This window comes from Sphaeramia orbicularis, chromosome 5, assembly GCF_902148855.1.
Source record: "Sphaeramia orbicularis chromosome 5, fSphaOr1.1, whole genome shotgun sequence".
NCBI lineage: Eukaryota > Metazoa > Chordata > Actinopteri > Kurtiformes > Apogonidae > Sphaeramia > Sphaeramia orbicularis.
This window is the reverse complement of record NC_043961.1, coordinates 49,857,323-49,914,237: the sequence shown is the minus strand read 5'-3', so window position 1 is coordinate 49,914,237 and position 56,915 is coordinate 49,857,323. Positions and strand designations below refer to the sequence as shown.

The 56,915-nt window shown below is 36.6% G+C and overlaps 1 protein-coding gene across 2 annotated transcripts; it reads right to left on the bottom strand.

The window, feature by feature from the left end:
- Nucleotides 1-1,983: 1,983 nt before the first annotated feature.
- Nucleotides 1,984-50,282, bottom strand: gls2b (glutaminase 2b (liver, mitochondrial)). Of its 2 annotated transcripts, XM_030133436.1 has the most exons (18): nucleotides 50,092-50,282; nucleotides 39,184-39,283; nucleotides 38,976-39,097; nucleotides 33,079-33,205; nucleotides 32,075-32,154; nucleotides 30,426-30,589; nucleotides 27,879-27,937; nucleotides 26,401-26,433; nucleotides 26,256-26,314; nucleotides 26,023-26,089; nucleotides 25,676-25,726; nucleotides 23,334-23,510; nucleotides 21,987-22,118; nucleotides 21,699-21,791; nucleotides 21,514-21,575; nucleotides 19,586-19,662; nucleotides 15,551-15,614; nucleotides 1,984-2,695 (listed from the first exon to the last, which is right to left on the bottom strand). In XM_030133436.1, the coding sequence occupies exons 1-18, from the start codon at nucleotides 50,262-50,264 to the stop codon at nucleotides 2,551-2,553; spliced, it is 1,785 nt and encodes a 594-aa protein (XP_029989296.1). In that variant the 5' UTR covers nucleotides 50,265-50,282; the 3' UTR covers nucleotides 1,984-2,550. The 2 variants fall into 2 exon arrangements, with proteins under 2 accessions (XP_029989296.1, XP_029989297.1); XM_030133437.1 differs by lacking the exon at nucleotides 39,184-39,283 and having other exon boundaries at nucleotides 50,092-50,262.
- Between the last annotated feature and the right edge of the window lie 6,633 nt (nucleotides 50,283-56,915).

Below are 56,915 nucleotides of genomic sequence, written 5' to 3'. Positions count from 1 at the left end.
CATTATCCTCACTAACGTCACAGGGGTCGCTTGGAGCCTATCCCAGCTACAGGGCGAAGGCAGGGTAGGGTAGGGTACACCCAGTTCATCACAGGGCTCCGTCCACTGTCATTGATCCAACTCCTTGGGTTTTACTGGTGAATCAAAGTTGTAGAAGACGATGGTGTTTCCACATTCCACATTCACTACAGAGCCTCTGAACATCTGATGACCATGAAAAGATAACAAACTGTATTTAACACCAATTATTTACACGGATTGATAGGTTTAGTGGATCAACAGGTATTAAACATTTCAGATCAGTGGATGGTTTTGGTCACCAGTTGCTGTTTGGATCTTTAAAGGTTAATTAGTTGAGTTCTCCTCCAGTGACAGTACCACCCACTGCTAATGGGAGATTGATCTCCTGCATCAAGACCACAGAACTCTAACATAGCAGCAGAACCTGACCTCGCAAATTCAACTTGTTATTGATTCCTGATAGAATATGCTGGTGAGATACAGGGCCATTACTCCTATTTTTCTGAAATGACACCATGACTAAGCTGTAAGCCAAACAGTGCCTTTACCTGTACACAGTATGTCTCAGATTCTTTGACTGCTGCAGTTCCAAGTGGCTAATGGTATAAGACAGAGGTGTCAAACATGTGGCCCGGGGGCCAAATCTGGGTCCAATCTGACCCCTGGGATGAATTGGTGAAATGTAAAAATTACACTGAAGATATTAACAGTCACAAATGTTCAATCTAAAGTGGGTCAGACCAGTAAAATACTATCATAATAACCTGTAAACAATGAAAAAAAGCTAATTTTTTCTTTTTCTTTTAGTGTCAGAAGTAAAATTACACAAAAATGTTTACATTTACAGACTGGCTTTTCACAAAAAATATGAACAACCTGAAATGTCTTAAAAAGAAGTATGTAGTATTTTAACAATATTCTGCCTGTTATCAAATGTTTTGTGTATTTGTAGATCCACTGTGACCTGTAAGTTGCGATGCACATGTATAAATAATAAATTGGGGTGTAATATTGTTGAAATTACACTCATTTTTCTTAAGAATTTTCAGGTTGTTCATATTTGTTCACGTTATGTTCAAGTACAGTTCGTAGATGTAAACATTTTAATTACGTAATTTAACTTTTTCACTCAAAAACATAGAGAAAACTTTGGAGTTGATGTTATTTCTAAGTTCTTATCCTATTATTTACATTATTTTACTGGTCTGGGCCCACTTTATTTCATATTAGGCTGAATGTGGCCCCTGAACTAAAATGAGCTTGACACGCCTGGTATAAGAAAAGGCACTTATAGCACTCAGCCTTCCTCTCAAATCATTCGACCTATTTGTATATCCACGAATGCTACAGTATGGTCTGATACTTGCACAACTAAATTAATACACATCCAATTGTTATGTGCAGCTTCACATTGGCATTGCTGTCCTCATTAGCGTCACCTCACTCCGTTCTCTTTCTCTCACCCACAGAAGAATCTGCGTTACATGTTCGATGGATGAAAGCAGCATCTGGCGACGCAGACAAAAATAGCACAAAACACTGCCTACACTTCTAGTTACCATATGATCTGGACTACATATGAGTGCATTTGCCAGCTGTTGAGAAATATGATCTTGGAGGAAAATATTCTTGCGATCACTTCTTGACTAGAGATGGACACCCACATCTGTGACAATCTGTGCACACTGCTAAATAAACACCGCTTGTGTAAACAGATCATCTGTTATTTATTAGCTTGGAATACTTTTGTCCATTGTTTCCAACTGCAAACTTTTGTCCGTTTGGTTTTCAGCTGGTTTATAAAAACTGCTGATTCCCTCTTGACGAACCTAAGCCTCCCCCGTTGTCTCAACACCACATATTCCTACTTTTCAAGGCTGCTGAATATTTAATAGTAAATTACTGACTGCATGGAGCACTGACTAACTAAATAAAAGCAAACAAAAACCTCTGGGTGGCAGATAAATTAAATACACTATGCAGATGTCTTTGTGCACAAAAATATTTTACATAATTAATTACTACTGGGTATTTCATGTTCATGCTAAGTTGACATTTGCATCAGAGTTATGACAATTTCTAAAATAATGTAGCAATCTATCTTTTATTAGAAATGAATTAAATATATATACAACTTAAGAGCACAATAATACAATACATCCCAAATTATCCCATTATTCCAACTTCATTTTCTTCTACATAATTCACACTTTAATGTTTCCACCTGAACATATCACATAGCCTGACACATTGCAAGGGTTCAATTTTTCTCAAGAATAAAAGAAAGTTGACAGCAAAACACAAAATACAAGCAGGTTATGAAGCAGAAACAAAAGGCAGCCCTGAGTTGATATCTACTGTAGCCTGTTTGCATGGTACTGCTCATACAAACCTGCTGTTTTCATTGCCTTGAAGTATTTGCCTGTTGTTTGTGCTGTATTTTCCTGTTTGATATTTTGGTCTGCGCATCTCAGTGTGAGAAACCAAACCAGTGGGTTAAATTTAGCTTTGTGTTTTCTGCCTGTTTTCTCACACCATGTCCTCGATGGCGCCCAGCTTTGTGGACTGCTGCGTTTCACTGTGCTGCCCGTAGACCTGCTGGTAATCTTTGAGCACCGCCACCACCTCGTCGTGTCCAAACTGCATGGCGTCGTCTATTGGGAGGTTTCCCCACCTGCACAGGAAGGTATGGAGAACATATCCCAGCATAAGTGTGTATTTTAATAATACATTTACTGCTAGAGGTTGTGGGTACTTTGTATACTCAGTGCCAATGAAAACGCAACACTTGAAGATTCTTATAGTTTTTTAAATTGATGAGGATTTTTATTCCATAAGCTCTTTGGAATTAATCATAGGCCATTTCTATACAGTAAAAATAAAAAAATACATCCAAATTTGTTGAGAAAAAATAAGGATAAAAAAAGAAACTCAAGAACCCTCAAAACCAAAAGTCACAAAGCGGTCCTGGTGCTGAAGCTCAGTGTAGCGATCCTGCTGTGGCGTGGTCACATGTGCTCATCCAGGGCGAGGTCTGTCTGCAGTTGAGACAGTTTCTTCATGCCTCTGTTGCATCCTGACTATGGCGGACGCATTGCATCCAAAACGGCGCGCCACCTGCCGAGCAGAAATTCCGGCCTCCAGGAGCCCCATAGCATGGCATCTTTGGTCACGTGTCAGTCTAGGCATCGCTGAGTTATTGCAAATGATTTTGGTGCTTTTCAGCTTGCCTTTATATACAGAATATGACCACTCCTTAACTGACCACAATTCCTTAAGTTGAGCAGTTCATTGCTGAGCAATGAGAAAAACAAGTCTTATGAATGCAGACAAGTTCATTCAAGCGTGACAATAGCTCAACCCGTCTCAGGTTGTTAAGAAATTGTCTGGGATTATCTTATACAGGTGAAACTTAAACATATTGATGCAGCTCAGGAACAATAAAACACATTCAAGTGTTCCGTTTTCATTGGCGCTGAGTACATTAGTCAGGGTCAAGGTTATTATCGTTAATGAAAACTAACGAAATGATGAAAACTAGAATTGTAAAAACATTTTCGTTAATTGAAATAAATAAAAACTATAATTAAAAAAAAAAAAAAAGATAAGTACCGGAACCTGTATTGTGTGCTTACAAAACTAACTAAAACAAATAAAAATTATGAATAAAATTCCCTTAGTTTTCGTCTTTGTCAATGTCAGATTGATATGAAATCGATTTATTTCCCTCAAGCAATTTTAGCTGCTGGCACCATATGATATTTAACGGTCCGACACTTCTCGTCACTCGTGGTTTAGAGTCGTCTTCTGGTCCCCACTCTACCTGGAAACATGGAGACTAAAGTTGGGAGAAACCAGCAGAGTCCTGTCTGGGATTTATTTGAATATGATGGAGAAGAGAAAAGATATGACAAAACTAAAACTAATTCTAAGACTAAACTATACTCAGTGCCAATGAAAACGCAACACTTGAATGTGTTTTATTGTTCCTGAGCTGCATCAATATGTTTAAGTTTCACCTGTATATGATAATCCCAGACAATTTCTTAACAACCTGAGACGGGTTGAGCTATTGTGAACTTGTCTGCATTCATAAGACTTGTTTTTCTCATTGCTCAGCAATGAACTGCTCAGCTTAAGGAATTGTGGTCAGTTAAGGAGTGGTCATGTTCTGTATATAAAGGCAAGCTGAAAAGCACCAAAATCATTTGCAATAACTCAGCGATGCCTAGACTGACACGTGACCAAAGATGCCATGCTATGGGGCTCCTGGAGGCCGGAATCTCTGCTCGGCAGGTGGCGCGCCGTTTTGGATGCAATGTGTCCACCGTAGTCAGGATGCAACAGAGGCATGAAGAAACTGGCTCAACTGCAGACAGACCTCGCCCTGGACGAGCACATGTGACCACGCCACAGCAGGATCGCTACACTGAGCTGCAGCACCACCGGGACCGCTTTGTGACTTTTGTTTTGGGGGTCCTTGAGTTTCTTTCTTTATCCTTATTTTCTGTCAACAACTTTGGATGTGATTTTTTATTTTTACTGTATAGAAATGGCCTATGATTAATTCCAAAGAGCTTATGGAATAAAAATCCTCATCGATTTAAAAAAAAATATAAGAATCTTCAAGTGTTGCGTTTTCATTGGCACTGAGTATAAAATTAAGCATTTTGGAAAAAAAATAACTAATAAAAACTTGTAAACCTGTTCTAAAAATGAATTAAAACTAACTGAATTAGAGAAAAAAAAAAGTCAAAACTAAATAAAACTAAACTATAATGAAAAATCCAAAACTATTAGAACCTTGGTCAGGGTTCCTACAGGTTTGTACAAGTTAAAATTATGACTTTTTAAGACTACTTAGAACAGAATTTAATGCCCATTTCACAGCCGTTCCCCTCCACTTGTGTCAACCAGGTCGAGAATAATCTTTTCTCCAACCACATTTGCACTTCCCCATGCTTACTTATCGCTTGCAAGCCATCCATTAAAGTTTCCAAAGTCAGCTTTCTCGGGTATTGCACACAACTAAGGGCTGCTCGTGTTGGGCTGAATGTTCTGTGATAATTTCTCACTGGGGGGCTGCAGAGTTAGCGATATTTGGTTCCTAATTTCAATATAAATTGTCAGGTTGGAATGAGCGGAACTGAATAGACAAACATTAGTTTTCGTTGCAGCTTGAACATTTAAACACAATACAGCAAACACGTTTATGGCAACATAACTCAAGACCTACAATATCAAATATAATAACTTTTAAAGATGTTTTTAAGGTATTAAATGCTGATTTGTAAATTCAAAACTTTTAAGCCTGATTAGTGCAGGACCAATGGATTGATTGGATTAACCAGATTCTCATTTAATCACTGGATTAAATGTGTTCATATTAGTGCCAGTATGAAAATGTGCTTACTTTCTTATTTACATTTTGTATCTTTTATTGTAACTGTTTATTACAATAAGTCCAGTGACTACAAAGGAAATGCACTTCAATGCTTCCTTTAGTGCCTCCTTTAGCATAGAATACACTGGACTATCCTTTACACACGGAGAGGAAAGAATGACATCCCACAATGCACAGTGACAGCAACATCAGATGTAATTGTTCACCAAAAAAACAAACAAAAAAAAAAAACAACTTATCAGCATGATTGAGAGGGTGTACATTTTCCATCTGAGGCACAACTGTCTAAAGTGCTGATGTGTTTTAAAGTTTGAACAACAAGTGAATATGGACATAACTCGGATATAGAGGGTATGTACGTGTTGTCACCGCAAGCGGAAGTCACTGCGGTTCCGCCCACTGAGTGGCAGAAAGAGGGAGATGAGAAGCAGCATTGGCTTCAATACTGTCTAAACTGAAGAACATTTTTTTTTTTTTTTTTGAACAAAATTTTATTCATATTCATATTTCAAGCTTTACAATATGTACAATCCTTACATATTCTTAATGTAGAAAGCTACATATCTTTTGTAACATTAAAAAAAACAAAACAAAATAAATAAACAAATAAACAGAACTTCTCGGCAAACTGGTACCTCAAATCAGTGTACTGTTACAAGGTCTTATTTGCATACCTAATATATCTGCCTACAATTATTTTAATAATTACATAAAAATACAAATAATATCCCACCAGCGCCAGACTCTCAAATGCTACAATATCAAATCCAAATGGGTTATCAAAGGATTCCACCTCTTCTTGAACAAATCAGTGGTAAGGTTTAGGTTTGCTGTTATTTTTTCCATTGTATAGACCCTCACAATTCTTTCCTTCCACTGATTTATTGTTGGAGAAAGTGGTTTATACCAGGATACAGTTATCATTTTTTTTTGCTTCCAAGACACGAATTTTCAAAAGATATTCTTTATCCTTATTTAAAAAATTAGCAGGGAGCACTCCAAAGATAAAAATCAGTGGGTCATATTCAATGCAAGTGTGTAGTATTTTAGAAAGTTCATCCCTAATTCCCTCCCAGAAAGACTTAAGTTTTGGACAATCCCAAAAAATGGGTGTGTGATCTCCAATTTGTCCACAATGTCTCCAGCATAAATTTGTTTTAGTTTTGTCAAACTTAGAAATAATAAATGGGGTTTTAAAATATCTAACGTTCACTTTCCAAATAAACTCTTTCCATGTTGGGCTGCTAGTCAGTTTGTGTCCATTTTCACACAATTGTTCCCATTCTTGGTCCCCAATCACAACATTCATTTCTAGTTCCCACTTCTCCTTTACCTGAAGAGTACTCCCCGATATATTCAAATGTAAGCATTTGCAAAGATTTGACACAATCTTGTCACATTTATCTTCTTTCATGATCTTTATGAAAAACCTTTCCAAGTCAGTGGCTTGTGTTTGAAGAAGTGACCATTCTTTACGTGACATCAAATAACTTCTCAACTGCAGAAATCTATAAAAATCAGAAGAAATCAAACCATGAAGAACATTATTTAATAAAAAATGGGGAAGAGCTGTTGTGCAATTGATTGTACGAACAGGTTTGAAAAGCAGTCGGAGCTATCGTTTTACAGACACTGAAAGACAAAGAAAAGAGGAGTAGATGGATCCACAAATCCAGGAAACCAGACCTAGATTTGTGGATCCTGTTTGGTGTCAGGTAACATTAATTTATGCTGTATTTTTGGGTAAAATCATACCTTAAATTATGTATTGTTTTGGCTAACGTTACTTCTTAGTAAAGCTCTTGGTTTCATGATCAGATCTTTCATGGTTTTTGTCCTGATTTTGTCATTATGAACCTTGTGCTCCTACATGATTAGTAAACTAACTTAAACTGAGGCTAACCTAGTTTTTCAAATTTGGGGGTACTGGAGAATAAAGCTACGACGGAGTATTAGGGCAACATGAGAAAATAAAAACACTTGTCACTACGAGTATAAAGTAATAAAATATCGATATAAAACCCATAATTTTATGAGAATAAAATTGAATACAAAAAGAATCACAATGTTATGAGGATAAAGTCATAGTTAAAGAAAAAAAAAAAACTCATAATTTAACAAAAATGCCATTCGTTTATGAGATTAAAGTTGTCATATTCCGACAATAAAGCCATAATATTACAAGAATAATGTTGTAATTTAAAAACAGGTGGGAAAAATATCATAATTTACCAGAATAAAGTCGTACCCTGCTGGTCCACAGCAGTAGTATCTGTGCTGTATAAAGTACTTGATCTGAACTAGACGTAAATCTCCTCAGTACCAGTAGATCATGCATATATTCGCTGGAGTCAGTACGTGGTCTACTGTAAATGCACTTTGAATCAGCTGATTCTGGGCCCTAGTTTTGGACCCTGGTTGTCAGTAATGATGAAACCATGTATATTTGTTTCAGGTAAAAATAGCGATGATCCCCTACACCTGGATGTCTGGATATGTGATTTCTGTCCACGTGTCAATGCTCATGGACCACTTGTTCTTTGGTAGCTCGTACGGAACCATGTCCAGTCCAATTGTCCTTAATTTAATTTCATATTTCACATTTTCCCGGTCTCGCTGTGTTTACTGCTATACTCTGTCATGTTGAGCAGGTTGGTTTTTGTTGGGCGTGGCCAGGTTGGGCGTGGCCCAGGGGGGAAGTGACGTATGTGCATACCCTCTATAAAATGAAGTTAATAGTGTCGTAAAACTTGTGCTTAGTTTGTATTAGTTATGCCTCATTTGTTTTATTAAGCAGACACATACTGTAAGCACATCTAGACAAGACCCAGTACAAAAACTGTTCAGTCTGACACCTTCAGAAAGTGGTCCTGAGACCAGTCTTAACCCCCCAGGACCCAGATATTAGTTTTTTGTCCACATTTATCGACAAGAGTGTCACAGATTCATTAGAAATAAATAAAGAAATGAATAAAAGCCGTCCACCACAAAGGACATCAGTTGAAAAAAATGCACTTGGAAAAGATGTTTACACTTCTTTACACGCGGTTTGTCAAACCGCCGGCGGATCTACTCCTAGAAATCCAGCCTTTTAACTACTTATTTCTTGCCTTTCAACGCTTACTCACTTGAACCTAACCTCTTAACCGTGTCTTTTTAACTTGACGCCATCAATCCAAACCTTCATCAGGACAGGTTAGTATTGTCAGTGGATCCTTACCTCTGGTTGTCACCCACCGCTTCCCGCGCTCTGCCCGGTATCTCGCTGTTTCCACCATGGCGTCATCCTCATCAGCCGGAGATAGTCCTCTTGTCGAAGCCAACAAAACCCTGGTAAAGGCCTACCAAACTATCGCGGATCTCAAAGAGGAAATACTGCGCCTCTCCGCAGAACTCGAGGAGAAAAATGCCCAGCTCTGTGGTTTCTCCAGCCGCCTTCCCACACTGTCCAGTCTGTTTCTGAAAAGCGCAGAGAAGCCCAAAGCCTCCTGTGATGATACGGTGTTATGGGATCCTTCCTCTGCCTGTTCTCGCCCCCCGTGTTCTACACCCTGGTCTGAAGTGGTGATTCGTGGCCGCAAAAAGAACACCAGCAAAGACTCACCACCGCCGACCATCAGCACATCAAACCGCTTCGGCGTCCTGTCCGTGGAGGACGCTCCGGCTCCTCCCCCCGCGGCTGGTGTGCCCCCCATCCCACCTGGCTCTGTCCCGGAACCGGCTCCTGCTGACTCCGTGGCTGCCACCGAGCTGATTACCGGCGACGGTCCTAAAGCCGGTCCTCCTGTGAAGCCGTCGAACAAGGGTCCCCGCTCCTCGGTCCGCTCCTCTGCCCGGCGCCGCCTCCTCCGAGAGGCCGTCCGCCGTCACTCCGACGGTCCACCCGTGGAATGTCCACCTAGAGAGACCAGGAACCCTTCACCTTCAACACTGTCTCCTCGACCACTTTTCCCTCCGACCACCGCTATCCTCGGGGACTCCATCATCCGTCACGTCCGTTTCTTTAACGCCATAACCAGGTGTTTTCCTGGTTCCACCGTCACCTCCATCCTCCATGAACTCCCTCAGCTGCTGCTCTCACTGCCGTCCACCGTTACCCGGATCATAGTTCACGTGGGCTTCAATGACACTTCTCTTCAACAGTCCGAAGTGACGAAGGTTCATTTTAAAAACCTCTTTGATAAACTGAAAGGATCCGGGAAGGCTGTTTTCATTTCCGGGCCACTCCCCTCCTTTGCCCGTGGTGTGGGCCGTTTCAGCCGCCTCCTCAGCCTGAACACCTGGCTCCAGTCCGCCTCTGCTCTGAACGGCTTCAGTTTTATTGATAACTTTAATCTGTTCTGGAACCGCTCCTCCTTCTACAAGTCCGATGGCGTCCACCCCTCTACACTAGGCAGCAGCGTCCTGGCTCAAAACATTCAACACGCTGTCCAGACTAAAACCACTCCCACACCTATGTGACTACGCTCCCCGTCTTCTGCTGCAGTCACCTGCTCCCCCTGCTGGTCACATCAAACATCACCACGTTCAGAGTCTCCTGTACAGTCTGTAGTCAGACTGAATACCACCCCAACTGATCTCTCCTCCTCTCCCAGCCCCTCACTAATGACAGTTACACCCCTCACTCACACCAGCTCACCTTTGAGGAACAATCTCTCTACTGGTCACCATCCTATTCCTGTTATTTTCAGTTCACGTATGGGGTTTCACACTGCTAAAAGGCATCGTAATATCACCAATCTCCGCCCATTAATATACACCGCAGTCATTGGTGCGTCCTTCTCTATAGGGTTATGGAATTGCCAATCTGCAGTGAACAAAGCAGATTTTATTGCTGCCTATGCCAACCATCACACACTGGACATCCTGGCTCTCACTGAAACCTGGATTACGCCTGAAAACAATGCAACCCCAGCCGCACTTTCTATCAGCCACACATTCTCTCATACCTCTCGTCCATCTGGACGAGGAGGTGGTGTGGGTCTGTTAATTTCCAACAAATGGAAACACAATCAACTCCTACCTTCAGTCAAATACAACTCCTTTGAATACCATGCCATCCTAGTGACAGCACCAGTCAAACTTTACATAATTGTCATTTATCGTCCACCAGGGCAACTGGGTGATTTTCCTGATGAGCTTGACACTCTGCTTTCCTCCATCCCAGAGCATGACTGCCCCATGCTAGTCCTCGGTGACATGAACATCCACTTAGACAATCCCAGCTTCTCAGATTTCATGTCACTAATACTCTCTTTTGAGCTACAGCGGGTTTGCAGTCCTCCAACCCACAAAGCTGGTAAAGAGCTCGATCTCATTTTCACCCGAAACTGCATCACAGATGCCCTCACAGTCACACCTTTACACCTGTCTGACCACTATTTCATTCAGTTCAGTGTGTCTCTCCCTGAAAAACACTCTGCTCCCTCCCCCATGGTCTCTTTCCGCCGCAACCTCCGCAATTTGTCCCCCACCCACTTCTCCACTGTCGTAGCCTCCGCTCTCCCTCCCCCCAGCACTTTTTCCTCCTTAGAGGTTAACGATGCCACTGAGTCTCTGTGCTCTACACTTAGCTCCTGTCTGGATAATCTGTGCCCTCTATCTACTAGACCCGCTCGATCCTCCCAGTCCCACCCATGGCTCAATGATAACCTCCGGTCGCTGCGTACCAACCTCAGAGCCGCAGAGAGAAAATGGCACAAAACAAAAAGCTCTTCTGACCTGATCACATTCCAGTCACTATTGGTATCCTTCTCATCCAGTGTCACTGCTGCGAAGAAGGCTTACTATAATAACAAAATTCATTCTGCCACCGACACCAAGAAACTATTCTCAACCTTTAAAACACTACTCAACCCTCCACCTCCACCGCCCACTACTAATCTGACAGCAGACAATTTTGCTTCATTTTTCACAAATAAAGTGTCTACTATCAGCAGTCAGTTCACTGATCCCCCCATAGACTGCACGCCTCCTTCTTCAACATCATCATCATCACACACTGCTTCCTCTCCCCTGACTATGGCTACTACTAACTCAACTGATAAAAGCCCAACTGCGTCATTCCCCTCATTTACTCCCCTCACAGAGAACGAGGTGTCTAAACTCCTTTCCTCTAGCCGTCCTACAACATGCTTGTTGGACCCTATTCCATCCAACCTCTTACAGTCTGTTGCCCCTACTATCACAGCACCAATCACACATGTGATTAATGCTTCACTGACTTCAGGAACATTTCCTACAGTATTTAAACAAGCGCAGGTGACACCACTACTCAAAAAACCTTCCCTCACCCCCACTCAAGTGGAGAATTATCGACCAGTCTCACTCCTCCCATACCTTTCTAAGATCATCGAAAGGGCTGTTTTCAAACAGGTCACAGAATTCCTCTCCCAAAATAACCTCCTGGACATCAACCAATCTGGCTTCAAAATCGGCCACTCCACTGAAACGGCTCTGTTGTCTGTGACAGAAGCCTTGAAAGAGGCTAGAGCAGCAGCCAAGTCTTCAGTACTCATTCTACTGGACTTATCAGCAGCATTTGACACTGTCAATCATGATATCCTGTTATCCATACTCTGGAACATGGGCATCACAGGCCACGCACACTCCTGGTTTCAATCTTACCTTACTGGTCGGTCCTTCAGTGTGTCCTGGCTAGGGCACACATCAGCAGTTCACCGCCTCACCACGGGGGTCCCCCAAGGCTCTGTGTTGGGCCCCCTCCTTTTTGCCATATACACCACCTCACTCGGTCAGATCATCCACTCACACGGCTTCTCATATCATTGCTATGCTGATGATACCCAGCTCTATCTGTCATTCCCACCTGATGACTCCACAGTCTCAGTGCGGATCTCAGATTGTCTCTCTGACATATCTGCATGGATGAAAGCCCATCACCTTCAGCTGAACCTGTCCAAAACTGAACTGCTGGTCTTCCCAGCTAAGCCAACCATACAGCTGGACATCTCCATCACTATTGACTCCATACCTCTGGCTCCTACCAGTGTAGTACGTAACTTGGGAGTCATGATTGATAATCAGTTGACCTTCACGGATCACGTTGCCTCTGTCACCCGATCATGCCGTTTCACTCTGTTCAACCTAAGAAAGATCAGGCCATACCTAACCGAACAGGCCACCCAGCTCCTGGTGCAGACTATGGTTATCTCCCGTCTTGACTACTGCAATGCTCTTCTAACGGGCCTCCCAGCTTGTGTTGTCAAACCACTACAGATGGTCCAGAATGCAGCAGCGCGTCTGGTCTTCAATCAGCCTAAAAGGGCACATGTCACCCCCTTACTCATTGAGTTACACTGGCTACCCATAGCTGCCCGCATCAAATTCAAATCTTTAATCCTAGCCTACAAAATTCTCCGTGGGTCTGCTCCTGTCTACTTAGGTGCACTAATAAAAGCTTATGTCGCCCCACGACCACTCCGCTCGTCTGGGGAACGTAGTCTGGTGGTCCCCAGACCTTGTACAAGACAATCCAGGCTCTTTTCATGGGTCGTTCCACGTTGGTGGAACGCTCTACCAAGTGCTACAAGAACAGAGTCATCCCTGCCTATCTTCAAGAAGCTCCTGAAGACCCAGCTCTTCCGAGAGCACCTCCTGTCCTAGCACTTTCAAACATTCCATTTTAAATATTCTAATAAGGTTTTTCCCAGGACAACCACAGATTCTTTCACGATTATCTCTGGACCTGCTGCGGTGGTCCGGCCTCTTCCCTGCCCTCATCATCACCACTCACTTATCCTCAACCGCCTCCATGTGTCTCCCCCTACTCCCCCCTTCTCCCCCTCTCCCCCAGTCCCTATCTCTATCGCTCTCTCTTTTTCCCCTTCTCTACTCTCTCTCTTTAACCCCAACTGGTCAAGGCAGACGGCCATCCTCCAGGAGTCTGGGTCTGCTCGAGGTTTCTGCCTGTTAAAGGGAAGTTTTTCCTCGCCACTGTCACCAGTCACAAGTGTTTGCTCCTGGAGGATTCTGTTGGGTTTCTGTAAATTGGCTTAGAGTCTGGTTTTGACCAACTCTATATATAAAATGTCAAGAGATAACTTTCTTGTGATCTGGCGCTATATAAATAAAATTTGATTGATTGAGTGATTTAATTGGTTTTCCCCTGTAAGTCGCTTTGGAAAAAAGCGTCTGCCAAATGCGTAAACATAAACATAAACATAAACACTTACAACAGCTAAAATTTACTTAGGGGGTCAAATGAGTGGGAATTTTTATAAAAAAAAAAAAAAAAGTTGTAAGAAATGCATAGAACTGTGTTGAAATAATGTTAATACATTTGTGCACAGACTACTGATATTATTTGACAGTGGAAGCTCTATTTTCAGAAATATTGGATTTGGAATAGCACGTGTATGTGAAAACTTTTGCTGGTGGACGGACGTGACATTACCCATGATGATCTGGTCAGTACCAGTACTTTATTAGTAACAAACTTATATACTTACTATTGCTAATTCTCCTCTTATTCATAAATGTTAGTATTGTGGATCTAAAACAATAACAGCTGACACAAAAACACAAAATGTGTCAGTGGACGGATGTGACATGGTTGTTACAGATCCCATCATACTGATGCTCGGCAGCCATGTCACCGTTTCCACAAATGATCCCTGTGCAAAAACTAGGATCAGAATTATTTATTGTATAGTTTATCATCATACTAAAGAGTAAATAACACTAGAAGCACTCGGAGAGCGCAGTCCTCCGCCAAGGCTGATCAGTGCCCCCCCCACGCCAAGGAGGTTATGTTTTTGCCAGGGTTTGTTTGTCTGTCTGTCTGTTTGTCTGTCCGTTAGTGTGCAACATAACTCAAAAAGTTATGGACAGATTTTGATGAAATTTTCTGGTCTGTGCCCCCCCCGTGGGCCCCCCCACCCCCGATCACCACCAAAATTTAATCATTTCGTCCTTATCCCATTTCCAACAAACCTGAAAATTTCATCCAAATCTGTCCATAACTTTTTGAGTTATGTTGCACACTAACGGACAGACAAACAGACAGACAGACAGACAGACAGACAAACAAACCCTGGCAAAAACATAACCTCCTTGGCGGAGGTAAATATAGAATTATTTCTTCATAAAAATGCTTATTATAAGAAAACCGTTGATTTAAAAAGTGATGTGTGACATGCTTTTTAGCTTTTTTTTTTTATGCATTTGGCAGACGCTTTTTTCCAAAGCAAACATTCTTAATGTATGTATTGGCGTAACATAAGCAGGATGGATCAGCACCATACTCCATATTGCAACCTGTTAAAATAAATGATTTGTAGTGTATAATCTTGTAAGAAAAACTGGAGAATCTAAAATAACAGAATATTTGTTTTTCAGGTCAATTCAGTTAAATTATAACTTGGCCATTTGTGACATGAAAATATAGCATTAATTGTGATGAAATTGGACATTTTTGACCTGAAAACATAGTTCATTTGACCATCAACATGTTGCAACAGAACTGAAATCCTGTAAATTTGCATAACTTGCATTTGCCAACACAAAGTTCCTTTGGGGATTCACTTATATTGATTTCTTATGCACAAAGACATAAATAAGACCTCTAAGCAAATTTTAGCCAACAAAAATTTTTTCATGCAAAAAAAGTACAAACTTGTACGGTTTTGGGTCAAAGACAAAGACACAAAGATCATATATCTACCAGTAGAACGCTTCAGTCCACTGTTGAAAGCTTGTGGACATTAGGTCATTGACTGTCATACTGTAAAATATTCTAATCATAGTATAGTTGATTCAAGTGTTTGATAATCCCATTTCAGGTTGAAAAAACTGTTTTTACATTTCAGTATTGGATTTTTAAAACCCCTAACATCAGTATGAGCCCTAAAAGTCAAGTATCTGTCTTTCTTGCTTTGAGTGCATCATGTTTTCAAGACAAAAACCTATGACTTCCATTCGAATCGGGTTTTGTTTCAGTTCAACAATGTTAAGAAATCACATTTAGGGGTGAGGTCTAAATATGGATTGTTCACAATAAAAGCAAGATCTTAGAAAAGGTTTGGAAAAGGAAAGCAATTGGATCTCATGAAGAAAAAGAACTACAATTTTAAGTACTGGATTCTGTAAACATGTTAATCTTACCTGTCTTTTGTAAAAGGATCAACTTTGCAGGTTTCAGTCAGAAACTTCACCACCTCTATGTGACCTGAAGGGGGAAAAAAATGAAGAAACAGTTTATAATTTTGCAACAATGACAATCAAATAAAGTATATTAAAGACAGTTTTGATATAAAAAAAAAAAAAATAATAATAATAATAATAAAACATGCTTTTGAAACTAGAAAAGGATTCAGGATTTGCTATTTTATCTCAAAGTATGAAAAAATTGTGGTGATGGAAAACATTTCTGAGCCACAAAGCTGCTACAAATATAAACCACACATAAAGAAATGTGTTGCATCATGATTATTTTCCGCTGCCACAATCCAACTCAGAATCAGATTTAGGGCAGCAGCGCTCTGCCTTTATCATTTGGGAGAGAACAGTTACTACTCCTGTTTTTATCTTGTAAACAAATGGCTTGCTTACAGGGCTTTTTTTTTTTGAAAGATGTTGCTGTTGAATTCACCGCAGTGGAGCATTAAATCTGTGTTACGAAGAAACACAGACCAAAGGAGACAAATAACTAACCATATGGTGTTCTGTTGGGGTTTATGGGCTGATTTATTAGTGATTTTGTAGACTGTGAGCCACAAGTACTGAGACTCTTTAGTTAAACATAAACTAACTTAGGACTCATTATAACTGTGAGCAGCGTGATAAACCCCTTTGACTATTCCTTTGTCACTCACAGATAGACAAAGACTCCTCTAACCTTTGTGATAATAACAGTAAAATAATACTAAAAGTTGAAGGACATGAAGAACTTGAAGCATAACAACACATTCTTTTTCTGTTACACAATTTGATTAAATCACAAACAAACCATAATATGTAATGTTTCGTTGTAAGGTGCAAGGTTATTATCGTTGACGAAAACTAACGAAATGACGAAAACTAGAATTGAAAAAACATTTTCGTTAACTGAAATAAATAAAAACTACAATTAAAAGAAAAAAAAGATAACTAACTGAAACTGTATTGTGTGCTTACAAAACTAAAAATTATGGATAAAATTCCCTTAGTTTTCATCTTTGTCAATGTCAGATTGATATGAAATCGATTTATTTCGCTCTGGCAATTTTAGTTAGCGGCACCATATGATATTTAACGTTCCGTCACTTTTTGTCACTTGTGGTTTACAGTCGTCTTCTTGTCCCCACTCTACCTGAAAAACATGGAGACTAAAGTTGGGAGAAAGCAGCAGAGTCCTGTCTGGGATTTATTTGAATATGACAGAAGAAGATAAAAGATATAAAAAAAAACCCTAAAACTAAAACTAAGCATTTCCAAAAAAATTAAAACTAATAAAAATTAGCAAACCTGCTCCAAAAACTAGTTAAAACTAACTGAATTAGAGAAAAAAAAGTCAAAACTAAAAAAAAACTAAACTATAATGAAAAATCCAAAACTATTAGAACATTGGTAAGGTGGATGGACAATAAACACAGACATATAGAGGACATGATGCAGACGTCCACATTCACTGTCTGTTTGGTTCTCATCAGTCACAATGTGTCCTTCACTGATTCTTGAAGCTGCTTTCACATGACCTTTTCCACAGGAAATCAAAACCTTACCTTGTCTACCTGTTAATTCAACACGTACACTGACTAAAGGAGATTCTCCCCTTCTTGAATTATTGCATTTTCCCTTAAAAAGCATCTACTACATCACAGCAGGTGAGCTGTTGTTAGAGCCGCTCATGTTGAATAGAATAGCCTTTATTCTCATTGTGTGTTCAATGAAATTAGGAATGCACCTCCAGTCAGTGCAAACAATATGAATAAAAAACCAATAAATCAGAAAATAAGAATAGAGCAAATATAAAATGACAAAAAACTAAAAAGTAAAATAAGAAAACAGAATATGAAATAATTTAACAAAAGTAAAATGGGAACAGAACTAGAGGCAGAATAAAATAAACTAAAAAAAATGACATAAAACAGATATAGACTCAATATTTACAATATTAACAGCATGTATAAATATGAATATTAGCAATGTTATCAGTCTGTATATCTATGAAAGTCTATAAAAAGAAAAATGTATTTGTGTTTGAATAAATATTGCATTGTTATTGTAAGAACAGATGATTATTCCACGATTCCTGCCTCCAGCTGTGTTATCAGGTCCTTGGTCATGATAATATTTGGAAACATATTTGAAACAAATGCAAAATCTCTAAGAATAGAGGAAATAAAAAAATACTAAAAACTATAAATTTTAATAAGAAAATAGATTGTAAAATTTAACAAAAGTAAAATAAGAATAGAGCTAAAAATGGAATAGAATAAAAATAAACATAAACAGCAATAGATACATTATTTACAATATTAACAGTATTGACAATATATTTATGAAAGTCTCTAAAAAGAATAGTGCATTTGTAAATAATAAATATTAATAAATATTGCATTGTTATTGTACAAACAGTGGATTATTCCACGATTCCTATGTCCAACTGTGTTATCAGGTCTTTGGTCATGATAATATTTGGAAACATATTTGAAACAAATGCAAAATGTCTAAGAATAGAGGAAATAAAAAAATACTAAAAACTAAAAATTTAAATAAGAAAATAGATTATGAAATTTAACAAAAGTAAAATAAGAATAGAGCTAAAAATGGAATAGAATAAAAATAGACATAAAACAGCAATAGACACAATAGTTACAATATTAACAGTATTAACAATATATCTATGTAAGTCTATGAAAAGAATAGTGCATTTGTAAATAATAAATATTGAATAAATATTGCATTGTTATTGTACAAACAGTGGATTATTCCATGATTCCTGTGTCCAGCTGTGTTATCAGGTCCTTGGTCATGATAATATTTGGAAACATATTTGAAACAAGTGCAAAATGTCTAAGAATAGAGGAAATAAAAAAAATTACTAAAAACTAAAAATTTAAATAAGAAAATAGATTATGAAATTTAACAAAAGTAAAATAAGAATTGAACTAAAAATAGAATAAAAAATAGACATAAAACAGCAATACACACAATATTTACAATCTTAACAGTATTAACAGTATATCTATGAAAGTGTCTAAAAAGACTAGTGCATTTGTAAATAATAAATATTGAATAAATATTGCATTGTTATTGTACAAACAGTGGATTATTCCATGATTCCTGTGTCCAGCTGTGTTATCAGGTCCTTGGTCATGATAATATTTGGAAACATATTTGAAACAAGTGCAAAATGTCTAAGAATAGAGGAAATAAAAAAAATTACTAAAAACTAAAAATTTAAATAAGAAAATAGATTATGAAATTTAACAAAAGTAAAATAAGAATAGAGCTAAAAATGGAATAGAATAAAAATAGACATAAAACAGCAATAGACATAATATTTACAATATTAATAGTATTAACAATATATCTATGAAAGTCTATGAAAAGAATAGTGCATTTGTAAATAATAAATATTGAATAAATATTGCATTGTTACTGTGCAAACAGTGGATTATTCCATGATTCCTGCGTCCAGCTGTGTTATCACGTCCCTGGTCATGATAATATTTGGAAACATATTTGAAACATATGCTATTTGTCTTAAACTGGAACCAGTTCATTATCATCATGTTTTCACTCTATAACTATAACTGAATGTTACCATACTAAGTTCTAAGTTAGCCTGAGGCGCTCCAGTGAAAAAGAAAAATAAGTAACAAGTGAAAAACATTTTTCAGCTTCTCCCTCTTTTATAGATTTGATCCAAAATGTCCATACTTAGCTTATGCAGTGCCCTTCTACCCACACAAATGATCACATCGCCTCAGTAAAAATACTCAAAATACTTAAGTACCAGATTTAATGACAGGGTGAAGTAGAGAATCTACACAGCAGTGTTTGCAATATTGTGTTTCATATCTAATCATGTCTTAGTGTGATTATGTAGGCTTTACCCTTTGGAGGTGTGTCTGTGGAACCGGTTAATAGTGTTGTTACTCATTAAATAAAACACAGGGTTGAACTGGGTTGAACTGAAGATATGGAACTCACCCTCAGCTGCAGCGATATGAAGCGCTGTCCGAGCATCATAGTCTTTCTGATCCATGTCCATCGAAGACAATGCAAACCTTGAAGATAACAAGAAAACCTACTAACCAGCAAATAATTTAACACTTTAACCTCTAAGACATTATTTCTATGAAATGTGCTACTATGAATTTGCGTCTGTTTCAGGTTCATAAAAGCTGCTGTGAGTATGTGCTTGTGTTGCTTTTCTTCAGTGGTTTTGTTTTACTGTGTGTTTTAGGGTCAAAACAGGTGGAATAACAGAAAAAGACAAAGAGAGGAATTGAAGTTTTACAGGTTTTCATTAAATAAGGCACTCAGAATGTACATCAATAAGAGATTTAGGCTGTTAAACATTAACTGTGAACTGGAACACACTGAACAACAAGGATTTGAATTTTGGCCCAGTGGTTTTTGTTTTATGGGCTCGTTTGTTCTAAATCAGTCCAGCTGCTTTCTGGCACCTGGTTGAACTCCAAAAAGCAGTTACACAGTCAAAACTCGGTAAAAACACAGAAAAAAAAAGGAAAATCATGACAACACTGCAAACAACAGCTACATTTATGCCACTGACCCTGGTGAAATTGGGTCAACTGATCAGCTCCATCCAATTTCCGAGAAGTCTCTACTACAGGCATCAACCTGAGCCAATTCTGGGAAATCTGTAATTATTCTATCTGAAACATCATGCAGTTCCACACCCTAGTTCAAATATCTAAAGTATTATCATAACTTGTGCAATAATCAATGCCATTACACTGTTAAAAATGCCATTTACACCTACGTTTGTATACAATTTGAAGAAAATATAGTCATGCAGTAAAAAAAATATTAAAAATAGAACCAGTTCTATCCCAAAGCTAAAATTTTGTGCACAACATCTTGAAACATATACGAAGACATGGTAAAAATTTCAAAATTTTCATTACCTGGCCACATGGTAATTTGGGTGCTTAAATAAAGAGTTTTTTTGTGAAAAATTGAAATCGACCCATTTTATTCATTGCCTCACAGCAACACTTTTCATTGAAATGTGGTCTTTTTGCAGTATATTGTTGCATCTTGACCATAAGAATCCATGCAAAAAAAAATTTGGTCTCTACGTTCATCCATTATGGCACAGAGCAAACCTGAAGAGAGAGGACATTTGGAAGAATTAGCCTTTTCACCTGATTTCAAGGCCTCATGGACCAAACATGAAGGCACCTACAATTATTTTGATGGAAAATATGGTCTTTTCAGGAGGATTTCACCCCAGACAGTAAGTTTCAGCAGTGTGGCTTGAATACCTAAGGAGATATAGCTCCTCAAAGTTGGCCGAAAAGCAAATTTGCAAAATTAAAAAAAAAACAAAACAAAAAAACCCCATAAATTTTCAAAAGGCTGTATCTCCTAAACTATTACAGATATGACATTAAAATTTTGGATGTGTTTGTTTATCTGGTAGGTGAACAAGTGTGAATTTTTTCAGAATTTTCTGAGGGGTCATGCAGGGCACTTTCTGAAATCTGGTTGATTTGGGATGGAATGACCCTGAAGGATGCATTGAGCATGCTCAGACGTCTATGGAAAGCGCAAGGTCTATTCTCTCAGCACATTCTGAAATGTTTCCTTTTGATCAAACTGTTGAATTTTTATGAATATTTAAAATAAATCATACATTCAGAACACTTGTCACAGACATGTCAGGGGTTAAAGGGTTAATACCGACAATTAATAATATGTGAAATGACATTATGCATTGCAGTAAACATACATTTTCACTACTGTATCTGTGCATTGTTGTCACACTGTCTAAAATCAAATGGTCAGTAAATTATAAAATCATCATAACACTGGCAGACATTAACTGGAATGTTAATAATGTTATAATATGAATGATTATAAAACTATTATTACAAAGGAAAATCTACCTTCTTAAGGCTGACACGTCTCCACTATAGGCAGCAAACATCAAGTTGAAAACAGCTTTGTTCTACAAAAAAAGAAACATAACAAGAATACATATTAGAAACACAAAACACATGTAAGAAACAGACCAATAGAACATACATTAAATACACTGTATATCTGAAAACAAACTATTAAAGAAACAAACCCTGTCATCTCCAGACTTTCTACGTGGGTCCTGTTTCTTCACAAAGTGCCTCAGGTTATCATAATTGTGGAAATTGAAGAATGACACCAGCTCCTGAGAGCGATAAGAGAGTGGGATACACTTAAAGGCTAATACAAACTGATAAAAAAAAATTACTTTTCTGTCACATCAAGAGCATAATCATAGTTTGGTGAATGCCCACAGCATGACAATAATCAAAACAGTAACGCTGTACTGAAGCATCCTTTTGCAAAAACAGTTCTGATGCAGAGTAAGTGTGGCTCTTGCCTGACAGAAGTGTATTCCCTTGACACTGTTTCCAACCCTGTCCAGTGGAGGAGCCCAACACAGGACTCCCATGACGCTAGGGATCACCAAGAGAATGGCACCAGACACCCCGGATTTGGCAGGCAAGCCCACCTGGGAGATGAGAGCAAAAAGGCTGGATATGGGGTATTTTTCAGGCAAAAACAAGGGTTGTATTCCAAATGGCACAATATCTGCTGCTGGTAGACTGATTCTGACCACAGCATGGAAAACAAGACGTAAGAAGCCCCAAAATTTCCAGAATACCAAAGTGACTGGAGTTTAAGGTGCATTAACACCACCTACGATGCCAAAGATCTCAATACACAGTATATGAGTTAATAATGTGTTAATGAGTTAGTATGTAAAATTGCTAGGATATAATTTTGTGATACATTTTGTACTTAACATCAGTTTAAACATTAAAATTAGAATAGAATAGAATAGAATAGAATAGAATAGAATAATCTTTACTGTCACTGTTACAGGAGCAATGAAAATCATTTGGCAGCTCTGTTCTGTTTAGAAGATTCTTAAAGTGCAAACGAAAAACTTTGTATAAAAACTATCACACAATTTTACTTAAAATACATATTGAAAAATACTTAAATATACAAAAGGCCAACTCTACACCACAGAAAAAAGAAATATTAACAACGTATAAAGGATATATACAAGGTATATACAAGATAAAAATATGTGTAGAAGGTAAGATTAAAAATAAGGTGCCATAGTGATGAGTGCTGCACTGAAGGGTGAGTGTTACAAAGCCTATGAGACTGAGGGGGATGGTTATTTAGTCACTTAGGGTGGTGGGGAGATACATTTAACAGGTTGTGGGTTATTATTATTATTATTATTATTATTATTATTATTATTATTATTATTATTATTATTATTAATAATAATAATAATAATAATAATACATATAATAATACTACACAATACTGGCAACTGCTATGATCATCCTTATATCTATGAATCAAATTATTTAATTTTCATGTAGATTTCTGTATAAAAATGTGTCAAACGTGAGTAAACTTGTGTAAATGCCTGTCGACAGCTGCCAGGTCATTATTTCCACATAAATAACCCTAATGGTCATGTGACCAGTAGTATGCTATTATAGAATTTCCATACATATACCAACTGCATGGTAAACTACACTAAGTAGCATGTAAAATAAACTGTGTGCAGTGTCCAGTATGTTATTCCAAACACAGCCACAGTCATTTAAGAAGTGTACATTTATTTGACCAAAGCAGATGACATGTTTTTTGTGTCAGACAGAGGTTTGAAGTGTCACAGTGTTCTTATAGTGTTACTCACATGAAAAGCCATCTGGCCTGAGAAGTCGTACATGCCACATGAATGCATGAGACTCAAGGTATTTCTCACTGCCTCGGCACTCAGGACACGCTCGCCTGTGATTGGACAGATCCCTCCGTTGGCCAGAGTGGCAGCCATGATGCTTCCGGACTCACAGTTCACCTCAATGGAGCAAAGCTGAGAGAGCAGAGGACGGTCGGTTTGTGGTCTGAACTAGTGTCAGTGCTTGCAGTGATCAGTCTTCACACATAAATGTAAATGGATGATTATAATGAACCCTTGAATGTGTCGCCTGCCAAAAACCCAACTGTTTTGTTAATGCTGTTAACACTTATATACCTTGAGGTGTGCTTGGTGAGTTTTGTAGATATTTAATAGCCTACTTGCTATGTGTTTTAGAAATTCTTGATACGCCAAAAATTTAATGACTGGAACGAACACGGGTGTCAAACATATGGCCTGTGGGCCAAAACCAAGCCGCCAAAGGGTCCAATTCAGCCCATGGGATGAATTTGTGAAATGCAAAAATGACACTGAAGATATTAACAATCAAAGACGTTAAAATCTTTTTAGTTCAGGGTCACATAGTCCAGTTTGATGTAAAGTAGGTCAGACCAGTAAAATACAGCATAATAACCTATAAATAATGACAACTCCAAAACTTTCTCCTTTTTTTAGTGTAAAAAAAAAAAGAACAATTACATGAAAATATTTACATTTACATACTTTTCTTTCACAAAAAAGGAATAACATGAACAACCACGTATAACTTGAAATGTCTTATATTATTAACAATATTCTAACAATATTTTGCCTGTTACTAAATGTTTTGTGTACTTGTAGATCCACTGTGATCTGTAAGTTGTAATATACAGGATGGGGAAGCAAAATTTACAATATTTTGAGGCAGGGATTGAAAGACAGTGTATGACCAATTAATTTATTGAAAGTCATGAGAATTTATTTGCCACAAGAAAATTTACATAAGAGAAAATGTTTTTATTCTATGTGTCCTCCTTCTTTCTCAATAACTGCCTTCACACGCTTCCTGAAACTTGCGCAAGTGTTCCTCAAATATTCGGGTGACAACTTCTCCCATTCTTCTTTAATAGTATCTTCCAGACTTTCTCGTAATAGTTTTGCTCATAGTCATTCTCTTCTTTCCATTATAAACACTCTTTATGGACACTCCAACTATTTTTGAAATCTCCTTTGGTGTGACGAGTGCATTCAGCAAATCACACACTCTTTGACGTTTGCTTTCCTGATTACTCATATGGGCAAAAGTTTCTGAAAAGGTATGGATAATAGTGTTAGGTATGATTATGACATCAATATATGTTTGGTTTCAAAACAATTGACGTAGTGCCTGCTGAGAAAAAACAACTAAATGCTCATTGTAAATTTTGCTTCCCCACCCTGTACATGTGCAAATGATAAAATGAGACACAATACACATAAAAAATTGCACTTTTTCCTTAAGAAATTTCAGGTTGTTTGTGGTTATTAAATGTTGTTTACATTTTTTAACAGGTACTTAGATGTAAACATTTTCACAATGCAATTTGACTTTTTTCCCTGTTATTATTTTACTGGTCTGGCCCACTTGAGATCACATTGGGCTGAATGTGGCCCCTGAACCCTTGGATAAAAAGTATATTTTCACTCAGACAAAATCTTTTTCTTTTTGTACGTGATTTCAAAGTGCACACATCAGCAGTCTCAGATATGAAAAGAGCTACAATTATTCAATTATTACTTAATAATTATTACTTCAACAGCATTTGTAAACATATACATACAGGGGTTGGACAAAATAATGGAAACACCTTCACCTCAAGATGATAATGCCCCAATCCATACAGCTAGAATTGTTAAAGAATGGCATGAGGAACATTCTAATGAAGTTGAGCATCTCGTATGGCCGGCACATTCCCCAGACCTCAACATTATTGAGCATTTGTGGTCAGTTTTAGAGATTCAAGTAAGACGTCGATTTCCACCGCCATCGTCTCTAAAAGAGTTGGAGGGTATTCTAACTGAAGAATGGCTTAAAATTCCTTTGGAAACAATTCACAAGTTGTATGAATCAACACCTCGGAGAATTGAGGCTGTAATTGCCGCAAAAGGCGGACCTACACCATATTAAATTATATTTTGTTGATTTTTTAAGGTGTTTCCATTATTTTGTCCAACCCCTGTACATACACAATCTATACATAACATATACATACATATGTAAGTATATGTTGTTTTCTGTAATTTTCATGGTAGATAAATGAACATTGAGTCATCAGACTAACCAACAGCTTTTCTGATTCATCATGAAAACAGTGTTTTACCTGGAAGTAGAAATCTAGGGCATCGATCATGTCGACCCCCGGAGGAAAACACTGGCGAAAGAAAAAAGATCAATGCTTGACAGAATGAGATGAGACTGTTCCAGGAGTTACTGGTCTCAGACAGACAGAAACAAACACTTACATATCTCATTGTACTGACGAAAACTGTGTCAGTGTTATGAAAAAATATAGCTTGTCGAGTGTTGAATGACATGAAAACATCACATACATGCAAAACAGCGGACATATACAACATAAGCCTTTTCTCACAGATATGCAACAAAAAAAGTGTTCAGGATTTACACTGCGCATATTTCAGCACTAAAGCAAAATGTTCTGTCACTGACCTTCTTCTCTTTCATGTAGTATCCAATGGCAAAATTTCTGTCGCCCGTTTCTTTTTCTGACTGGAACCTGAGACAGAGACAGAAGAGGTCAATACTAAAACATAAATAATGCAATGGGGCCAGTGGACAGACTACTGACCTCATGCAGGAACCATTCTGACTCAAACAGGCCAATACAGACTGTATTTTGCTCAAAGATTAAATACCTCAGATGGATTTCAAAGAACACTCACGTGGCATTGCTGAATCCCACATATTCTTGGCCTGCCATCTTTTTCACAAAATCCATTACCTTAAAAAAAGACAAAACATAGGTATCATAAAGCAGCACTGTCACAGTAAACAGCTTTACGTTCACGGCTCAAACATTATACTCACATAGTCGAACTTCTCTGCCTTATTTGTACAAGGCTGTAACAAAGACAGAGTCATTAGCATGCATACAAATAGGGTGATTGTAATTACTGCATTCAAACAATTCCCAAATAAACAGAGACTGAATTCTGTATTTGTAATTACACAGTTTGAAACAATGCGTGACTGTCTCAGTGACTGCATAATTTCGTATCTCATTATTTGTTTGTACAGCGAGTAGAAAAAAATCATAAAGCACAGAGCTCAGGTAGAGATTAAGGAGTGTTTTAACCAAAAAGAATCACATGGAACTGTAAAAAAGCACATTATTCTGCTGATCCTTGGTGATTAATCAGTCCTAGCAATTGAAATATTAAAGGAGTGATATTTTGCTTTTTTAATTGGAATTATGCATTTTAAAACATTTCCCTGTGGTCTACATAAACTGTAAATGCTATGCTTGGGTCTGAATTCTTCATTAATTCAACTCCACAGGTCCATCTTCAACCCTATTTCTGAGTAGTGACACGAGACGGGTCGTTTTGAGCGCTGGCCCTTTAAATAAAAATGAGCCACTTCACACCCCACCCCCTCCAGGTTGTTGACTGTGCTTTCTGCCCCATTCAGCCACTTATGTTCATTAATACAACCAACTGAACATTTCAGGTAATTGTCTTGAAGTTTGGACAAATTTCCAATATCGACTACAACTCTGCTGCTGCTGATAAACAACTGCAGTGCCCCCCCCCCCCCCCACCACCACCACCACCAAAATATAATCATTTGTTCCTTGTGCCAGTATCAACATTTCCTGAAAATGGCATCAAAATCCTTCCATAACTTTTTGACTTATCTTGCTATCAGACAAACAAACAAGCAAACAGACAAACCCTGATGAAAACATAACGTCCTTGGTGGAGGTAATTATGGTGTACTTGGAGGAATGTTCGTTTGAAGTCTTAACCTTATATGTGCAAATGTTGTGACGTAACTAGTTATAAAACGTAACAAATTAAGCAGGAATTAAAACGAGTCGTAGAAATCCACTCAATTTTTACCGGAATGAATATAAAGATAGTTTTGCAGCACCTGGAGGGTTCAAATTCAAACTTTATGAACTATTAGGGTCCAAATACACAAATAAATGGACCAAACACTAATAAAAGTGGGTTGAGCAAAATATAACCCCTTTAAAGAATATTCACATCTGGGCAACAGAAAAAATCACACATTAAGGAGTGAATTAATAAAAATAAATTGTTACTGAAGGCTACAGATATCAACTACATCATTTCATTCATTCATAAAATGTAAAGTCTAATGTAATAGTATTATGTCAGTTTCTAATATTAAAATGCAAACATCAACATTTGCTTCTGTGACTTGCTTGTGCTCATGTACAGTGTACATAGGATGTTCTGTTTTCAGTCATTAATCTAATGATCTACTGAACGTGCTGACTCAGCTGTCAACAAACACAATGTACATGGACGTCTGTTTACCTTGATAAGAGAGCTGATCACTATGGCTCCGGCATTCACCATAGGGTTATGGGGCTTATCTGGAACAAAGCACAACAAGATAAGATACGACATTAATGAAGCCGTCTGTACTTTAAAATAACTGAACTAGTGCTCAGGTAATCTGTTGGTTGTGTCATAGTGTGATCTAATGACATATGGCCATAGGTTTAAAAAAAAAAAGGAAAGAAACTAAACACTGGTATTTAAAAAGTAAAGTTTTATCTGTTACTACAATATGTTCTGAACATCCAGGGGCACATGTTCACTGATACATTAAAAAACAATGAAAAGATGCCCTACAGTTAAAAAAGGGTTAATCCAGTGTTTTCAACCTTGGGGTCGTGACCTCACGTGGGGTCACAACCCCACGTGGAATTCAAATGGGGCTGCTGAAATATCTAGTAATTGATCAAAATTAAAAAAAAAAGGCTGCAGCGACGTGTGCAGGCTCAGCCGTCCCATTAAATATGGCGAGTTGACAGAAACAATCACAATCCATGAAAGACATGACAAACTCTGAAGCTGAAACTGAAGCACTGCGGTACTGTTTATCTTTCAAATGTTCATTGTGGTCAGTTTCAGATGCTGCAGCTCTTTCATAATTCATAGTTTGAGTTCTTGTTTTTTCAGTATTAATTGTCAGCCTTGTAAATCCAAGCTGGACTGACTGTACATATCCTGACCAAGGAAAATAAAATTCTCACTTTGTGCAGTAATCTACACCTGGATTTACTGCCTCTGTCCACAATAATATGCATTATTTAGACTAAATGTCATCTAAAAATTAAGGTTTATGTGCAACATAGTATAGCAAACTATTATATGATCAAAAACAAATTATTTTAGCAAAAAAAAAAAAAGTCTCTGTTTTGAATGTCTGGGTTCGCCAGAAATTTGTGATGTTAAAATACGGTCACGAGCCAAAAAAGGATGGGAACCACTGGGTTAATCTCATGCTGATGTATCAATGTGATTATTTTAATAATGATGAGTTATTTATTTGGTTTAACCTATGAAGACCCAAACAGCCACTATCGACTGATGTAAACTGTTTAATACCTGTTGAGCCACTAATCTGATCAATAAATTGGTCTAAAATGTAGTTTGTCATCTCTCATGGTTATCAGATATGACCCATTTAGACGTTCAGAGGCTCCGTAGTGAACGTAGAAACACCGTCATCTTCTACAACATCGATTCACCAGTAAAAGCCATGGAGTTGGATCAATGACAGTGGATGGAAACACTTGGTTTATGCTCAGTTAATGATATATTTTACTGAAAAAGTCATGTTTTCTTCATTTTTCTGTGTTTCTGATATTATGACAATCAACTTCAGTCTGAGCTTTTATGAACAGGTACATGAGCAGTGAATTAAATACGAAAAAATACCTGATTTTCATCCAAAAAATGCAAAATGCAGAGGATAATATTACAATAAATGGTGATAAATAACTTCTGAAAGGTTGAATAGAGAGAAAAATTCATTTGGGAACTGACACAAGAGTAGCACTGGGTCTTTATGAGTAAAATTGATACAAAAAAAAAAAAAGAATTGCGGAGAAAACAGCTAATAATGGCACATCTCTGGCATTTCTTGTATTTGAATTTTAAAATATTATTTTAAAAAATTAATAAGGAAAAATATTTTTCAGAGGGCTAACTTTCACAACTGTTATTTATCTATACGTGGTAGACAGTGCTCTGAGCTTTGCAGTATGTCAAAGAAAAATGCATTTTTGGGAAAACTCAGCGCAGAAGTTTGATTCAAACACCCCTGCAACATTACATGTTTGATTTGTGGCAAAAACACACACCATGCATCAAGTAAAGGATAAAACTGATGCAAAGGGAATCTGACAAGAAGAGAATAATCTTGTGCATCTGCTCATGTCTAATATATTTACCTGCCTGTCCAAACTAGAAGTGTCATTTCCTCAGACTGATTGTGGTGTGATGTGAGTTTCTACAATCTGATCAGACAGTAGCTGCATTCACATGGACCGTATTTCGTCAATCTGACTGGAATCACTAGAGATTCTGGCTGTTTACATGGATGCAAAATGGTGTCATTTATTTAAGATGTGTGTGTTTACATACCCCAAAGCCTTTAATCACAGTAAAACTTTTTTTGTTTGACATACAGTATACTAGTTCAACCTGCTGTGATGCATCTAATCTCCAGACATATACCAGAATTCTTTCACTTTGTTCTTTTTTTCTAAAACTTTCACTAACATCATTTTTTATTTTTGAGATGAATGATTGTTCTAAGAAATGTACTTGTTTTTTTTTTTTTGTTTTTTTTTTAAAGTATCTAATAACTGGTTTCTGTTCATGGTGGAAACCTGTCACATTATGTGGAAAACAGAAAGTAGAGCCTGGATCCACCCAGTTACTTAGTTGCTAATATCTTCCTATCGGACAGTCAGGGTTTACACCATCTGTTTAACTTTTTCTGATTGGACCAGACTCTTCAGATGGAAGTAGGTTCAGAGTTTCCGCATAAACACAGGCCTTCCTCACCTTCGTCATCGAGGGAGAGCATGTTAAACTTGAGCCCACTGGGCTCCATGCCAACGTAGCGGTGGACCTTCTCTGTTCCTGCCTCATGGACGGCGATGGCGTACTGCAGAGGCTTCACGCAGGACTGAAGACAGAACGGCTGCTTCGTATCACCGACTGAGAGCCTGAAGAGAGACAATAGAAAAGCCTGTTAAATTCCCCAAAATATGCAAAAACATCTTGATGAATATATCAAACTTGAGGCTAGGGATGTAAGAAAGTATTGGTTTCGTAATATATCATGATATTTCATTTCACAAAAATATATCGATATGTTTAGGTATTTATTCAAATGCAGACATGCTGAGGGTTAATTTTTGTTTTTTGTTTATATTTTATTTATTATTATTTAAGACTGCTTTGTTAAATAATGGTTATTTAAAGCCTTTTAAAGCCCTTTTTATTGTCTGAAAGAGGCACATGCTAGTTCTCGTGTTGGAATCGCACAAAAATAATGTTACAATGTTGGATGATTCCGTGATTCACAATAATCTCACAAATGTAGTTATTTTACAGTAATGTACATGTACTATTGTATATTAACAGAGAATACTGTCCACTATGCGTTCTTTTACAACTAATACAATACAAACGTTTGAACAGGATCTTAAACTGTATCGTCTGCGAAACATAATTTAAGTTTTTACAGTGGAATGTTTTGTGAGAAGGCAATAGATCCTGTTCTGATCAAATAAAATTTCTTCAGTATTTGTGCATATTTCTGCTGTAATTCAATTTTTACAGTACATAACCTTTTAAAAATGGAAACAAAATTAACAAAAAAATATTGCCTTGTTCACAGTATCGTGATATATCGTGATATATTGTATCATGATCCTAGTATTCTGATTTGTATCGTATCGCCAGATTCTTACTACTTGAGGCTATAAATTACATTTCTCATTTGTTACATGCAGGGTTTCTACACATCTAACTTCCAGATGGCACGGTAAAAAAAAATTCCAACCAGCCAACCAGTCTTTTTATTTGGGATTTATAAGCCAGTCGTCAAGAGAATTTACATCTACCCATTGTGAGTTCTGCCAACGATCATACAAGGCCTGTTGAATAGCTCGCTCACAAACAGTGTGTGGACATCACCTGTCCATCAAAGCAGCAGTGAAACTTGATGACACCTGGGCGGGCCTTAAAATGGATTGAAGGGGGATAAGAGCAGAAGGCTGGGCATTCAACTTGTCAAACTGCCCAAATGCTTTCTGGGTCACGTAGCCTACTGTATGTGCGCTCACACAAACATTCTAGCTGCAATAACAAGCGCCTTAAAATAACAGATTGATTTGTATCTTTTTTTAGATATTTATAATTCTATGTTTTAGAAAACAGTGAATATTTTTCCACACATTTGTTTCCACTTTCCATACTTTTCCAGACCTTGAAATTTATAAAATCTAATTCCATACTTTTCCATACTTGTGTAGGAACCCTGTTCATGAATACAGTGTAGCTCGGGGACTGATCAGTGCTTCTCAGACATTTTCCACATAGATTTTTCTTTTCCCTGTTGAAAATGTAGGGCCAAAAAAAACAGGAAAAAAAAACAAAAAAACTGGGCTGAGCTAAGAGATAAAGTCCAAATCTGTTTGTCTTACCTCTGGCCGTCCACTGTACACAAAGATACACCCCACAGGTCTGGACTGAACTTGGCCAGCTGAGGGATGTAGTTTGCAACCTAAAACCATCCAAAACAAAGTCCAATTTGAGATTTAGATGAAGCGTGACGGCCGCAGCAGAGTTGACATTAAGAGAACACTCGTGAATAAACAAAGTCATGGGACACACTTAGGATTACTATGTACTTCTTCTTTCAATGCAGAAAAAACAACAAAAAAACCCAAATCTGAATAAGTTGGGAATGTATTGAAATGCACATAAGGATAGAAAGATGTGATCCATTTACTTCCACTTATCTTTTAGTTTTAAAGCAAGATATTAATGTATGTTTGGTGTGATTAACTTCATCCAATTTGGAAACTTAATGAATTATCCAAAAATGGAATTAGCTGAGTTGAATGAGTTATGTATAATAAAAACACTACAAATATGAGCATCACCAATATAAAGTTCTTACAGTGTTGCCCTCTTTTTATTCCTATTTATACACATCAATAATCACCTTTGACCCAGTGCAACGAGTACATAGAGTCCCAGTTACACATTATCTATCAAGAATAAATCCCAGTGTCACAATCATTTCATGAGAGGAGGTGAAAATATTTAAACAATTAAACACACTGAGACTGGAGCCATGGGTGATGTGCCAGAAGTCAATAATCTTTTAAGTTTTCTATAATAATTTAACCCATTTTGACTAATCCCTCAGTTTGACTGATCAGGCAAGGTTAGCTTGCTAGTAAATGAAAGCTGATTGAAAAAAAAGTAAATGTATTTGAAAAAAAAAAAAATCAAAATTACTAAAATAAATGTAACACATGTAATGTATATTCATTGCCTTTGAAAAGACCAAACTCAAGGCTTCAAAATTCAAAATTGAGTGAAGTGCCAGAGACACTACCTGCCCCTATTGGAAATGTGAACATAGGCTATAATTTCAGTTTTTATTGAATTAAAAAACAACAAAACCACACATACTTACTTGGCCATCAGTTTGCTTTTGCACTCTGTTGTAGATTTCATGTATCTTTTTGGCAAACATGTCAAACTCAGGAATGATAAATTTCTTCCTGAAGGCCTGAATCAGCAGGATGTTTCCACCTACACACCTGAGAGCTCAAGGAAACAGCACAGAATTACTCAGAAACACTTATAGGAATTCCATCCTTTATGTAATGATGAATAACGATGAAAAATAAAATTATACAGGGTGTCCCATAAGTCTCCATACATAGGAAAAATAAACGTTTCTTGACATAAACCATTTGTATTTATATAATATGCTCTATATGACTGCCATTTTGTCGGGAACACATTTAAATGCGTGTCTGCTGAAGAGCTATAAAGAAGAAATATAAAGAAATACATGTTAGAACCATATATGTATGGAATGTATTATGTCTCCTATGTATGGAGACTTATGGGACACCCTGTATTTATCTGAATATGATAATTGTTCATAACATCTGATATAATATGTGCACAAGTCAGAAAAGTAGCATAGCCTAGTTTAATGTGGAAATATTACTTTAGAAATGATGCATAAAGACCGGATTAAAAGAGGATTATGTGTCATTTATGCAGTTTTTCTAAGTTTTATTTGATTTTGCTGACATTAAAATCAAAAGTATGCCCAGGTGCAGGCCAAACAGACTGAAAAACTCATTCACATCTGTTTACATTGGCCTTTTTAATAGTATTACATAAGACTGTCCCTCTAAGTACTTTTTTTTTCATTATTTTTTTAGTGTGTGTGGATTGTTTTTTTTTTTTTTTTTTTGTTACATGGGGCTGCATAGAAGGAAGAATGACATGTACAGGCTCAGGTCATATCCCATTTAATGCCCTGTGGTCTTCTGGATGCAGAATAAGGCAAAGACACACTGAGGAAAGTCCAAGATGACACTGACCATCAAAAAAATATGTCTGAGACTGGAGGATCTCAAGAGACAACATACTGATCGTAACCAGCTGGTTAAGGTCAGAAATTATCCACCAGAAAGACCTGAGACGAAAGCAAGAAGAAGAGAGGCAGAACTCGACAATGAACTCGACATAGAAAATCATCTGCTCGAACCTAACCCATAAAGACCCAACACTACTTTTGTGTCAGTTCCCAAATGAAAATTTCTCTATATCTAACCTTTCTTAAGTGATTTATCACCATTTATTTAAAATATTATCCTCTGTATTTTATCAGTATAAATCAGGTATTTAGTTCACTGGTCATAGATGTTCATTAAAGCTCAGAGTATTAGATTAAAAACAGAGAAAACTGAAGAAAAAGTGACTTTTTTATTAAAATATATCAATAACTGCGCATAAAGCAAGCATTTCATACATTGCTATTGATCCAAATCCATGGTTTTGCTGGTGAATCAATGTTGTAGAAGATGATGGTGTTTAAACATTCACTATGAAGCCTCCGAATGTCAAATGGTTCACATCTGATGACCATGAAAAGATGACAAACTGCATTTTACACCAATAATTTATATTATATGTATTGATAGGATTAGTGGATCAACAAGGATTAAATAGTTTAGATCAGTAGATGGTTTAGGTCAGTGCTGGATGTTTGGGTCTTTATGGGTTAATAAAGTTCCAAAAGGAACAGGAGGATGGTCACCTGGACAGAGAGGGAAAGACAGGGAATTACCAAGGTTATAATAGTTTTGGATTTTTCATTATAGTTTAGTTTTATTTAGTTTTTACTTTTTTTTCTCTAATTCAGTTAGTTTTAATACATTTTTAGAGCAGGTTTGCTAGTTTTTTATTAATTTTTGTTATTTTCTAAAGGCTTAGATTTAGTTTTTTTTTTTTTTTTTTTTTTTATATCTTTTCTCTTCTTCGTTGTTGTATTCAAATAAATCCCAGACAGGACTCTGCTGCTTTCTCCCAACTTTAGTCCCCATGTTTCCAGGTAGAGTGGGGACCAGAATACGACTGGAAACCACAAGTGACAGACCGTTAAGTGTCATATGGTGCCAGCAGCTAAAATTGCTCGAGGGAAATAAATCAATTTCATATCAGTCCGACATTGACAAAGATGAAAACGAAGGGCATTTTATCCATAATTTTTATATGTTTTAGTTAGTTTTATAAGCACACAATACAGTTTCAGTTAGTTATCGTTTTTTTCTTTTCATTATAGTTTTTATTTATTTCAATTAACAAAAAGGTTTTTACAATTCCAGTTTTCGCCATTTCGTTAGTTCTCGTTAATGATAATAACCTTGCAAATAACCTGCTGAAGAAAAAAACAAGTAAAACTGACCATCCTGAGGCCTTAGGATGGTGGAGGACCACGACTCAGTAAAACAGAAGGAACATGAGTCAGACCTTCTGCAACAGCTTGAGGAGCTCACATCCTCCCATCAGTCTGAGCTTCAGGAGCTGCAGATGAAACCTGAACAGGAGCTCCAGGTCCAACAGCAGGAGTGGAATGACCCTGAGAGCTCCATACAGACAGAAACTGAGGTCCTCAGAGCTGCTGTTAAAACAGTCAATGCTCAGACAAAACACCTGTCAGGAGGAGAAGACGCTTCTCCTCGACAACCTGGAAAAAGTCCAGGGCTCTCAGCAGTTTGAGCTTCAAGCAAAAAGAACAGCCGATGGCTCCAGGACCTGCACGAGGATCCTGAACAACTTAAGGCTACTCTAAGCGCCGCTGAGCAGAAGCTACATAGATGTTGTTTCCACTGGCAGCAGGAGACATTATCCATGCTGCAGGTGCTTAAGATCTGAGACAAACCCTGCAGGCAAACATAAAGTAGTGGGAAAAGACTGAGATCCATGGACGAGCAAATCGACCAGCTGAAAAACTGAGCAAAAAGAAGAAATTCTGGAATATATTCTCATGATCCTCCTAAATCCCAAACACCCTTAACCTTCTGCCCGACTCAAATCTGTGCCTGCATGTGTGTGTGTGTGTGTGTGTCATGGTGTGACTTAAAGGAGCAGCTGCCATCCGTCGGAGCAACAGACTCATGTGTCAGTCATCGTGACAACAAATACAGACTGGATGTTTCACCTCTTTCCACTCAGTTTGTGAATGAATGTTATAATTAACTACATAACGTCTGTGTCTGATGCTCATATAGTGTGGCAATCACAGTTATTCTTTTTTCACATTTCATTACACGATATTTGTCATGATTCTCTGTTTATCTATTATTTCCTCCCCTCAGAGTTGAAGCAACACATTAAATGTTCCAACATCAACAGAAATAAGTGTCATTTTCTGTTACATTCTCAAAGTTTCTGGCATTCTGTCAGCCTCCAGTGTGTTTGGAGACACCCTTTACATTTTTATCTTACCTGGTTTTGATTGGTGGATTTGGTTTTAATTGGATTTGATATAATCAGAAAGTTAAGATTATGTGCTGAAGACAAAGGGAGACAAATGGACAGATGGAGGCAGACAGACAACAAATCCTTCATTAAAATGGATTGTTCTTGGAAGGTCATACTAAAAATAGTCCTGTCTCATGCCTGCACCAGGTGGTAAATGGAAAACAAAACATAAAATGGCTGCATGTTGAGACACAGCTTGGTGCAGAGGGGCAGTGTAGAGCAAAAAACAGAAGCGACTGGCTAAAGGTGAGCGACTATGTAATTAAATCAGAACGACTGGGTCACTGTTACTGTCACTGGTGTTTGCTTACGAGGAGGGGGCTGAAAAGTTCATAGCCTGACTAAGAAGGAGTTATTCCACAGCGATGAAACTTGGCATACATTAAATTCAACCTTTCCTGATACTAACTGCATGGTTTCCTTCCAGATAAACCCACATTGGATAAACAATTTAGGACTTTGAAAAGTAGTACAACAGACATTTCCTGAAAATGCTTACTTTTCACCCCTCCCTCATTCTCCTTACCCCTCTTGAATTCAGCTTCCCAGTTTTGCACAGTTGATAAAGCTGGAGCATCATCCCCTACAGCAACCATGTCAGCATGAATGTCCTTGGGGGCTAACCCCTTTTTCTGCAGACATTTGATAAGACCACAGTGCCACGGATGGTTCACCAAATGTCTCTGGTACTACTTTTCAAAGTCCTAAATGATTTATCCAGTGTGGGTTTATCTGGAAGGAAACCATGCAATCAGTATCAGGAGAGGTTGAATTTAATGTATGCTAAATTTTATTGCTGTGGAATAAATCCTTCTTAGTCAGGCTATGAACTTTTCAGCCCCCACTCTTGTATAATGACTCGATGAGGATACTGCTGAGGGTTCCAAGATATTATAGTGCCAGTCAGATGTTTATGGATTGTGGTGTTCGATGCTGTGCCGCTACTATACGGCATTTTATTTATGCATTCACGTGCAGAGTTAGAAAATTATCTAACTCAACTGTGCAAGCCCAAGATTAGTTCAGTAAGGTTTATGTCTAAAATGTGGTCTCACTGGCGATCGAGCCTTAATGTGTAAGTAACATGGATTTATGCTATTTCTTTTCTTTTTTTTTATTGTGTATGTTTTTACCTAGCCTATGGATGTAGTTTTTGTGTCCTTAATAAAGATAATAGAATGGATTGGATTTATATAGCGCTTTTCTAGACACCCAAAGCGCTTTACATTATTGACCCATTTTTCATTCGCTCTCACATTCACACTCTGGTGGTGGTAAACTACATTTGTAGCCACAGCTGCCCTGGGACAGACTGACAGAAGCACCTACAGCCCCTCCGAGCACCACCAAACATTCATACACCAGTGTGGGTGGCACTGGAGGCAGGGAGGGTGAAGTGTCTTGCCCAAGGACACAACGGACTGACTAGGACAGAGTGGGATTCGAACCACCAGCCCTTCGGTTATTGAATGACCCACTCCACCACCTGAGCCACAGCCGCCCCTAAAGTTTAAATGAACGGATGAATGTTAACCCTTTCATGCATAGTGGTCACTATTGTGGACAGATATTCTCCAGCTGTTCTCTTGTATATTCATGGGTTTAGTTGTTTTAATTCCATGTCCTCCTGAGACCCAGCAATGCATTTTGGTCCTCTGTAGGGGACTAAAGTTTGACAGTTTTAATTAAAAAAAAAAAAAAAAAATGCTGTTCATTGCAAAGGACATTCTATTAAAAAATAAATAAATGAAAATAATTTTAAAAAATGTAACTGAAAAACTGTTGCATTACACAGTTTCCAATCAAGATGACTGTTTAATGTAAGCAAGCTAAAGATTTTCACTTTACTGGATCTCAAGAGGATATCAACCAACACAATGGATGCTCATGCATCATCTACACTGACATTCAGACCATTAATGTAACTTTGCTGTTCTTGATAAACCTGGTCTGCACTAACATTTTTGAATGTAAATCAACTGCTAATTTTCTCAAACAAAAAGTTTTTTTTTTTTTTTTTTTTTTTTTTTTTTGCGTATTATCTCCATAACTAGTATTAGAATATGACAAAAATGTGAGAAAACATCAGATTAGCTGCAATAAAAATGTTTTTATTTCATAGTTTTCACACAGTATATCATTTTATGATGATGGGTTTTAAATATTTGTGTCTTCACTTCAAAAATTTTACACATGCTGTCCAGCTGAGTGGACATTTTTGTAACTCCATGAAAAATAGGTACATAAAAAAATTCAATCGCACTGTTTTTTTCATGCCTAAAGAGGAATAAAAACACTCAGGAAAAAAATTTTGATTAAGGTTCTCATAATTCGTGCATGAAAGGGTTAATCACTGGAGAGTGAACTCATTTGTGCATGGTTTGATCCAGTTTGCTTCAAGTAGCTGTAAGACACGATCACACACATCACTACTGATTCGTTCGATTCCCTCCAAACCTATATCTACATTTCTTTACATTGAAGTGTATTAAAGAGTATTAGTATTTTCTGGTCCCGTCTCACCTGTGGAAAAGGTCCCTGTCCATCATAACCTCCCCAACAGATTCCCTCACAACCCGTCGAAGATTTCCCATGCACTCCCTCAGACGGGGGTCAGATGGATGAAGGCCAGTTTTCTTCAGGGCCTGTGAATGACAGTGGATCCAATTATGCATGAATGTATACATATATGTATCTGTGTGCGTGGATGGATACTTCTGGATCTACATACTGAAATGAAAAATGAAATGGGAACTTGCTCCCTCCCTTCGGTGATGGTGTAGAAAAGCATGTCTTCTACTCCAGAGCTGGGGGTCTTTGAATGCATATTTCTGATGCAGTGAAGAGGAAAGCAAGTTATTCATACAGGACACCGACTATGTTTACATCACAATAGTTAACCAGTTCTTCCTTAATTCTGAAAAAACACATTGTTCTACACAGGCTGTTTACAAGGCCACTGAACACCATTATCCTTCTAATATTCCTGATTACATGCAGCCATGCATATCCCATTAAAATAATGTTTTTTCCAAGTTTCCATTGGTGGCAGACGTTCCATTATTTGAACTCAGCTTCAGTCTTTAATTCCTTCTGTAAAAGTTTCTTCTTCTTTTTTTTTTTTTTTTTTTTTTTTTAACATATTTGCTGATATCCATAAACCTGATGTTATCCTCAACAGGCATATACTGTAAATCCTCAGAAAGGGTGACCATTAACTTGGGCTGTGTATCACAACCTGCAGTAAAACATGCAAATTCGATTCATTTTCTCAATGTGCTGTATGCATTTCCAAAGAATCAGACTAATATCAGCATATCCTACATGTTTGAACTGAAAAAGGCTACAATCAAATCGAGGCCTACATTTGGAATACCCAAATGTTAAATGCTATTTACATAACACCGGTCAACTTCACAATTATAGTGGAATATGTGTGCATGTAAACTCAGTGTCAAGCTGAATACATACAAGCCTACACAACTGTTTGAAACCAAGACATGCTTTGTAAATGAATACACTGGTCTACAATTTTTTAGAAATGATTTGCTTCAGATATTAAATGTGCTAAATGTTACGTATTTTAATAAGATTAATTGGAAAATAAATGACAAAAGTGCCGGTTTGCTGATGTTTTCAAGGTATATGATTAAGTGTTATTACACATATATATTGGTTTATGTACATTTATATAATAGTTTTATAAATCTTCCACTAAATAGAACCTGTAAAGTGAATGTATTCTAATGTGCAGACAGTGTTTTGAAGTAGATCTTGTAGCTCTGAGACAAATATTCCATTTGAGTCAAACCCATTCTCTTGTTAATTCTTGAGTTTCACATTTTGACCCAAGGCTGTATCTTGGAAAGTTCAGCCAACCAGCATTTTTGACTTGATTTTTCTTTATCAGTGACTCTCATGTGGTAAAATTTCATCACTTTTATTCTGGAAGCATTTTCCTTGTAGACCAGTGATATCACAAATTCACTCAGATAGACAGATATTCAAGGTTTAACTTTTCAGGATATTCCTCTTGAGATACTGCAGACACCTGGTAATATTTGTATTATAGACAGTTCAACATTTCTATGGGGTTATCACCAGTGGCGGCTGATGAAATTATTTTTTGGTTGGGCACAAGTCGGTTTTTGGATACACTAAAACCACATATAACCCTATAACCACTTGGATACACCGAAACTCAAGCACCAGTATTTTAAAATATTAGTTTAAATAAAAATAAAAATACACAGTATGTGTTTTCAGTCATTTACTTTTTATATGAAAATTTCACCCATGTATCCTTCAAACATGCACATTTTTCCATAAATCTATTGTACCTAACAAGTGTCTTTTCCATTGATAATATGGCCAATGAATTTAGATCAGCGGTGAAGGTAGTATGGGTAGATCGCATGGCAAAAAAAGAAAAAAATAGAAAATCAACATAAACGTTAAAAGATATCAAAGTTAAAACACTTGTGACGGAATTCAAACCTCAGCCTCCCACATCAATGCCACTAATATTAATCACTGAACTAGCCTGCCCTATGTACACATTACAGTATTATTACCTATTCATTGACTGTATTTTTGAGGACGGTGTCAATTCTTTTCAGGATGTGGTATTTACTCCTGTGGGTGGTGTCTGGGCACAAATTTTTGTGCCCAAGGCTCTCTTAACTCTTGTATTGGAGGGGGTCTACTGCACACGCGCCATTTATAATAAGAGTCTATTATGGTAAATGGATAGCCTTGGGCACACGTGACTTGACTGCTCACTGACTGATCAAAAACATTTTTAAACTATACTTGAATGCAGGTTATACATGGGCTGTATTATGTATAGCTCATTTATTTACATATCGGCTAAAATTTACTTGGGGGGTCAAATGAGTGGCCATTTTTGTCAAAAAAAAAAAGAAAAAATTGTGAGAAATGCATAGAACTGTGTTGAAATAATGCTAATACATTTGTGCACAGACTACTGATATTATTTGACAGTGGGAGCTATATTTTCAGAAATATTGGATTTTAAATAGCACGTGTATGTGAAAACTTTTGCTGGTGGACGGACGTGACATTACCCATGATGCTCTGGTCAGTACCAGTACTTTATTAGTAATAAACTTATATACTTACTATTGCTAATTCTCCTCTTATTCATAAATGTTAGTATTGTGGATCTAAAACAATAACAGCTGACACAAAAACACAAAATGTGGCAGTGGACGGATGTGACATGGTTGTTACGGATCCCATCATACTGATGCTCGGCAGCCATGTCACCGTTTCCACAAATGATCCCTGTGCAAAAACTAGGATCAGAATTATTTATTGTGTAGTTTATCATCATACTAAAGAGTAAATAACAATATAGAATTGTTATTTCTTTATAAAAATGGTTATTATTGATTTAAAAAGTGACGTGTGACATTCTTAATGTATGTATTGGCGTAACATAAGCAGGATGGATCAGCACCATACTCCATATTGCAACCTGTAAAAAATAAGACATGTGATATGTAGTATATAATCTTGTAAGAAAAATTGGGGAATTTAAAAGAATAGAATATTTGTTTTTCAGGTTAATTCAGTTAAAATATGTGAAATGGTGGCTGATCTTTGCTTCCTGGGCCTGACTTTATTCACCATCAACAGGGGATGCTGTCAATAAAAACTCCGGTCCAGCTTTCTCAATCACTGACATTCTCCACACAGGAACGTGCGCATCTGACACCAAACCTCCACTGTCTTGAGCCCCTATTCTTCTTTCCTGATACTGTTGATGTAATCAGTCTGATCACTGTGATGATTTTATATGACAATTTCTGCTTCACTTCTGCTGTTCTTCATAATAATGTAGGATGGAGCAGCTGTAAAGAATCCTGCAGGAACTCTTTTAAACAGAAAGCACTGATTACTTTATTATCACTGATGTCTGGAAATGTGCAGCCAAATCCTGGCCCAGACACCACTACAGGATTTAACACCCCTGCAGATTTTAAAGAAAGAGCTGGCCTGGGTTTCATACATCTGAATGTGCGCAGTCTTGTTGCTAAAATTGATATGTTGCGAATCTGGGCACACTCGACTGACACAGAGGTCATTGTTTTAACAGAAACTTGGCTGAGTAAATCTGTCCCAGATTCTGATGTAAACATCAGTGGCTATAATGCAGTGGTGGCTGCTGGTCTTTCAGACAGGGGAAGCTCATTGTCGGCTTACATTAAAAAAAACTGTCGTTATTTAAACATAAATTCGGCCCTCTGTTCCTTTTTAAGAAAATGCTCAGTGACCTTATCGTACCAAGTATGCGTCTTTTCCAGGGACTGGACCAGTGTCCTCTCAATGTCCAGCAGAGCTAGGCTGCTTAGACTGCCTTGGCCCATTGTGTTGTGGGTGTAAGACTTCAGCCTTTTTAAACAAGAGATGCTCCTTTCACTCCGACCTAGCCGACAGTTTGATTGATTTAACTATCTACAAAACGATATTAAACTCGAACAAGAAATGATTAAATCATGTAACTGAAACAAGAAAACGCTGAAATTATGTTAAATTGAAACAAGGAAGTACAATGACTGTGTTTTACTTACAGTGCAAGAAATGAACGAGTAATTTCGTAGTGGTTTCTCTTTTGATTTTACAGCAGAATGTGCGACGGTATTAAACTGAACTGTGTCAGTGAAGGAGGAGATCTGAAAATAGCTGTCAATCAAACGGGATTCAGCCTTTCGACTGATCATCCAATCAGCACGTGTGATTCTGGCATCCGGCCCGGCCGAGCTCCGCCCACAGCTCCATTCACCCCCAGAGACGCCCGGCGTCCGGGGGCAGGACAACATCATGGCATTTATCCAATTACCGTCCAGTTCTGAGGCAATGAAAAAAACTGTTCCATTCAGTCCCATTGAAGCCCAGAGACGCCCGGTGTCTACGGGCAAATGCACTGAGCAGAGATGTATGAGAAAACAGCGCAACGGGAATGTATGAGAAGTGAATGACATCGCGTCCGTTGGTTTGTGATAAAGCTGATTCTGAATGAACTCATCTGGGAGATGAACGTGTTCTAAGACATTTGTAGTCAATAAAATGTCAACACAACTGTACATATTTGACCATTTAATTTTCGTAATTTTAGGGGAAGCCAGGCTTCCCTTGCAGTCTATGAGAAATCGCCACTGCTATAATGTGTTTAGGTCTTACCACCCTAAAAGAGGTGGAGGTGTAGCCATTTACACCAAGAAAAAGTTCCAAGTGAATGTGCTGCTCTCCAAATCAGTGTTAAAGCAGTTTGAGTTTTTAGCATTGGAACTTGAGATCTCCAAATCTCTGAGTATTAATGTTGTCGGTTGTTATCGAGCACCCTCAGCTGAAAATTGTGCCCTGCCTAATTTAATGCAGCTTCTTTCAGAATTCAGCTCAAAGGAATTTATAGCTTTGGGTGACTTTAACCTGAACTGGGTACAACCAGTTTCAGATGAGCTTCGATCCCACTGCGGCTCACTGAACATCTTCCAATTGGTAGGCAATGCAACTCGACCAAACCTTAAAAATCCACAAAAATCCGCTTTAATAGATCTCATTCTAACAAATGTTCCCCATAAATACACAACTGCCTCGATATTTGCAAATGATGTCAGTGACCACTGTGCTGTTGCAACAGTGACCAATACAAAAACACCTAAAACCAGGCCATGCATCATTTATAAACGTGACATGAAGCACTTTTCAGAGCAAGGTTTCTTTCTTGATTGATCTCTTTTTGGCTGGGCAGAAATTGATCTTATAGCTGATGTTGATATTGCCTGGAAGTGTTTCTATGATGGTTTTTGTAACATTGTTAACAAGCATGCTCCATTTAGGCGGTGTAGAGTTAAGGGCAGAAACAATGCATGGTTCACCCCAGACCTTTCAGATCTCCTCCCCGAGCACAACCTGGCTTGGGCTAAAGCCAGAAAAACAGATCTAAACTCTGACTAGTTAGCCTTCAGGCAATTACGTAATACTTGTCCTGTTAAAATCAAGAAAGCCAAAGCCAATTTCTTATGACAAACTACACATAATCTAAATAACCTCTCAAAATTCTGGAAAACTATCAAATCCATTTCTGAAAATAGTAAAGGTTCTGAGCTACCACCATGCATTGTTAAACACTCTGAAAAAATCTCAGACAGAGCTAAAATGCTTACTTGTTTAAATGAACATTTTATTGCCTCAGGGCATTTATTTGAGCCTCTAAACCCTACAAATTTAAACCCCACTCTTAACTCTTTTTCCACTAAATCTGAGTATAAGGCTCAGTCAAGACATTCTTTTAATTTTACCCCATGTTAGTTTCTGAGGTGCATAAAGCCCTCAAGCATTTAGACACAGCAAAAGCTGCAGGCCCTGATAAACTTGAGCCTTACTTTTTAAAGTTAGCATCTGATTTTATTGCCCCACCCTTGAGCCATATTTTTAACTTATCCTTGGTCACTGACACTATACCTTCAATCTGGAAGTCTGCCCTAGTCACTCCTCTGCTCAAGGGGGGTGACCCCACGGTCTTAAACAATTACAGGCCCATCTCCAAACTCTGTGCCCAGGCCAAAGTTTTTGAGTCCCTGGTTAGTGATCAGCTGAAGGATTTTTTAAATGACAATAGTATTTTATCTGACTTTCAATCTAGTTTTAGAAAAAGACAGTTACAGTAGCACTTAACGTTTTTAATGATTTTATTGAGAAAAAACAGCACTGTGCAGCCCTTTTTATCGACCTGTCAAAAGCTTTTTACACCATGGATTAGGGCTGCTCGATTATAGAAAAAAAAAAAAATCACGATTATTTTAGCAATAATTGAAATCACGATTATTAAAAACGATTATTTGTTAACCTTAAAGTTGTTTATTTTTTTCTTGCAAAACAATGTAAGATATACTCTTTAAATATAAATAAAGCTTTTAACCATTAAAACAAAGTATGTTCACTTTTGTACGAAACAAAAAAATCTTTGAATGCAAATAAGTATGCTGTAAATTCAAGTATGTTTCCTTTTGTAAACAAATAGTGCACTGGAATTAAACTGCTCTAGACTTGCCATAGAACTGGAGCAATAAAAAAAAACTCACGTAAAGTGCAAATTATAAATTCAAGTATGTTCAGTGTAGTATGAAACATAGTAAATTCAGTGGCGTGCCGTGAGGTTTCAGTTAAGGTCTTCTGTATACATCAGCCATCTAGAATACGTACGTTAGGGTTATACAGGTTAGGGTTAGGTTAATACAGGAGTTGCAGCGTAAAGAGATTCGGAGACTGAAGATTGCATTGCGGACGAAGTTGTAGACGGAGTTTTTTTATGTGTTTTAGTTTTTCATAAGATTATGATAAAGGTCGCGGTGGTTAAACTTTAGATGGTTAAAAAGGTTTGCTGTGTTACCGGTCGGTGTGGACACAACTACGAAACACTTTTTGCACGTAATGGGTTTTTGCTCTTCATCAAACCCAAAGTGATTCCATACAATTGAATTTGACTTGCCTTTTTTGTTTACCAAGCACTTCTGCTGCGATTCTCCTGCTATTTTTCCAGACCGCTAGGTACAACTTTCCTCTTAGGGTGGACCTGTCAGCTAGCAGGCAGCAGTAGCTTAGAGGGGGGCGGGGCAGAGCAGCTCATGGTAGCTTGCGTGCGCGTGAATTAAACAACTCAAAATTAATAATCGTTTTTTCTCGATTACATAATTTTTGTAATCGTTGCATGTAATAATCGAAATCGTAATTGAATTCGATTAATTGCACAGCCCTACCATGGATCACTCTATTCTTTTACAAAGACTATTTAAAACAGGAGTGTCGGAACACGCAGTTGGCTGGTTTAGACATTACCTGACAGACAGGAAGCAGAGTGTGCAGGTAGACGGCTGTACTTCCACTCCACTCACCTTGACAAAAGGTGTGCCACAAGGGTCAGTCCTGGGGCCACTTTTGTTCATAATTTACATTAATAACACCAATCTCAGTATATCAAACGCAAAATTTCATTTTTATGCTGATGATACAGTCATGTACACTTCTGCTTCCACTCCTGTCCAAGCCCTTACCCAGTTACAACTTGCTTTTAATACTGTCCAACAAAATTTTCATGACTTAAGACTGGTTTTAAATGCAGATAAAACAAAAGTCATGATGTTCTCAAACTCAAGGTCCAAACTGTTAAACCTGCCTTCACTGATCACTACTCAGGGAACTCAGATAGAACTCGTCCTATAAATATTTAGTCATTTTAATTGACAGCTCCCTTTCTTTTTCTGTGCATATTCAGCAGCTTGTTAAAAAACTAAAACTAAAACTTGGCTTCTTCTTTCGAATCAAATCATGTCTGTCTTTTGTATCAAGGAGGAGACTGGTTTCAGCTACGTTTCTGTCTGTGTTGGACTATGGTGATGTCTTGTATATGCATGTGTGGCAGGAGGATTTGCTCCTCCCTTGCTTGCATTTACCAACACAAAGTTCCTTCGGGGATTCACTTATATTAATTTCTTATGCACAAAGACATAAATAAGACCTCTAAGCAAATTTTAGCCATTTAACATAATGTTCCCAGGCTTGATACCATCCTCACATTATCTGTTCCACAAAGAATTTGGGTAGTGTTGGTATAAGTATTACTTTGGGGGTACTTGAACTGTACTTTTTTTTTTTTTAAACAAACATATGTTATGCCAGTATAATGAACACTGTCATTTTTGATTTCACATAAACATCAGACAAATGCTTCTGTCTCTGTGTGAGTTCATATCACTGTACATGCAAGATCAGGTTCACTTCCACCACTGCTCACTCTTCAGCACCTGACCCGATGCCACAAGATAGGATCTAAAATATCTTACAGTATACCACAGAGAAACCAGTAGTGTGAAAATATAATAAACTTCTCTCCAAAGGATAAGCACAAGTACAAGTCAAATATACTTAAACCTACGGCACAAATATATACTTAAGTATAGCTCAATCAAAAGTTTAAGTATAAGTTAAATATACTTAGACTTTTAGTACATTTTTTAGTACAAGCCAAGTATACTTAACATTAACTTTGTTAAGTATATCTCTGATAAGTGCATAGAAAGTAAACTGAAAGCATACTCTATTATTTTTAGTTTAAACAAAGTATACTTGAAGTACACTTGAACATACTTCTTTTTGGTAAGGGTTATATTGATTTCTTATGCACAAAGACGTAAATAAGACCTCTAAGCAAATTTTAGCCGATGTTAATGTTTTTGTAAAATTATTTTGGGTAATTTCTTCATGTGAGACTGGTAGGGCAGCTCCATAGTGCTCTCTAATGAAGAATCACCACTGTTTAACCCTTTCATGCACAGTGGTCACTACAGTGGACAGTTATTCTACAGCTGTTCTCTTATATAATTCATGAATTTTGTTTTTTTAATTTCATATCAGCCAACACAATACACAAAACACTGCAACTGATAACATTACTGTAACTTGGCTGTTCTTGATAAACCAAATGTAACATATTTGAGTGTAAATCAGTTCCTTGTTATTGTTATTAGACTGTAATTAACAACAAAAGTTTTTTTTTTTTTTGGCATATTATCTCCATGAAGTGACTAGTATTGGAGTTCACTACAAACAAAAAGTTAAGGATATTTCTTTTTGTTTTTTGTCTCTTTTTTTTGGTCATTTTTGCCATTTGTAAATAAAACTATGTCTGGTCATTAAAAAAATGTGTTTCAATTCAATTCACACACACAAAAAAGTAAAAAGCGTTGTGTAAAAATCCCAACTGAAAAAACAAAAAAAAAATAGCTCCAAAAATTTTAAATATCCATTACTATTTGTTTGTAGTGTATGTTAAAATGTGACAAAATGTCAAATTAGCAGCATTTATTTTTTTATTTCATAGTTTTCACACAGTATATCAGTAAATACACATTTCGTTGCTTTAAAAATTAAACGCACATTTTTGCAACTCCATGAAAAATAGCTTCATTAACCCTTTCATGCATTGTGGTCACTACAGTGGACAGCTATTCTACAGCTGTTCTCTTGTATATTCATGGGTTTAGTTGTTTTAGTTCCATATCAGCCAACACAGTGGACACTTATGCATCATCTCATAAACTGCAATTCATACCATTACTGTAACTTTGCTGTTCTTGATTGGTTCTAGAGTGGAAATCAATTGTTAATTGTTATTTTTTGCATATTATCTCCATGAAGTGAGAAATAACTAGTATTAGAATATGTTAAAATGTGAGAAAACCTCAGATTAGCTGCATTAAACATGGTTTCATTTCACTGTTTTCATATCACTTTATCATATTGGGTTTTAAATACATGTTTCTTTGCTTCAAGAATAAAATTCATGGTGTAGCTGAGTGGACATTTTTGTAAATCTATTTAAAAAAAAACCTCAATCTCATTGTTTTTGTCATGCCTAAGGAGGAATAAAACACTCAAAAAACAAAACAAAAAACAAAACAAAACAAAAAAACACCTCAACTAAGGTTCTCATAACACTGGTGTCAACAACAAATTTATTGTTTAAGTTTTTTGAGCTGATTTAGGATAATTTTGGTGTGCTGAATCCAAAAATCACATTAATTTTGCTCAACCAGGTCAACTTTCTGAACTATGCTACATATTGACTTTTTAACATTTTTGCTTACATTTATGGGCATTTTCACATCATATGATACAAAATTCTTTCATATTTCTTGCAATAAACGAGTTCTGAAGATTTTACTTTTGCCAATTTATGATGGATGTTTTTTTTAATATTACAGGTGAATGAAATGGCTTCGACTAGAAGATCTTGCAAAAATAAGCCTGACGTATTCTGCTACATATGCGGTGAATACACCTTTGTACCTAACAGGAATCAAGTCACAAGTTTCATAAAATGTGCTTACCAATCTTATTTTGGTATTAATTATTATATTTTGTGAGAAGATCAAATTTTTCAAAATCAAATTAGCAAAAAAACCTGACCTGATTGAGAAAAACAAATGTCATTTTTGGATTTAACGGTGCAAAATGGTCCTAATTCAGTTGAAAAAACCTAGACAACTTGCAAAAAACATTTTTTTGTAACCCAGTGTAATTCATGCATGAAAGGGTAAAAAAAAAAAAAAAAAAAAATCATCTCATTGTTTTTTAAATGCCTAAAGAGGAATAAAGAAAAAAAATCTTGATCAACGTTCTCATAATTCATGCATGAAAGGGTTAACACAAATCATGTCAGTGAAGCAGTAGGGGTTGAAAATTCAGAATATAATATTTGCTTGTGTAAGTGATCTTATTTAAAGTTCTAAGCTGATCTGGTGTCTGGGACATGTCTCCTGTTACTTTAATAACAAACTACTGCTAAGTCTGACAATCACCTCCAGCTGACACATGCTGCTATCTGACACTCCAGCTGATGGGACTGTCTAGCACTGTCTGATCCACTTCACTCTTACATTATTTATCACTGGATTTATACACAAACACAGGTTCCTAATGTTAACTCTTAACAGATCCAGGTAAGGTCCAGGTGAATTCTACTGCTGTGTTCTGGGTTATTGGACTGAATGTTCTCCTCATGGTGCATGGTGATCAGCTGTAGGTGCTGTATGTGTCCGAGTCAAACACTCACAGTTTGGGCTGCAGCTGATCCAAGTGTGCAGGCGGGCTCCTTCTCTGGGATTTGTTTGATATTGTGCCCAGACAACATGCTGGATGAATGAGGAAAACCCTTTTTGCAGCATCTACATTTTTGCCGATAAGTTGTGCAGAGTTTGCCAGGCGCAGTGCTCTCAGACAGTGCATAGTTGACTGGATAGTTTCTGTGAAGCCCAGATAAGGCTGCCGGTTATTTTTGGTCCTGTTTGCCAGCGGCTGCGTGTGAACTCCGTGACTTTCTAGTGGAAAAGCAAAAGTTTTGATGCCTTCAGGTGTCGTCGGGAATATTAGCTTTCCGACTCCGATAATGTTTTTTTCTCTAAGTATGGGTCATAGTGTGAGAGCATATGGATAACGTCTTCAAAAAAATAATTATGAGCTTCATATGTGTCAGATTTATGCACATTAAACCGCATAAAATGACTACTTCCCACCAAATAAATAAATAAATAAATGCTCTGTTAGCGAGACGAAATGTAATGTTACCAGGCTCTCATGAAAGCAGCAGGGCTCCTCAATAATAACTAAATGACAGGCACTCCACCACCTGCTCTGCTGTTGTATAGAGCAGCAGCCAATCAGGAGGCAGAACTGCTGTGACCAATCAACACCTGTTACTAACTGTTTATCACACAATAAGTCTTTGACCTTATTACATACACAGTCTCACTTTTTTATTGTTATGGTCCCAGTTGAAGCTCCTCTGCACATTTGATTTATTGGCTAATTGATAACTAAGAGCATGAGTGTTGGTCACCAGTGAATTAAAAACAAAAATGAAATGGAAATTAACCCTTTCATGCATGGATTACGAGAACCTTTATCAAGATTTTTTTTTTTTCTGTTTTTATTCCTCTTTAGGCATGAAAAAAAACAATGCATTTAAAAAATTTTCTTATGAACCTTTTTTTTTTTTTTTTTAATTGCAACAAGAACAAATACAAATACATGACAAAAAACAAAGTGACACACTCATTTCTGTCCATATGTGCAAATATAACAAAAGGGAATCACACCTCCAACATGTTATATGAATTAGAAAATATGTGAAAGCTTAAGGTAAAAATAAAATAACTAAGGCTATACAAATAAAAGATAATTAGAATTTTCTTATGAACCTATTTTTCATGGAGTTGCAAAAATGTACATTCAACTCGACACCATGTGATTAACCCTTTCATGCATAGTGGTCACTACAGTGGACAGTTATTCCACAGCTGTTCTCTTATATATTCATGGGTTTTGTTGTTTTAGTTCCATATCAGCCAACACAGTGGAGGCTTATGCATCATCTCATATACTGTAATTCATACCATTACTGTAATTTTGCTGTTCTTGATAAACCTGATCTGCACTAACGTGTTTCAGCATTAATCAATTATTTGTTAGAAAATTTTTTTTTTTTTTTTTTTTTTGCATATTATCTCCATGAAAAGAGTAATAACTAGCATTAGAATAGGTTAAAATGTGAGAAAACATCAGATTTTATTTCATTGTTTTCATGTCACTTTCTGATATTGGGTTTTAAACATGTGTCTTTATTTCAACAATTAAATGCGTGGACATTTTTGTAACTCCATGTAAAAAAAAAAAAAGATCACATTGTTTTTTTCATGCCTATGGAGGAATAAAAACACTCAAGAAAAAAATCGTAACTCAGGTTCTCATAATTAATGCATGAAAGGCTTAATATTTGAAGCATTTTTTTTTTTTTAGTGATATTCAGACTTGCACATACTTTAAATATAGATTCTGTTCATTTAAATGTTATTTTGTTTTTGTATTAATTTGCTTTGTTTTGTTTTATTTTGTTTCTTTGCATGTTCAAAATAAATAAATAAAACAAAATAAAATGAAAATAAATATATTACAGCGTAGGTGGAAGTTCAGCAGGAAGTCAGCTCTGTGTCAAGTATGAGCACAAGTTGTGCTTTTAATTTGACAAGAAACAAAAAAGAAAAAAGAAAAAAAGAAAAAATAAACAAAAAGGCCAATAAGCATTGCTATACACGTATTATGTCAAAACTAATACTAACACAACAACCCTGCTGAATTCTTGCACATAAAAATGACACATTTACAACAAAATATCCACTACCCATAATGCACTGCGGCAAGCATGCTACAATATTGTATGAAAACGATGAGGTAAAAACATTTTTAAAACTGCAAATCTGTTGTTTTCTCACATTTTATTATACTCTAATACTAGTCACTACTCACTTTACGGAGATAACATGCAAAATAAAACCTTTTTGTTTAGAAAATCTGTTAGTTACAGTCTAATATCAATAACAAGCAACTGATTTACACTCAAACATGTTACTGCAGATCAGGTTTATCAAGAACAGCAAAGTGACAGTAATGGTATGAATTTCAGTGTATGAGATGATGCATAAGCGTCCACAAAATCCATGAATATATAAGAGAACATCTTTGAATAGCTGTCCACTGTAGTGACCACTATGCATGAAAGGGTTAATTATGAGAAGATTAGTTAAGATTTTTTTTCTTGAGTGTTTTTCATTCCTCCATAGGCATGAAAAAAACAATGTGATCAAGTTGTTTTTTTTATTTTTTTTTCATGGAGTTACAAAAATGTCCATGCATTTCGTTTCTGAAGTAAAGAAACATATTTAAAACCCAATATCAGAAAGTTATATGAAAACAATGAAATAAATCTGATGTTTTCTCACATTTGAACATATTCTAGTGCTAGTTATTACTCTTTTCATGGCAATAATATGCAAAACAACAACAACAACAACAACTTTTTTTCTAACAAATAATTGATTTACACTGAAACATCTTACTGCAGATCAGTTTTATCAAGAACAGCAAAGTTACTATAATGGTATGAATTGGAGTGTATGGGATGTTGCATGCGTATCCACTGTGTTGGCTGATATGAAACTAAAACAACCAAACCCATGAATATATAAGAGAACAGCTGTAGAATAACTGTCCACTGGAGTGACCACTATACATGAAAAGGTTAATAACACATACATTAGTGCATCACAAATGATCCCAGTACTAATCTCACCGAGTAGATTAGGAATCGAGGCTATGATTTATTATGCGATATTTCTAGTCAGTATAGTTTTATTCTTGCTGTATTTTGAAAACATTTCTTTGTAAAATATTATAACAGTTAAAAAAAAAAAACAAAGTTGACTGTGACATGCATTGGTATTATGGGAATTCTAGCACCATCTAGTGAATTTTCGTGGGTTTCAGTGTTGCACAATATGAGCTCACGTTGGTCATGAGTAGTAACTGAATGTTACGCTGATTGGAATAGATTTTGAGTGGTTCTTACTTTTTATGTTTATATATTTGTGATTCTCATAATGACTGAATGAAAGTGACAAAACTTTTTCCCATAGCTACTATAGTTTAACCGTGAAAAGAGGTGATGACACACACATCCAGTTGTTAAAAGATGTGCAGGATCCCAAAAAAACAGTGGATGAAAAAATAGGATAAGCTCTGCACAACCTGTGAGCTCCCAAGAAGATGTGGTGAGTAAATATCTTCTTGCAAGCTCACAGGTTGTGCAGAGCTTATCTTATTTTTTCATCCACTGTAGTTTAACCAACCACTGTATTTTAACCAACCAGAGAAGCAGCTTACCACATTAACATGCAGGATTGAATATTATAAAACATTCTTCTCCCCCCCACTACCATCAGACTGTATAATACAAATAAATAATATTCTATATATAAATTTGGGGGCTAAATAAAGTTTATCTACAGTAATGTTCAGAAGTCTTCAGCCACCTTTAGCTCTGTTTTTATTGTTTTGTAATGACCATGTGACTATTTCTTAGTCTCTTTTCTTCAGGTCCTACAAGAAAACATAGAAAATATATACACAGTATTAAAACACACACTGTAAACTAAATGGCTTTTACAGGCTAAAGACAGTTTTAATGTGACATAGATTCCCATAACAAAAAGTAGAACAAACTAAAAGACGTGTCCGATATTGAATGAAAATGATATACAGTAAAAAATTATTAGACCATCAAAAGTCATCAAAAACAATCATTATGCAATTAAGTACCAAGTCCTGTGTGTATCATGTGACTAAATCAGACAGAAAAGAAAACATGGAATGCCTAAAAGCACTGTTTTTGGCAGTACAATGCCATGTAAGAACTGAAGTGATTTTAATTATTATCAAGAAAACTGTGGAAAATGTCTAGATATCAGCTCTGAAATTAAACTATTATGAGCTATTTTTGTTGTTATCATTACATTTGTCCAAACAAATATACCTTTAATTGTACCAGGCATTAAAATGAACAAGAAATTGAAGAAAACAAGGGTAGTCTAATAATTTTCTGTGTATTGCACAAAAGAGTTGTGCAAAAGGAGTCTTTGGTCTGCAGAAATATATTTTTCCTCAAACTTTTATGTCTAATACTGTACATATTTCCCCTGTGTCCTGGTTTTATGTTAATACAGAAACTGAGAATGACACCTGTGTAGTCATTATAATTTTGCCAAAAGTTATGACCACACAGATGGTGTAAGACATTTGCACAGGAGTGTAAATCTGTATCTCCACTAGTGTGAACATTTGGGCTGTGTAGACTACTCTGAAGTTTCTGACCGCATCATGTGGACTGAGACACAATTTCTGTCATAACGGTTTCATCAGTAAGTATTACACTGGTCAACAACAAATTTATTGTTTAAGTTTTTTGAGCTGATTTAGGATAATTTTGGTGTGCTGAATCCAAAAATCACATTAATTTTGCTCAATCAGGTCAGCTTTCTGAACTATGCTACATATTGGCTTTTTAACATTTTTGCTTACATTTATGGCCATTTTCACATCATATGATACAAAATTCTTTCATATTTCTTGCAATAAACGAGTTCTGAAGATTTTACTTTTGCCAATTTATGATTAATGTTTTTTTTAATATTACAGGTGAATGAAATGGCTTCAACTAGAAGATTTTGCAAAATAAGCCTGACGTATTCTGCTACATCTGCGGTGAATACATAATAAATGATAAATACATCCTGTTAAAAAATGATTTTTTTTTTCTCTTAAAACCTATTTTGGGTGAGAACTATATAAAAAATCAACTGATAAAGTCACAAAAATGTAATCAATTTTGTGAGAAGATCAAATTTTTCAAAATCAAATTAGCAAAAAAACCTGACCTGATTGAGAAAAACAGATGTCATTTTTGGATTTAGCGGTGCAAAATGGTCCTAATTCAGTTGAAAAAACCTATACAACTTGCAAAAAACATTTTTTTGTAACCCAGTGTTATCAAACTCATGGGGGAGTATATTTGCCGGTAACACACTGTGTAAATGCTAAACTGTAAGTAAAAGTTCTGCTTTCAAAACCTTATTCACTTAAAAGTATGCAAGTATTGTCAGCAAAATGTACCTCTAGTAAGGAATATCAGAAGAGTCACTGTGCAGTAAAATGTTTCCTGTCAGTGTTTTACGATTATATATGGTGGTTTTAGATTAATTCTACGGCTATATTAATATGTATGTTGCATTTCATATAGTTGAGTGGATTAATCTACAACAATGCACCATATCGTTAGCCTCATAACATAATTGCTTGAGTCATATTTTTTCAGGCCATAACCAATGATGCAAAATGAAGCAGCAGTGTTAAGAGAGTAAAGTTACACAGATATCACAATTTGGTCAAAAATATGACTTAGGCCAGGGGTGTCAAACTCATTTTAGTTCAGGGGCCACATTCACCCCAATATGATCTCAAGTGGGCCAGACCAGTAAAATAATAACTGTCAAAAAAGTAAAATTACAATATGATAACACTGGGTTACAAAAAAATGTTTTTTGCAAGTTGTCTAGGTTTTTTTCAACTGAATTAGGACCATTTTGCACTGCTAAATCCAAAAATGACATCTGTTTTTATCAATCAGGTCAGGTTTTTTTTGCTAATTTGATTTTGAAAAATTTGATCTTCTCACAAAATTGATTACATTTTTGTGACTTTATCAGTTGATTTTTTTATGCAGTTCTCACCCAAAATAGGTTTTAAGAGAAAAAAAATCATTTTCTAACAGGATTCCTGTTAGGTACAATGGTGTATTCACCGCAGATGTAGCAGAATACGTCAGGCTTATTTTTGCAAGATCTTCTAGTCGAAGCCATTTCATTCACCTGTAATATTAAAAAAACCATTAATCATAAATTGGCAAAAGTAAAATCTTCAGAACTCGTTTATTGCAAGAGATATGAAAGAATTTTGTATCATATGATGTGAAAATGCCCATAAATGTAAGCAAAAATGTTAAAAAGCCAATACGTAGCATAGTTCAGAAAGTTGACCTGACTGAACAAAATTAATGTGATTTTTGGATTCAGCACACCAAAATTATCCTAAATCAGCTCAAAAAACTTAAACAATAAATTTGTTGTTGACCAGTGTAATGTTTACATCTATAACGTTTCCTTAAAGATCTGAATAACATGAACAACTTGAAATGTCTTGAGAAAAACAAGTGCAATTTTAACAATATTCTGCCTCAGTTTATCACTTTACATTCCAATTACAAATACACAAAACATACAGTACCAGGTATAATATTGGTAAAATGGAATTTACTTCTCTTAGGACATTTCAGGTTGTTCATATTTGTTCAGGTTATTCACATTTTTGTAAAAGGATAGTTTGTTAATGTAAACATTTTCATGTAATTTTACTTTTTTTTTTTTTTTTACCAAAACAAAGATAAAATCTGTAGTTGTCATTACTTATAGATTATTATGATACTATTTTACT

Bases quoted from the DNA above. Each gene is read 5' to 3' on its own strand.
- gls2b (XM_030133436.1), bottom strand. From the start codon at position 50,264: ATGCACTGTCTGAGAGCACTGCGCCTGGCAAACTCTGCACAACTTATC. The intron at 33,206-38,975 runs GTGAGACGGGAC...TTGAGCTCTCAG, and splicing joins GACAGGGACCTTTTCCACAG to GTGTGTAGGTGGAAACATCC. The intron at 21,792-21,986 runs GCAAGAGCCACA...TATCGCTCTCAG, and splicing joins AGGGAATACACTTCTGTCAG to GAGCTGGTGTCATTCTTCAA.